The sequence below is a fragment of the Ceratosolen solmsi genome, unplaced genomic scaffold (assembly GCF_000503995.2).
Source record: "Ceratosolen solmsi marchali unplaced genomic scaffold, CerSol_1.0 scaffold29, whole genome shotgun sequence".
NCBI lineage: Eukaryota > Metazoa > Arthropoda > Insecta > Hymenoptera > Agaonidae > Ceratosolen > Ceratosolen solmsi.
Genome location: NW_011948417.1, coordinates 4,043,612 through 4,111,023, shown reverse-complemented (window position 1 = coordinate 4,111,023; position 67,412 = coordinate 4,043,612). Strand labels below are relative to the sequence as shown.

The window sequence follows — 67,412 nt, the reverse complement described above, 5'->3', positions numbered from 1 at the left end:
GTAAATTCTTTAATTGAATACTATATTATTAACTCATTACTGTTGACTATCTAAAACTGTCTAAAAACAAATACCTATTTAATTTTTTTTTTTATTATTATTTTTTATTAATTAAACAATAAAATTTAACTATCTCAAAAAGATCGAAAGTAAAGACATTATAAAAAAAAAAACAAAAAAAAAATAAAAGATGAAAGAAATATATGTTTATTAATAATATTCACTATTATAACCATACTATTAATCAATATTATAACAAAATACACATACTGATGTTGAATGTTGAATGTTGAATCTAATTAATGATAAATACGCAATTATAGATGCTAATAAATTCTTACAAACTGCAATTTCTTAAATAAATCCTGTAAATAATAACTAAAAATAGAACAATATTTATAAATGGATGTCACATTTATATATATATATATATATATATATATATATATTTTTTTTTTTTTTTTATTATTAAACCGCATTAAAAAAATTAATACTTAGAATCACAATTTTTCTTTGTATCGGCATAATTCATATGCATTTTTGTATCATTACATAATAAGATAGAAAATAAAGATCCAACTTAAAACAAAATACACGTAAAAATAAACTAGTTAAAAAAGTATAAGTTTAAAATAAATAACTTAAATTTTATTATTGTCGCTAACCTTTATAGTCACAAATACATAATCTAAATTTAACGCTAAATATGATTAAAAATCGTTATATTTCTTTATTAAATTATTGAAATATAATGGTCGAATGCCAATCTACTACATAAAGAAATTTGTTTATTTATGTAAAAATATGTACATCATGAATATAATAAGATAATTTAATTACATTTTAATATTTCTATTTATCATCGTTAAAGAATTTTTATTGTAATAATAATTATTATAATTACAGTCTTACTTGTTAAAAGAAAAATCTATATTATTCATCGTTACGTAATATGTACATAACACATAACACATAACATAAGTCACAATGTTATATTTTATTACGCTTAAGAAAAGGAAAAAAAATTTATATAATTCTCATTTTTTCGCTTAATACATCAATCTGTCGTTAATACACTAATTCTTTTTAAGTAGTCCCAAATATAAAGGACCTTTTTAAATTTTTAAATAAAAAATGAACGAGTTAGTTTTATTATTATTTATATAATTATATTTAATGGAATATATATAATATATACTTTAGATTATAATAAATTTTAACTTCTGCATCATACAGTGTTATGCCTTCAAGGAAATTTCACATTGAAATGAACTATTCACCTTGATTTAATATTTTGAGATTATTTATTTCTTTAAATAAGAATTTAAAATTAAGAGAAACAAATTACTAAAGTAGCTGCTTTGCGTAATCATGATTAATAAAATGTATATATATGTATATATATATATATATATATATATATATATGTATAACTATATGTTCACAGTTACATATAATATTATACGCATTCATATTATGGATGGAAAAATTAATTTTGTAAGATACCGTAATTTATGCATTAATTATGTAGAGTATATAAATAATACAACTCAATTTTTGAAAGAAAAAGAAAATGCATAAATCAAACGAATATATCAAACGAATGTTACGAAAAAGTATTGAATTTTGGGGAAAAGTGTAGAAGAAAATGTACTTGGGAATGCAATTTCTCGAAATAAACATACTAATCGTTTTATGCCTTTCTTGATTAGAATTATTCAAGTATCACTGTATTACACCTACACTCACACTATATTTCATCATAACAATTGATATATTAGAAGACATATAATATTAATTATATTACAGTTTTAAAACCTATAAATAAAATTTTAGAATTAAATATACTTTTAACAATGTGTTTTTAATTTCTATCCTTTATACGAGTTACCAGGATGTTATTAAAAGAAAAGAATCTTACTAAGAAGAAGAATAAAAAACATAAGAAATATTTTTTTCCTCTTACTATTCATACGGAATACCTATAATTTATACTTTGAAACTACTTATTAGTCCAACGACTTGTCCTTTTTATAATACAGTAGGTCAAATTAGTACAGGTAAAGTATGATATATAGCTTTAATGAAATAATTGAAATACATATTTAAATTTCGTAAAAGAAGATAATAGTATCAAGTTTGCTTTATAATCTAATTTTTTAATTCGAATAAAATTTCATGCTTAATATTTGAAGATCAAGAAGAGTAATAATATGTAATGGTAAAAGCTTATTTTGTAGAGACGATATTAGCTTCATTGGTGTATTGGTTTAGGTCGTATGAATCATTATTTGATATAATTACAGGAAAATAATAATAGTCGGGAAGATAAAAATAAAATAATTATTTTTCTACTTTATTTTTCTACTATGGTTTAACTCTTGAAAACTTAAAATAACATTTTCTTAAGAAATTTGTTGTTTTGAAGAAGCTGTATTTTTTTATTATATTCAATATTAAATTTCGATCTCGGATAAAAAAATTCATCTATAACAATAAATGATGTAAATACTTAAAAATATAAATAAAAACTACTATTAAGACAGATAAAAAAAAAATGTAAAAAATTGCAATATATAATTCGCATTTAGTTTATTTAATCAGATAAAACATTTAATGTTAATGAAAATTCGAAGCATATTTCGGCATTTTTTATTTAGTTATTATATAATTTATTTATTCCAATACCACTATAAAATACTATCCAATAAATATTATTATTGTAAATTTTTAAAAATTCATGATTGCAATACCTTATTCTTATAGTAAAAAATAAATATTTACTTTAAGCCGTTATTCGATAGAAAAATAGATATTTTATATTAAAATAACTGACAATAAAACATTTGTCCTAGCCTTGATTAAAAATTACTTTATAGAATGAATGAATAGAAATTCTTAAATCAAACAATAAAATCAATACAATTGATAGGTATTTTTTTTTTTTATCAAAATCTCGACAATGAATTGAACGGATATACTGAAGGTTAATTATAGTAAGATATCAGTAGAAGTACATAATAACAATCTGTTTCTTTATTTATATAAAATTTATATTACAATTTCCACTTCGTTAATTAAATAAGAAATTAATTTAATTGCAATATATGTTCTTTACATTTTCACATCTATATTTATACATTTTACAATTTAATATTCCAGAATTTTTTAATAAATCTTGCTCTATGGAGAATTTAAAAGTAATCATGGTAGCTTTCGTTGATTAGTCGACGTCACTTTCATTTATTCACCGACTACTCATGTCTGTGCTTAATCTAATAAACACGATTACAATAGGTAAATAACAAGCAAGATATATATAATAAAAAAATTAACATAAAAAAATCTGTATTAATCAACATTTGTGTGTGTGTGTGCGCGCGCGCGTGTGTGTACAAAAAATATAATCTATTTAACAACTTCTATAGAAACATTACTATTAAGCATTAAATTTGCATTGATAAATAAGAAAATGTTTATAAAGGACTTTTGAACAGTGCTTATTAGATTATTGGATTATTAGTTTATTATTAGAGTTTCATTTGAAAGTAAAGTACATTGATTGATTTTTAAATGAAAATGTGTCAGGAAGAGGAAGGTATTATTTCCGTCTTGCCAACACCTCATGCGCATTAAGCACTGCCGCTTTTTATTCAGAAACTAATATGGTATCAAACAGTTATTTTTATATTAATATTTAAATACTATTATTTCAAATAACGGTTTGCTAATATCTTAGAAAAAAATTAATTATTATAACAAAGTGATCATTGTCAATTTCAATATATTCGTATTAATTAAGTCATTCGTCGTAAATATATTATAAACCATAGTGGGAACGAAAGATAGAAAAGTAACTGTAAAAAAAAAAAAAAAAAAAAAAAGTTTTAATTCACTGATCTGTAACAATTTAATATAAGTATTGTTATATGCACATATATATTTATCATATATATTAAGCATTATTTTATAAAAAACTATCATTAAAAACGATTATTTTAATTCTTAAAATGTTGTTACGCAATTTATTTTTATGGCGTGTATATACACGTGTATATGCATAGGGGCACAAAACGGTGTATTAAAATAATCAATAGAAATATAAAAACCTTGCATATTTATACAAACTAGTAGTTAACTTTTAAATATCGATCAACGATTACGTTATAATGCTAAATAAATATGTAGTTATTTACTTAATGTTTGTCACATTTCCATGTATATATAATGAATTCTATTAATGTATATTTATACGATGCAACTAGTAAATTTTATAAAGTCAAGAAATGTTTGTACTACAAATTGAATTTGTTCAATTAGGTTGATTGATTATTAGTATTGATATATTAGTTTCTTATACACAATCAATGATATATTTATTACATATTACAAAATTTCATTTGTTATAATTTATATTTACCTAAATAAATCATATAAATTATATTTATGAAATAATGTCCGAAACTATGATTTACCTTATTTCTTAAAAATTCAATTTACGTTAAAATAACGTAAGAATATACAGATATTAAAAATAAGTTAAACAATTATAGAAAGACTGAATCGCAAAAAATTTTGTTAGAAATAAGTCTTACTCATTTATCGATTTAGATGATTTGTAACAAATATAATTAAATAGAATTTACGGTAACATTTTTTAATTAAAATTATTTCTCGTACAATAAGAAACAGAATATAGAACTTGGAATATTAATAAATCGTATTATTATAAACTATAAAACAATATACAGTTACTTATAAATGTACAATTTGATTTTATAAATTTATCACATAATACACTTTAAATCATATTGAGTATTTATATTGAATATTAAAGTTGAATACTTATAATTCGATTACGGCTAGCTATTATAAATAATATAATTTTATAAAAATGATGATTAAACAATCTATTAAATTATACATTCGGTAAAAAAAAAAAGAAGAAAAAAAAGCATAATATCTCATTTAATAAAGTAAAACCATTTATAGATTTAAAAATTGTATAAATTAACAAGAATATCAGGCATCATCAATTTAGTTATATAAATTTTGAGAAAATACCATTTTACCGTAACTAATGAAAATAGACCGAAAATAAAATAATAATATCTCACGGCATTGCTACTTCAACTAATACGACTTTAACATTACCTATGATCTACTGTCAATAAATGTCAGGTTAAAAAGCCAAGATTAAAATACCTTGAATATCCATCATAGCAAATTTTTATTTGCTACAATTCCTTGCAATACAAACTCATGCTCCAATGGAAGTTAAACGGCGTTTATAATCTGCCATGACGCGACAAACCGTTTACTTTACTTCCACATTCCGGCATTACGACATCCTTCCTTTATTATCGACAAGGGCAATATCATCTGCAATTTCAACGAATTTCAATGCGAATCAGGGAAATAGCACTCGTTAAATCTATGTATACTTCCTTGTTTCAATATCCTTCGAAATTTCGAAGAAAAAACAAATATATATATATATATAATTATGCCTGAAAATTTCATTTTTCATTTTTAATAAGAAAAGCAATGTTAAGTATTATTTTATTTCTCAGCTGATAAAGCTGAACTTAAAGCAATCGTGTAAAATTGGCTCAACTCATATGCTAATGTATCATAATAATGAAAAATTCAAAGTAAAAATAAATGATATATTGTTACAATCTAGCATTTACTTATAAATTTTCAACGATAAACAAATTATATTTATAAATATATCACATATTTCTTATTAAATTTCACTAATGGCAAGAAATGTATTTTTCCAGCTGTAAAAACTATATTTACTTAATAATTAATTAATTTCATTAACTTATAAAACCTAATAAATGCTTATATAATCTATAAATTTTAATACCTTATAATTTTTTTGATAATTTGTCAAGATTTCAACTTACGACATATTGACATTTAATATAATATTTTATACCAATATATTTTATTTCTTTGATATTCCTGAAAAAAATATAAAATATTGTATATTATATGTTATATATACCAAATGGAAATCTTTATAAAAATTTTGAATTTTTATTCATGGAATACAGTATTTAATCATAAATAATGTGTACTTTTTAATAATTTAAAAATAAAACAGAATAAAACTATTTAAGTACATATTTATTTACTTATTTCATATTAAATTATAATATTTAAAAAATTACAAAATATTATAAATATAATAAAAATAATACAATATAATATATAATCCATTAGTTTGGAAAATTGTAAATGTCTGTTAAACGAAAATATTTTACAATACATAGCAATGTTTATATTTCTTATTAAAGTACATTTTACAAAGAATATTATAATTCACAGAATTTGTATGTACATTTAAAAATCATAATATCTGAAAAGTCCGAAAAATTTATATATTTAAAATTTCTAATTTACTTAAATATACAAAATACGTTTATATCAACAAAACTAAAAAAAACCATGAAAATATGAAAGTGATAATATTTTCATAAATTTTTCAACATTAATATTTTCAATAAAATATTGTCAATAAATTGAGTGACTATTTAATCTTATGTAATATAATATAATAACAAAAATATTTATCGTAAATTTTTACATTTTACTTATTTAATTCTTAAATAAAATTACGAACTACGCATTAAGAAAAAAATGGTAAATTATTTTTTATATTATAATTATAATTTTTAAATTTAATTAGCATTCTTGTTGTTTTTATATATTAAAATTTTATTTCCTAATATAAATAAAATAATAACGAAAGTCTTATATAAATTAATTTTCTTAGGTATATTTAACTATATTCTATAATATGTTCTATTTTATACTATTTATATTCTATTATACTATTACATACTAATTGTACCATTACAACACATACATTATAACGCTTTCTTTTTTTAATAATAGATAATATTTGTATTTTTTATTAATTTTCAAAAGAATACTAATATTTCATTGTTTTCTTTAGTATGGCTAAATATCATGATAATTGACTTTTTAATTTATTTATCTAGACGTGACCTACTAAAAAAAAATATGATTAAACTACAAATATTTTAATTTATAACAATATAATCAATGCTAATAGAATATCACTTCGATATTAATCAGATTCTGAATATATTTAATGCAATATTTAGATTTGCATATATTAAGCGATTTTCACTAATCACGAAAATTAGTAATAGAAGGACCTTCTACTTTGATATGTAAAATGATATGAAAAACCGTAAGTGTCGCTCAACGTTTGTAAAGGATATCATCTCTATAAGGAACTATTGCCGTAGGGCGCCCTTTCCATATTAATCAATAACATTCTTTAATGAAAGCATAAATATAATTTCAATTTAAATATGTTTTATCATATTCCGATAGTCAATTGTTTCAATCTATGTTGTAATCAATTACTATTTTGCGGTTTAATAAAAATGTATATTTTAAAAAATTTTGCTTACTTTACACTCTAAACAACATTAAATTCGTTCAAAATTATTATTGCTCCTAACTTTCTTACTGAACAATAACTTATAAATTTTATAACGAATTATTAAATAAATACAAAAAATTTCGATAAATACATGTTTATAATTTTATGCTAATGAATTTGTTAACACCAATGCCAATAATGATTCGTTCGCACTGCTCAAATGTATAAACTATAATAAAAGTAAGCAAAATATTATTTATTAATAATAACAAACTGTAGATAAAATAAATCTTTATATTCAAAATTTAATAATAGTTTTCAAATTCATTATTACGAAATTAGCTAGTCAGACTGTATTAAGATTTTCTATTGCAGGATTTCCAAAATTTCTTTACATTTGAACAAGAATATTAAAAAAAAAAAAAAAAGAAAAAAAAATGTAATCCTATTTAAATTGATGTTAAAAAATATTGCTAAATTTATCAGATATTTTGAAAAACTTTTGAACTTTTTTCCTATTGAAATTTTAAAAAATTTCTTTTTTATTTATATACACATATGTATGTTATGCACTTATGTACTTATACTTGTTTAAAGATAGTAATAAATAGATTTTACGCTCTCATATGCAATAGTTACATATATTTAATAAATTTGAATCAATCTCTGTGAATTAATATTATGTAGACAATCTAAAATACTTATTTTTAAATATTTAATACGTACTTGTACTTTTACAAGCAAAAGTTATCTTTAATAGTTTCTGAAACTTTTAGCTTTACTATCCAGTTTCAATACAACGTCGAAAATATTATGTGGCACACGTAGGGAAAAAAATTTAAAAAAAAAAAAAAAAGGATAACTGTACAAATATGAAAAATGAAATTAAGATTGGAGTTAAACAATAACGTTACATACATTACAATGTATTACATATATTAGAATTTTCATTTACTTAAGATATAATCATCGTGTAAAAGCCTTTGGAAATATATATCTCCAATAGATTAACAACGTCTTCCAAAAGCCAATATATTATATCTTCATCATGGTAAAATATATTCCTTTTATTTATTCTGCTTAACCGTGTTATTTAATAGTGACTTATTGTACAAATATTTGGATAAAGTAACAAATTTAGAACCATACATAAGCTTATAATTAAGTGTATAACCTTGCAAATGTTATGACCATTTATGAAGTATATAGGATAGTAATGTTAAATGATAATTTTATTCGATAAAAGCATCATTATCAAGAATGATAAGAATGATTGTGTGATCCCCCATTCAGAGCACAAAATGTATTATTACTTTTAATAGAAATCGAACTTATTCATAACTTATGAAATCATCTAAAAACACGGAATGGTGTGACGTAATTGTAGGGGCAGAAGTGAAGATACTTGAATCTCCTTGTAATTAAATAATTAAATACATTCATGCAACATCCATCCCTTTGTAAAGTTGCATCTTATGCATAAGTATGCCGAAGTGAGAGAATGACGATCAAAATAATTGTGAATTTTAGAACACTCGCTCGACCTTCCGTCTTAGCGCCGAGGTTAGACTGATCCATTTTCGTCTGGGCCGAGGCTTTACAACTCATAGAATTTTCAAAGATGCACGCAATTTTCTAATATAGTCAAACAGGCGGCCGAGAGTATCGATTTTCCTTCCCAGCGCTACAATCCCTTTCATTATCTACGAGAAGTTCATCGAAAGCTATGCAACTTAATAATACTAAAAACTACTTGGTGATCCGGTTAAAATTATACTTGGTAAATGCACAAGCTACGCACAAGCGCTGCTAATTAGCCGTAATTGCACAAATTACCAGCTCGTGCGCGAGCTAGCGACATGTACCAAAATAATAATTAATAATCGTAAAATTACAGCCAAACACCCGGTGTTTTAAGCCAAATTAACTAAAAACAATATTGGAATGCGATCATTGGATAAAATAGACTGGTTAAAAATAAAATTATAATATTAAACTTTGAATTATTTGGTATTTAAATTATAAAAGTATTTTGAAAAACAATGCAAGACAAGTAATAATCGTAAATGTTTTTTATAGCCATACAACAAATTCTAATTTCGTTTATTCTTAAGAACATTGATTTTATACATAAGAATATAATTTGCAAGATATAATAATAATGTATTTCAGAAAATTATATTTGTTATTTATAATAAGTAACATATTTTTAATAATATTGATATCAAATTTTCACCGCTCCTCCCCCCATCGCCACCGCTACCTTTAAAATAACATTATTTTATTGTTTTAGTTAAGAACTTCATATCTCGATTATTTACCGCTTAATCTATTAAATGAAGTAATTGTAATTTAGTTATAATACGAAAGAAAAAGAAAAAGATTTTAATTAATAGCCAATGAAAGTATTTTATTTGACTATACGTACAAATATTATACCAATATTTACACTGGAATATTAATATTTAAAAATGAGAACATGTACAACACATCGTGTGCGTTACAGTAAGGATAATACCTTTACGGCAAATACAAATTAACATTTACAAGTAGTTTGCTACAATGATTTCTTATTCGTTAATTAATTAAGTCGTGATTTAGCTCTTTATAATACATATGTTTCAATTAATGATTTTATCAGAATTTTTAATAAATTAATAAAATCATAAATGTTTTACGATTTTAATCGGTTTTCATAAGAAAGAGTAACGTGTTTAATAAATAGAATAGTAATCATTGCATTATGACGTTAAAAGGCCATATTTCGATATATTATTATTTAATTTTCTTCGATGACATTCTTATAAGCAACTCGATATTAATAAAAGTAGGCGCTTGATCGTTCGAATTTTAAGTCGAAGAAAAAATAAATGTATTCAGCTTCAATTATGAGCAGTTTTATTTAATGTGTGTGTGTGTGTGTGTGTGTGTGTGTGTGTGTGTGTGTGTGTGTGTACATTCGATTCATTTAACCTTCTTCGTATATAATGACTGGAATTCTGGAATATAGCATGTGCAAAAATTTATTATTCATTAAATCAATATAGTATAAACGATTTTAGGATTTACCTAGACATGATAATGTCGATAATGAGAAAGGTATTTTTATACAGTAAGATTAAAGAAAATAAATCATATAAATTATATGGCTGCGACATAAAGCAAATGCTACAACAAATTAAAATTTGTAAATATGATCGAAGCGATTTGATCTACGTGCCTCTCATGCCCCGTTTTAAGATCAAATAGCAAATTTGCTTGTAAATTTCAATATTTCTTTTTAAAGTTTATAAAGCAAAACTTTAAATTTGTAAACATAACTCTCATCGTAACTCTCATATACGTTATTCGCCAATAAAAAAATCACTTTGTAATTATTAAAAACTTGTTTTATTGCTTTGCAATTAAAATTTTTATACTTAACTCGTTAATACAGCATTTGCATTGAATTCGATCAAATTATTATATTTATCATGTTCTTTAGTTTTGTTTTGATAACATTTTTCTAAACTTTTATGAATTTCTTATGCAATAGTATAGTGAAATAATGCGAATTTATCGTTAATGATTGGAAATTACTATTTCAATTATTCAATGATAAATATTCAAGTAATTATATAATTATATAAATTTTGTTATTTCCAATATTAAATTAACTGAGATGGAAGTATAAATAAATATAAATAAATAGCCAATATCGCATAACATTTTGTATGTTTATATATTTATGGATGAAAAATACATGACTAATGAAATTTAAAAAGAAAAAAAAAAAAAAAAAAGTTAAAGTTAAGATTAAGTAAAAGTTAAGATTTGCCAGAATAGTATACACAATTGATACTGAAATATTAATTATTTCTTAACTTAATTAATTTATATAAATGTAGGCAAATTATTTAATTAAATATTTTTTTTAATTTTTATAATATATCAAATTCACGACTCTCGATCATTATTATAATTCGTTAGGTTTACATTGCTTGATAAAAAAATATATAAAATTGATTATTTTAATAATAAAAGTACTTGTGCATAGATAGATATACGGTGCGTTTCCAATGACGAGGAAAAGGTATAATAATATCGATTGAATACTATTTAGCATAGTAAGCTCGCCACCATATAAATGATCAAATTATAAAGAAGACACGCACGTAGATACTAATACTCATGTATTCGCACGAGTGCAATTTATTTAGCTGAAATTGAAAAAGGTTGCGTGCACTATATCCCTCTTTCATACCACCGCTTATCTGATTTGTTACAAAAAGAAAAAAAGAGTGAAGGAAATCAAATAAATAAATCAAATAAAAAAATATTGTATTGCGTGGTATTGCGTGGTATTGCGCAATAACTACAATTAAGAACATTCTAATGATGAGAATCGCAAGCACTCGAGCGATGATAGGGCATTAAGGTAGAAATTCATGAAAAATCATCATTGGCTCGGCGATGTTGATATTAGCTTGGCATGTTAGCCGTACGCGAGTCAACGAAATGAAATGATATCAATGAAAATAAATCCAAAGAGACATTCATACTAACCGATTATCAGACAGACGCTCGCGCAGTTGTATCGCGGACTGACGTCCATGCGCATTCTTACGGAAATAAAAAGCCTTAAAAAGAAAAGATCGGGAACTAGCGTGTAGAGTCATCGGCAACGTAGCCACGACGGACTGTCTCATCAGGATAGGAAAAAAAGAGGCCTTCGATGAATGCTCGACACATACCTGTCCAGGGCTAACCTTGGGCTAACGCGCGCACGATCGTTTTTTCCAGGTCGTGGGCGGCGCCGTGGGTCACATGAGTTTTCACGCAGGCGCGTCTATGCTTTGGACTCGCACGCCGAAGCGACGATCTTTATCGACGCTGGATTTACTCGCTCGGCCTCTATCAGCGAGAGACGAGGAAACGCGAGGAGAGTGGATGCGAACCGATGTAAAAGTGTGTGTGTGAGAGAGAGAGAGAGAGAGAGAGAGAGACGGATCTTGATTACGCGCACTTTCACGCACGCACTTTAAATTACCGCGATACACGTGAATTTTCTAGGCACGTTGTATTATATTCGCAAAACTTTTCTCAATGACCGTTATTACAGCCGTCGCGAATTTTATGACTTCTTCAAGTACATTCCTCAATAATATTAAATTTTATGCATTTCATTTTACAATGCGGTTGCACAATATTGAGGCGAATGATGCACTCGGCGTCCAAGTATTTCAAATTCTATTTCCACTGATGTAAATACCACGAATGCCCGATGACGGTGCGGAAACAATTATCGACATTCGCATAGCACATTGGGATTTCAAAAGAACTTTATTTTACATTAATACTTAAATATAATCATTATGGATGTGAAAAATTTAAGTGGCTAAAGTGTCGATATAGTGGATTTTATATACAATAAAGGTTAATATGCCTGTAACGGCTATTTACTATCATTTATCTACTTGGCTGCTTCAAAATCATTATTTCATCAACGTAAAACCAATGCGACACTGTTTACTAGTTTCTATCCGTCCATAATACTTCGCTGGCCTTTAATTGAAGAAATTTGAAAGCTCGCCGACATTCATGCCGAATGAGAATACATACAAGAACTACTTTTTTTTCTAATAAATAAAATGATTTTTCAAATCACCACGATCGAGCAGATTAAACGTGCACTTACTCATGTTCAATTTAAGAAATTAAATAACCAAAATTAAAAATAATATAACTAAATATAAATCGTATTTTCTAAGAAATATTCTAATTCCAATATTTCGAAATTTTTGAATTTTCAAAATTATACATTTGTAATAATAATTAATGGATTATTAGAAAGTTAAAATTAATATTGTAACATTGAATGCAGTGCCATTATTTATCCATAGTTAAATATTATTCAAATACTCTCGAATAATAATAAGCAGCTCAGACAAAATTTAACATTCTGCAATTTATTGACTACATTACAACAAACTTTTTTCTTTTTTTCTTTTTTTTTCTAATATATGAAAACTATCGGCATATCTACTTTCAATATTTAACGTCAACTAATTTAAATATTAAAATAACATAATTTACCATAGATAAAGTAGTAATTTTTAATGCATATTTAATACATATTTAATAATCTTTACAATAATATATGCTTTCGTAGTGATTGCGTTTGCTAATTACAAATCGCACAAAAAATATCTTAACAATGGTAAAAAGATAAAAAAAAAAAAGAAAAAAAAAGTATCTGATTTTCCTAATTCTTATTTAATGTTACAAATACACCATTTTAATAGTGATAATTAAATTATTATTATTATTGTTGTTGTTGATGTTGTTGTTGTTGTTGTTGTTGTTATTGTTATTATTATTATGTAAAGAATGAAAATTTTTGAACTTTAAATGTAATTTAATATAGATTTTTCATGATATTTTGAAGATACGTGTTTTTGTACAACGTACTGCCACAATAGTTTTAAGCTATTTAGTAGGGAAAAATTGTCATTAATGTAATTGTATAATTATTATAAGTAAATATAAAAGTGATAGTATTAAAAATAGTTAATATTTGATTTTGATCGAATATTTATGTATATAATTTATGATGACTAATGTTAAGAGTAATAGCGAAGAGAACAGTTGAATAGGTTGAAATTTATTATCGAGTAAAGAATATCGAATTGTAAGTAAGAAATTGTAATCTGTATCCGTATGCTTTAGCTTTAGGAATCGAGAAAAATAGAATGCTTGTCCGAGTGGAAAAGAAAAATGGAGATGATTAATGATTTTATGATTGAAATGTTTTGCATTTGAATTCTGAATTATGTAAATTCAACAGCGTAAATGCAGAGTCTGAGCTTTATTGTTACAGAAGGAGATCTATGAAATGTAACGATCGTCGTTCTTCCCAAAAGTTGTTGGTTTTTAAAATTTTGGTATTTAAAATCAATTAAATACAATAATTAGACGATGGATAAACTTCTGTACAAGGATCAAAAGAATGATTGTAAAAAAACTTAATAACTTAATGAAATAAAAAACAATATAACATTAAAGTTCAGCTTTTTGAAATTTCGATAAAGATATTATCTCTAATTATTTCGAATTAATTAAATTAATTTTGTACCGGCAGGATGTGAGCATCTATGGTTACATAAGATTAGGAGAGGAGGGGGGGGGGGGGGGGGGGGGGGGGGGGGGAGGGTTGGTTTAAGCAGGAGGAGAAAAAGTTCGTTTAAGGATATAAAGCAGAAGATGTAAATTCAAATTCAAAGGCGAGATGAGCGGCCGACGTCGCGCGCAAACACGTCGCCGGTCTGGGAATCCCCCCACGGCAACATCGCCCATCAACAGCGGCACCGCGGCTCATGATAACGATCGAATCGAGCCGTGCGCGAGCCAACGACGGCGCAAACGTGCTACTCCATCGCCACCGCTAACTCTACCTCTACCACTACAGCGCCTCTACAGCTACGACCACTACTACTAAGTCACCACCACTACCAATGCCACCTTAGCCGACAGCGTCGGCAAAGGCGCAACCGAACGCAACGCCGCCGCGGCGTCTCCTACGAAATCGACGTTTCTTCCTCCGCAACGGAGTTGGCTTTTCTCGAGCGAGCTCCCGCCAGTTGATACGTTTCCCCTCTGTCGCGCGGACTTGCTTCTCTCTCTCGTTTTCTCGGCCCCGTGTATTCCCGCCAGACACTATCTCCCTCAAGATGGTGATATATGTCGCAACATCGGTAAGTAGTAGTCGGCCCAAGTCGAACGGAGAGCTCGACCAAGCCCATCATCATTAAGTCCACTCTGTTTACGCTCAATGGTCGGACGATGGTCGGACGATGGTCGGACGTTGGTCGTACGTTGGTCGGACGATGGTCGGGTCGAGTAATCCAAGTGTGAACGCCGATCTCAAATAGCTTCTTGTTATCGAGGAGGAAAGATTGCGAGATTGGATACGCGGCCGTATAAGGCTCATCACCGAGAGCTCGACGTTGCGTGTCGTCGACGAGGAGGCGCGCCAGGAATCCACACCCCCTCCTCGCTAGCCTTGTGTCCGTAGCCGTCAATGAATAAGGGCAAAATTAAGCAGATAGGCGCCTATCGCCACTATTAATCCCTAGGCGAACGTGCATGTGTGCGTAAGCGCGCGCGTGCGCGGGATAATGTGACGGGAAATTGGGCTGGCTAGCGTGCACAGCAAGCCATGATATTTGTGTTGCTTCGAGTTTAATCACGAATAAAATGGAGCGGTCGTGGCCCCGGTTGTCCCATCAGCAATATTAGCAGTGGTGTACTTTTATTTTGGCTCTAACGCCTTTCTGTCGCCATATTTTTACGGTTAATTTGTATCGGCCGAGGAGAGCCGACAGGTCGTCGTTGTCGTCGATGCCACGGTCGCTATCGCTATCGCTATCCCCATCGCTATCCCTATCGCTATCCCTATTGCTATTGTTATCGTCATCGCCATCGCCACCGCCACCGCCACCGCCACCGCCACCGCCCTCGCCACCGCCCTCGCCACCGCCCTCGCCCTCGCCGCCGCCCTCGCCACCACCGTCTTACCTTTATATGCCACCTTTACTCAACGTAGTCGAGAACGTACGTCGGTAATTGCAGGGATTTTCCAACTCTATCGCTCGACGTTTCTCTAATTTCCATATTATAACGAAAGTCTGTGTGTATGTCATCATCGTTGATTGCGCGTCGAGATCGTACGGCCGTTCGACTGATTTTCGACTCTTGTTAACACGTGCTGTGACGTAAGTTTTTACGAAACAAATTTATGAAATAGCGTTGGGTGAGCTTGTGCGATTAAAATTAGTAATGTTAAATGTGCAAAATTATTATCGTTTCACGTTGACTTGAGTGTGCGTGTAACGTACATAAGTATAAACTTCCATCGTGGATAGAGGAAAATGAGTAAAATGGGTTCGCTATTATATTGACTTTGTATGATCTTTCATACATATTGGCGATTGTAATAATAAACTTCTGCAAACGTAATATAATATAATGAATTAATATAATATATTGAATCACAAATAATTTGTCGCAACACCGTGACAGAAAAGAAACTCGCATGCTCACGTATCGTCCAATCTTTGTCCAAAATACTTTACTTAATTCTCGGTAAAAAGCATTTTATTCCGCGAAATAGTCATTTGAATTCGAAATAATAAATTTATGTACGATTGAAGCGATTGTCTTTAAAAAAAAAAAATTTTATACAATTTTTCATGATTGTGTCAACATTATTAAAAAAAGCAAACAAACAAACTAACTAACTCTAACAACCCCAATAAAAGCTCAAAACTTTATGTTTTTCATGTCCCTCAATGTATATGAAAATTTTATATTCTATTATCGAATAATGCTTATTGTAAATTGATGGGCTGTCACAAGTAATCGAAATGTATTTCATTTTAATAGATATATCCATTAAGCATAAATCTTATTAAAACAAGTTACACGCTTATTTAATTTTAATAATATTGCAATTACAATAATCAATATGTAATAAGACAAAGTTGAATACACAAATACTGCCATTAATAATTACTTTCGTTTGCTTAATTCTTTATATATTTATATCCGGCTTATTGGCGCAGAATTTCATAATTGGTAAATTCTATTTAAATGAAAATTTCATTTTGATTAAAAATACTGCATCCAAATATCAATTTCCGAGCGCTTCTCCTAAATGCCAATGTATTTAAAATCAAAAAGTCAGAGCATAAAATAAATTTAATAATGCGTGGTACGAATGTGAAAATAAATTAGTCGTAAGTTTCAACAAGTAATTGTTTAATAACTAATTTTATATTTACATTATTACAGGCTGACCTGAAAGCCAGGCTGAATGATTCGCAGTATAAAATTGTTGTTGTTGACTTTTTTGCAACATGGTGTGCACCGTGTAGAATGATAGCACCGCAGTTTGAAACCCTTGCCGAGGTATGCTCATATTTCTTATACTACTAGTAGTTAATAAAAAAAGATTTCGCATAAAAAAAATTGGATAAAATTGGTCGGATGCTAGACCACTCGTAATAAGCGAGATGAATTGAATTATGGTTTTGTGAATTTCACAATTAGATGCGATTATTAAAAAATTATTGATATCTGCAAGTTTTCAATTTGATGTAGATTCGATGCGAACGTAGAGAGATCTAGATTAGTGAATTTCATTTTATCATAACATCATGTTTATTTAATGAATTCTATTATGCAAATGTTATTAATTTATATAAATCCCATTGTTTTCCAATTTTGGATATCAATTTAATAATCAATATTATCATTCATTTTCTTAGCTAAACCCAGAAATTTTATTTCTGAAATTTGACATTGACAATGCAGATGTCGGCGATGACTACGATGTTTCTAGTTTACCAACATTTATAATCTTTCAGAATGGTGAAATTGTAAGTATTTGCGTTACCTTGACTAAGAAATAATAATGTATTTATGATATTTAATAAATTATTTCAAGATAAAAAGAGCATATTTTTGCATATCTAATATAATATAATTTCTAATAATTTCTTTAAATGATTTTATTGAATTTTCTTTTTAATATCTAAGAATATCTACGTGTATAGAAGACCATATAAAATTGATAACTAATCTGATAGTATCATTTTTCATCTTAATTTAAGTAACAAAATACGAAATCTTGACTAATAGAGTTGTTATGTATACTTTTTATATAAGTTATTATGTATTAATTTACCAACAAATTATTAATGTCTAATTTTTTGGGGCATACAATGAAATTATTTTATATAGTAAAAATTTATAATTATCTGTGATAATTTTGTGTTTGAAATGATCATGATCAAACGTTTAAATAATAAATCAATCTATTAAAAAGAAAAAAACAATTTCATTAATTTCACACTTATTTTATCAACATAAGCATATTTTATGAATTATTCTAAATTTTTCATTAATTTTCTGTTTTAGGTGGACAGGTTTTCTGGAGCTAACATTAAAAAAGTTGAAGAAATGGTAGAAAAAATTAAATTATCAGCTAAGGCAAATGTAAATTAATTATCAACAAGTTCTGCATATATTTTTGTTCAATTTGTTATTCACTTTTTTAAATATGACGTACTTGTGTTAGTGACCGTTGCAACTGACAGTTAACACTATATATCATGTAAAATTCTTTGACCTACCAGTGTTAATCCTGATGAATTCTAAATAGTATATTGTTTTATTTTCTATAGAAAAAAATAAAATTTACTCTTCAGTATACAGTATCAAATGTATATATACATATATATATATATATATATATATATATACACACACACCTTTATTTTAACATTCATCCCAAATTCACTTATAAAGCGAATTTTAAAATATTCAAGTACACACACGCGCATACAAATAAATGTACATTATTAACTTGTAATGGATACCCTCATTAGGAATTTGATTGATCTATTTGTTGTTGAATGTCTACCAATAACGAAAACGAGCCGGTACCAGATTTACAAGGTTGACCCACCATCAGACGGCTAGAGGGTGAAGATAAATTATCACGTTTACCTAAAAATAAATTAAATATTTATTTGTTTTTAATCAAAATTCACGCGTAGCCGAGTGTAATTATTGTAAGAACTCTAAACCTTGAAGGGTGGCATTCTTTAAAAAATTAAGAGAGCTTTCGAAGCTCATTTGTTGAAGTGGCGAAGTTGAATCTTCCATGCCCTTACGGCTAAGAGGTTGGAAAGTGCCTTCGAACGTCATGTAATCCGCTATCAACGACAAATGTCTTGTATCTATAACAATTCCATACATTTTAAATACATCTTTAATTTCTTTAATGACAACTTTGTATGCCGCCTCGATGCCGTAAGTCTGAGATACGGCATAAATATCATTGGTATACAATCTACACAAATCTAAAATTTTATCGTATTTGAACATCTCCTGTGAACATGAAACATAAATCAATTTTAAATATCCATAATAAATTATCGTTTGGTTCTTCGCCACATGCAAATAATAACCTTACCACAATATTGATGCCGTCTGTCTTTAATATTTGTTCTCCATTTTGATTTTCGATTATAAATGCTCTCTTTATGCAGGGTGTTTCCCAGAAAACCAATTTGTTCGCAACATTACGAAGTATCATTGGCATATCAAACTTGGACATTTGAATGGGTAACTGAAACATTATAACCAGAGGATTTCATTAAAAGACGTTAAGCCAATCGATAGCATTGTATGATAAAAATACATTTTATCAAATTAATGAGAATTTGTCTATTTGTATTTTTATGTTATATCATTATAAATCATAAGTTTCTCTGCTTTAAATAAAAGTGACCAATTATTTCATAAGAATGCCTTTATTCAATCCTAGTGAGCGACAAGGACTAAGCGTAATAATATACGTTACGTACGACAAAAACTTTAAATAACTAATGAAAAAGATCGTAATCTTGCAGCAAGCTTGACTAGCTCGTGAAAACGGTAATTATTGAATTTACGCAAACGCGTTAATTATGAATTACTCTCTTATCGTCGTCTCATCTCCAATTGTCCCATGAAAACTGCTATTAACTATTTACAATTGACTTCTAACGAGTACATTGCGTTTAGCATTAGTTTTTTAATTAAGCAATCGCTTATCATTGCCCTGATACAACAGTATCAGAACACAAAAGTAATGGAATTTTCAAAACATTACTTACTTCAAATGTAAATTCGCACCATTGGCTGTCCTTCGTGTCATAATCGTAATTGGTGCAGTGCAGGTAAGTCTCGATAACGCGTTTTTTCCTCTGCTCATATTTCATATCCTCCGTCTTTTGCCAATCCATTGCAACGTCGTTGTCTTCGTCTTCGTCCTCATTGAACTTAGTCGGCTCAGCTGGATTATCGTCGGGCGCGTCCTCTAACTCTTCATCGCTCTCCTCCGGATCCTCGTATTCCCGATTCTCTTTGTGACGCGCGACCGACCTCGACACGGTCGCATCCGCATCTTCGGCGAGCTCCTCCTCGTCCGACGACTCGTGCATCTCTCCAAGGTCGAATCTCTTTCCTAAATTAGGATTGTTCTCGGACACCATCTCCTCCTCGTCCAATTTCAAATCGTCATTCTTCGTTTGCTTCTTATCCTCCTGGAAAAATACATTGGCGCCCGTCTTCTTTAAGACTCGCTTTATTTGTTTGAACATTTCTTTAAAGAACATCGTCTCCGTCTTGGCGATCGCGTCGTGCTGTTGGATGTAGAACTCATTTTTGTAGCATTTGTAGGGCAGGTAATCGATGTGAATCACGTACTCGATCACGTATTGATCACGCTGGACGAGCCTCTTACGGATCTCGATGTGCTCGAGGATGTTGGCGGCATAACATTTGGTCAGCTTAAGTCGTACCTTCGTCGACTGTACTTCCAAATTGACTATATCCTTCTTGAACGGAATCTCCATACTCGGCGTTTTGATGTTTTTCGAGGCCATCATCAAGATCTCGCGTAGCCGTGGTATACCGAGAGTCATGTTCATCTCACCACGTCCCGCGAAGTGGAAGGTATTGAGGGTCATCTGGGTCGAGGGCTCGCCGATCGACTGCGCGGCTAATCCAACCAACAATAATGGCACATTTATTTCAATACTTTATTGGCGGATACGCGAATGAGATTTGCTAATTTTACTAAAAGCGCGAGCAATTTGATTTGAAATTAATTAATATCCTCAACGTACAATGCATTATCGTCTCTTTAACTATCGGACAAATGTCTAATAATAAACCGAGTCGATGATAGGTCGAAGCAAATCTCAAACGTGAATCAAGTTCAATGATTACAATTACCCAATAGACCGACTGGTTCGCCGGGCGAACAAAAGGTATTCATGACTTTTGCGCATAAGACATCCTTTAGCTCATCCTTTTTCAATTTTGCCGTAAAAGAGGTGGCTTTGCTCACGTATTTCTCCAACATTTGCTCAAGTCTTTCCGACAATATACCAAAGGTCGTGTCCTGCCTGTACTTGGCGATCAGTGGCTCCGGACACTTCACGCACTGTCTCCTATAAGAGTTCTTTGTTTCTTCGTCCGCGCGTATCCACTTTTTCATGAGGGAGATCGCGGCTTTGCTCCTCCCGCATTGGAAATCAATGATCTTGTTCTTGCTGCTGTTGGGATTCCTATTATCGACGGAGAACTTGGAAAATTCGCTGAGCCGCCGCTTAACGAGTAGGTCACCGCCATTCCTCTTCGTCCACTTACGGATTTTCTTTGCGTGCTTGGCGATCGTCTGGGTCTCGGCGGACATTTTCAGACGTCTCATCAGATCCTCGTCCGCGACGGCATTCTTATTCTCGATTAAGAATCGAAATTGTTCTTCGTTCAAAAAACGCGACTTGGGAATATCCAAACCGTCCTCACCATAAGAAAACTGAATGAGACAACCATCCGAGTCCCTTACCGTCGCGTCGTAATTAACCATCAATCCCTCCATGTGTTTTATCAGGCATCTACGGACAAACGATGCTCAAATGAATATTTTGGTTGTTTGGTAATCGAATGAAATTTTCAACAACACGTTGTTGTATGTCCTATATAATTGTCAATATACAAAACTACTCGTTCAAATTACACGTCCGCCTAATTGTTGAAGTAACGGATTAAAAATCTGAAATTATTCTACCCACTCAATTTATACACACATAAATATGTGCTCGCATTCTTATTAAAATAATCCCATTTATTTTAATAGTGCCATGTTTACTTATACTTATATAAGTATAAAAAATATATAAATATTTTCTTATGCCGGTGTAGTTTCATCTATATTAAAATATTATTAATCTTATTAAATATTAATTATCATTGGCAATTAATCCTTAATCTTTATTAGTATTATTTTAATAGTTTTTTTTTTTTTTTTTTTTATATTTAATAGTAAATTAAAAATAGTAAATAATAAATTTAATAGTAAATTATTAGAATAAATACTTATAGTGAAGTGTATTGCAAACATTCAAAATAACAAATGCTCGCACGATTTTTTTATTATTACAATCGATCGGTCATATTAGATAAAAGTAGAGAGAGAGAGAGAGAGAGAGAGAGAGAGAGAGAGAGAGAGACTGGAATACAATAATATTGACATATCCATCTACCTCTGAAGATATCCAGATCTACTTGTTTTTACAGCTGTATCGATAAGACCTTCGCGCCCAGCCATACAATGAAAGAAGAATTCTTGAGGTTGAAGACCCGTCATAAATCGGTTATCAATGAAACCACCCGCCCTTGGCATTGGATCATACGGCGGAAAACTCGGAAGACTTTTGCCACTGATCATAAGAGGCGGTCGCTTTCCTTCCAATTCAATTTGGCCTAGCAAACACGATATTTGCATGGTGTTGACAGTGGAGCCTTTGGCTCCTGATTGAACCATAAGCTGAAGATTATTATTAGGGAAGGTCTTTATGAGATTGTCAGGCAAGCATAATTTATTGATTTTATTCGTGTATAAATCTAAAGCGGCCTTATAACTTTTGTCGACTTGAGCCCGGAATTTCGAATTGCAACGATATGCTTCTTCCATCTTTGCCGTTACCACCTCCATTGGCGTATTATCCGGAACTTCCAGAATTGATCTGAAATAAAAAATTATCGGCAAGTTGATATAATAATAAAATATTTAAATATTTAACTCTTTGGCTATTGAAAAGTGATATATATATATTGTTTTTGTTTTGTTTTTCTTTGTACGGTATTCTAATAAGACATAAAATATAATCTAAAATTACATTTGAAAATTCTGCAGATGTTGTTGCTGTAAATAAAAATTTAATCAATTACAAATATAACGAAAAGCTAGATGACGGTTATGTCAATTTCTACAATAGTATGAATTCTTACAATAATATAAGTCACCTGAAATAATATAAAATCTTAAACTTAATTATAATAATCTTAAAATGACTATTGAAATTCGCTTCTACAATTGGCCGATTATGGATTAATTATACTTTGCTTTTGATATTATGATGTGTAATTTGTGTGATAATGACACGATCACTGTGCTTATAAGAAAATATTAACTCTCACCTATGAATATTTTCTCCGATCTGCCGGCATTCATTAATAATTACAGCACGTTTAAGATCGGCTTTTGGTTTAACTAAAATATCTTCGATGCCCAAAGTGAATCCAATAGTTTGCAAGTACGCTTGAAATACTTTTCCAAAAGCACTTAACATTTTACTCGATGTTGTTCCACCGTACAACTCGAATACACAGTGGATAAGACCGAACGGAGTGGCACCGTAATGCTTCTTATCAAGTACTCCACAAAGCAATTCCCCATTGCGAATAATAATCTCAGCTTCAGACATATCGTTAGGATTCGTAAATGGCGTACCACATTTCCAGGGTCTTGATTTTTTCGCTCGCCATTCATTCGCTCCTATTTTAGCGGTTCCGGTAAGATTGATCAATGATTTTTTTGGTGGAATTATGTTTATAATAATGGTAGAGATAACTTGTTTCCCGGACCACATAGGCGTAGGCTTTATGATAGCTGGGGCGAGCAATATTAAATTACCCTGTATCATTGAAAGGGCCGAAAATACGAGTTGCATATAATCTTCTTTGTTGAAAAATGTGCTACGAAGTGTTAATTTTACACCACCTATCATGTGATCCTGAATTAAACCACTTAATGGCGTTCCATCTTTAGGTACTAAATACTGATGCGTGACATTGGCAATGTAGTAACCTTCGGAGCGAGCCAATTCATTTTGAGGAAAATGCGCGTTCATCTCATCACCGTCAAAATCAGCATTATATGCTTTACAATTAGCGTAATGAAGGCGCAGCGTCTTTTCTCCTTTAAGTATTCGAGCTTTATGTGCCATAATACTGGGCTTGTGAAGAGTTGGTTGACGATTTAGTAACAACATATCACCATTTTGAAGATGTCTATGAACTATTTTAATACCATGGAAAAATTTATTTGCCTTTTCAGTCATTGTAAGAAGTCGCTTGGCAATAGCTTCCCTAAGTACATAATTATCGGGACTTAAACGCTTAATTAATCCATCTTCGCCTTCGATCATCACAGCTCCAGGATGTACATTTGGTCCGTTTAAAATTAACTGCCTTATCTCGGTAACGTTCCAGGGTGTAACTGGTACAGGATATGTAAGTTTAGTAGCAAAGAGCTCTGGAATACCAATTTCATCTATGTTTAAATATGGATCCGGTGTTATGACCGATCTGGCAGCATAATTTACTCTTTTGCCCATCATGTGCATACGTATCACACCTTCTTTCTTTTCGATAATCTGTCGTAATCCTTGACAAATAGTAGAATCTGTTGTCTTATTCATATCGCGATCGATCAAATGGTCCACATTTCCTTGTAAGTCTTGCCATGCATTGTGCAGTTTTTCGACAGCAGAATTACCTCTTATACTGTTAAATACAAGCTTTCCTGCGTCAGGGAGTTGATTCGTGTCACCATCTTGAATAGCTTGAATAACATTTCGTAGAGTGAGACAATTGATGATAATTGATTTATAAACTTGACTTTGAGGATGTTCCACGATCTGTTCGTTCAACATATTTACCGGTCTAACTATTGGAGGCACAACAGGAATAACTTCGAAAAAAAATATATCCGTAGGATTTTCTATTAATAAATTGTTCAAACACGAAACCAATACTTTTAACGTTTCTTTTTCATTCTGCCATAACTTTCTTAAAAATTCTTTCGATTGATCTGGCATTATAATAATTGTTTCTAATTTATGTACAACCCGATGTGAACTATCTTCTTCGTTTGATGGCACTCTCGTGGTCATTAATTTATTTTTTAAACTAATAATTTTTGGTATTACTTTTTGACAATTGATACACACTTTTCTACCATTATATTGTTTTAAAAAATGATCTATACAGCTATGCCACTGCACGTTAGCATTCTTTGTATCAAAAAATAATTCATTTGAAGACTTATTTATTCTATATCTTTCTTTATTATAAATATTTTCCATGTAATTTTCAATAATATTGTGAAAATATGAAACATCTTCAGTTTCTGCATTATTCATATCTGATAAAGCTAATGTAACTTCTTGATCTAATCCTTCGATTGAAGTAAATAAACCATCGTGTATAAGTCTTAATTTAGCTGCTAGTAATAACTTGGCACATGGAGGAATTTGTAATGTGAAACAACTTAAACACGATAACTTTAATAAAGTTCGTAATGCTTTATAAAATAATGGATTTACAACAGGCATTGGTAATTCTATATGTCCAAAATGTCCAGGACATTTAGAAACATTACCACCGCATGTTCTACATGGGTCTAAAAAATCAAATGTTGGACCTAAAATATTTGAAATAAAAAAAAATTATATATGTATGTAATTATATATATATATATATATATATATATATATATATATTAATAATAAAATAAGTATTTCTATTTTTTGAAAATTTAATTAAAAAAATTACCTAAACAAGGATCATACAATCCTCCGATTAAAGGATGTCCAATTACATTAAAGGAATCAGGAGTTGTTATTTTTTTTACGCTTAAATTTTTAATATCATCTGCGGTAAAAACTGAGAAAGTTAGATTTTTTGGATCCAGATGCTTGGCTGTTATTCTCATCCCTGTTTGATATCTAATCATGTTTCCTTCTTGAATTTTCAAAAGCTACAAAATAATTAACCAACCTAGAAAATTAAATATATTAATAATTGTTATTATTATAGATTGTTAATAGCTTATGCTTCGATGTAATTTTAATTGGCAATTGTATTATATTAAATTTCTATAGTGTAAACATACATATATGCATATGATCAATAGACGAATATACTTAAATCACTAATTTATAAAGATACTAATTATAAATAGTATTTATTAATATTATTTTATTTTCAAATTTATTAGCTTACTGAACTTAAGTATTTACTGTGTAATTTTAGTCATTATTACTTCATAATATATAAATTATATAAAGTATAAAGTAAAGAATTATAAATCTATATTATGTAAAGTACGATAATATTCATATTATTTACTTATATTCCATAAAATAATAATTGAAAATATTAATTTATGAACACTCGACTCATCATCCATCCTTTACTATTTGCTTAAAGTAATTAAAATAATAGCTTTCTTTAAATATATAAATTTATATTACTAACCTCATAAATAAATATAACAATAATTCGTTTAAAATAATTAAGGATAATTATTTTTAAGTAACCATAAGATATATTCAGTTCATATAATATATTTAAGTAATCTTAAACACGTTCATTATTGCTTCTTCAATCTAATATTGATTCATTTGTAACACACGAGGTTACAGACGATAATGGGAGCACGTGTCTATAACATATGTATACCAAAATATTTTCAACGTTAATTAATAATCGTTCGACAAACTTATCGAATAAAATAAAAGATATATTTATATTCATCGTATTAAAATGACAAATTATTTTTAACTTAATTATTATCATCCCAATAGAATAGAAATATATACGTTAAGTTACTACACATAAAGAATGACTATTTTAATGTAAATATATATTATTTACGAAGATGTTTAGATAATTTCATTTACTACAATATTAATAATTTAAAATTTAATTACATTTATAAAGCAATATTTTACATTTGTTATGAAGAATAAATTATAAACCGTCGAATGAATATTTCCACTAAGAAAATGTATATATGCATGTGTGGACAAATTAAAAGTAAAATTTTGACACAAGTAAGGATTATGAGTAAAACAATAATAAGAATTTTTTTTAAATTTATTTATGCACATTTTATATTAAAAATTTCGTGCTAAAATACCATCCTTCTTTGCAAGGCGAACAATACAGTCATCGGATTCCCCCTATAAGAAAAATGAAAATATTAATAAAATTATAGCATTTCCATTATAAAAGAGATTGTAAGTAAAGTGGATTTAGAATATAGGTTCACATTAATTGAGCATACATTTATAAATATGAAAAAAACCAGTTTTGATATTTACCGATGATTTTTATTAAATTCATTAAATCTCATTTACTATAACTTCAATTTTAAGTATTCTATATGTAAATATTAATAAATAAATTATTGATATTCATTTAACAGATGGTATAAGCAAATAGTTACCTATAGACTTTTATAAAATAACTTTTTTTTTATAACAATTTGAATTTACCATTCGACGGATTGCTCCGCATATTGCATACATTGTATACGTGTCCAACATTCTTCCTGTTGTTGGATCAACATCAGCCAAGGTTATTTGAATAGAGGCATGATCCTTAGCATGAATAATTCGGTTGCTTGCAGAACTACAAAAACATGATTAACTTTTACAAATAAATTTTAATTAAATTTTAAGTAATTGTAAAAACAACTGAATTAAATAATGCACATAACCCACAGTATCATTTATTAAAGAAATAAAATCAAATAAAATAAACATAAGCATTACTATAGATAATTACAATTGTTTATGATTTGATTTTAATGATGAATTACAATTAACGATAAAGAAAGCACGTGTTACCATTTTCTGGGACAATATAAATCAACGAATTCTCCAGCGTCATTCTCCATTTTCAATATCTAAAACCTAAAATCTAAAATTGATATTCAATTATCAATACCGCAATTGGGTAATAAATTATTTTATAATATATAATTTTTAGGAAATTAATTGTATAAATCTTACTCAACTGATACTGTTATCAACACGACTGGAATTAAAAGAAAATTTAAAACCTCTTCCCTCGTTAGGTTTTAAAGACCATTAAGTAACAAATACCAAGTTGATCAACTACATTCGTGAATTGAGTTGGAACCTTAAAGTTGAATCACGCGAGCATCGCAATTGCGATCATAACAATTTTTCGTAAATAATAAGTAAATTAAAAAAATTTTTCATTAAAAATAATATTGAATTTTTCAATTAAAAATTGAAGCTATATGTGTAGCTATTCAAATATTTTGTTATTAACAAGTTGTAAAAAAAATTTCACTCAGTGATATAACTATTTTCAAACATTCAAAGGTGAAACTTGCTACAAAAATTATTTAAGTCGTCTTTTCGCTATTGTTTCGTAAAAATTATAAAAAGTCAATATGGCTTCTAGACAGTTATTTAGCAAATTTTTTAGACAAATAAATTTATCTAAATGTAATTCATCACAATTGTCAGAATGCGTACGAGGTAAATAAAATATATAAATTACATAATTATTTTTATTGTTGAATTGTTGAAAGCAATTGAAAGTAATTGTTATTTTTATCATCTTTGATCAGATTAATTCTTAAATGTTCTTAATAAGTTTTTATATTTTGTGGTGTACTTGTTAATTATTGTAAAATGTTTCTCTTCTAGAATAAGAACTGTATTTCTTATACTAAATTGATATTTAATACTGTGATTATGATTATATAATAAATTCTTTTACTAGTTTCATAAAAAAAAATAAATAAATCATAATACATAAAAGCACAATATAACAAGATGCTGCTGTTTTTTAGCTAATAAATAATTTTGTAAATCAACTTAAAAATAATGTTCGTAATTTTTAAAAGAATTTTAATAATTGAGTGAAAATGTAAATATCAATTTTTATGAAGAAAATGAAAATAAAGTATTTTATCAAAGCTTTTCAATATACAGATATATTTCATAAAATATTAATAAAAATGTAGAATATTAATAGTCTACGCATTAAATGCATTTTCACATATATTTCACAATATTGTAATAATTTATTAGATGGTTATGAGCAATCGCTTTTGTAGGTATTAATATTGTTAAGTTATTATATAATTGTGTTCGATGATTTTTTCGAAAGCTCAAAACAACAATTATTACTGATTATACTTGAAATTTTATTTATGATTTGATTTTGTTTTTATTTTTATTTATGATTAAGTACAAAGTATAGGTTACATAAAATTTTTACTATTTAATCAGCAAACTTTTTAAAAATAATATTTTAACAATATTATCCATAAATTGTTATCAATTTCTTTAATTGTAATAAATATAATAAATATAATTGATTATAATACATTTATAATTAATTTTATAGATTTTTGGAAATACGGTTAAAAGAAAAATTTTTTAATCGAACAAATGTGTTGTTTAATTAAAACAATGTTCTTATTCAATATATAATAATTCTTCATTTCCTTTTATTTTAAATAAGCATTTAAAACAAAATTTTTATGTTATTTTATTAACATAAAGGAAAAGGTTTACTAATTTACTCATTGTCAATAGAATAATTAAACTAATTTGATTAATATATTTAAATTTAAGATAATATAAATAAAAATGCAATTTTTAAATTCCCGAACGTATATATTTTACAAATATGAAATAATATTAATGAAAGAAAAATGTCATTTGAATTTTTCTATAATGGAAAGTCTGTCATAACGAATTAATATTTTCAGATGCAGATTCCAAAAAAATATCATTAACAACTAAAGTTCTATTATCGTTGATATTCTTTGATGGGATTTATCTTGCAATGGTTGGTCTAGATAAGCATCCTCGTCCAGAATTTCGCCCATATGAACATTTAAGACGTATCAGATACGTAAGATTTCAATTTTATGAAAATTATTTAAGTTTCTTTTAAATTATTCTCATTGCATAATTACATCATATTTTAGCCATTTCCGTGGGGTGATGGTGAGCGTAGTCTTTTCTTTAACCCACACACAAATGCTTTACCTTCAGGATACATAACTGACGAGGAATGAAGTTCAGAATAAATTTGAAAATAGTATCACTATTACAATGTAAAGTACCTTATTAAATAGTTAAAAAATAAAATTATTTTATTTGAGAAAGTGTACGATTAAATAGATCGAACACAGCTAATATTATTTCATAGAAGCAATGTAGTTTAATGCTAATGCCGAATAAAATAATAACACTAATAACATTGTAATTTAATTGTACTGTAATAATTATAATTTTAAAGATGTTTTTAAATAAAGCTTATTATACTTGACTATATATTATTAAATAAATCAGCGATTGAATACCGTAACCATAATGTAATTGCTCATTTATGACACAAAGACTTTATAATAACGCTTAAGCTATAGTAAATATAAAAGCAAATATATACATAGATTTATATTAATTAACGTTTTATTTAAATAAGATTTAAATTTTTTTACATATTTTATAATGTTTTTCTTTCCAGTGGTTTTGTTGACAATCACGTGAACAATATGTAGCGATTTTACAGTTGGAACATACTATTTGACTGAGTTTTCTACATTTTAAGCATAAATGATTAATATTGTACTCTTTTTCTCCTGGAAATGTTTCATTAATGGCTTCGTTTTTGCTTTTCTTATTTGAAGTATTTGCTGCATCATTTGATAACGATGATATGGGATTTGAGCTTATTAAGAAATTATTAGATTTATCTTGATGTCCTTCGATCATCTTATTTGATATTGACGATACTTGTGTTTTATTCTTTAGAGATGAATTCTGTAAACTGAAATATTTCAATAACAATTACATGTATTATATGCAACAGTTAATATCATGCGATTATTAAATATATATTACTGTAATAGCTAATTTAATTGTGAAATATGGAAGATTATTTAAATAAATGTTTCAAAGAAAAAAAAAAAAAAAAAAAAATTCTTAAATAACAAATAATTCACTTAAAACTTAAAATTATTTTAGAGATGATAGTATCGTTACAATTTAAAATTAGTTCACAATAAAATTAAAACTTATTGAAATAAGCTTACTTTTTATTTAATATTGATAAGAACAGTTGAATTAATTAAAATATAAGTTTTCTCTTTTATAACGTTATTATACACAACAAAATTTATAATCAATATATTTCATACCTATTAATTATTTCGATTGAATTATTGGTAATATTTTGTTGTAAAGGTATTATCAACGAAGAATCAATTTCGTCGATTTTTTGATAATCGTCACGGAGATTGTGATCACCTGCTGGTACTTGTAATTGAAGGGCATGTATTTGGCTTATTTTACGATAAATTTTTGTTTGTGTTATAAATTCTCTTTTTTGATGATCGGTCATTGTATTAATGGTATTTGGTTGATATTTATTGTTCATTTCTTCGAGTTCCAAAAGTAAGGGTTGCCTTCTGTCACTATATCCACAATTAATTCCTTTTTGCTTGAAATAATAATAAAGCTTTAGGATGCTATTTAATGTTGACAAAAGTTGATTCGATGGTTTTGGATTGATCGAATTAACTATAGCTTGTATTACTTTATGATAATTTACTTTTGTCGTAAGATTAGTTAAGGAGAAAACACATTGTATTATTGTTATAATTATTAATTGAAATTTCCATGTATTTTCTGTTAATGTATTAAAATTTAATAGTGCATTTATATATTGCTTGCGCTTATGCAATACTATTTTATCTAATGCCTTCAATTCGTAGACAAGCTTATTTAATAACATTTTTTTATATTCGATTATTTTTTTATTAATACTATCGGAAGATTCTTGCATATTTACAATATAAGGTATCAATATTGCCAATGTTTGAAGTGGTGGCAAGTCAAGAGTAAAAACAGTATCTTGTGCATAAAAATTAGAATATATTGAAGAAGCTAATACAACTTTACGATTATTTCCATTCATATTAGCGGACGGATGTACTGGAGTCGTCGATTGTGAATTGTTATTGAATAGAGTGCAATTGTTTTGTGAAAGATTTTCAAGTGCCTGAGACATACCGGGCTTCGATGCTGAATACGAACAACCAGGAAGAGCATTATATACTACTTGTTGATAAGATAATTGCATATTAGAATTCGAATTGTTTTTTGTAACAGGCGCTGAACTAGACGACAGGTTGTTAAATTTTGAATTTTGAAGAGTCGGCTGTTCTATATTGCAACAAATTGTTTGTAGTTGAGAATAATGTGGCATTGGGCTAATATTATTGATTAAATTTGCTAAAGCTTTGAACTTATCACTAGAATTTGTTGTGGATAAATTGTTCTCGTCTACATCAGCAATCATTTCTGGAAGAAATGGAGTATTTGATGAAGCTGCATCAGATAATAATAATATCGGCGGTGGAATACGTTTATCTGTTGAATTTTTATTTTTTAAAGTCACTTTTTTTGGACCTGATAATTTTTCTGGCTTTTCTAATAATTCGTTTATATCGCGTAATTTAAAGGTTTTTTCTGGCGAATTAAAATTCGATGAATTAGTCATACTAGTATCCCTTATTACATCTATTTCATCTACTAAATTTATATTTATATTTTTTAGTAAATCGTAATCATTCTCTGATTGTTCTTGAGCACTTGGTATTGATACCTCAAATATAATTGGACACGATATATTGTCTATTGGTTGGGTATTTTTAATTACAGAAACTTGATTTTCCAATTCTTTTATAGAACTGTCTTTGCTTGGAATACAATTCTCAATTTCCGAATTTTCATTGCTATCTGAATTTAAAGATTTATTTGACGTAGCTTGTAAATTAGTATTTGGATATATCACTGAAACTTTAGCATTTAATGGATTGGTTGCTGTGGCTTCTTTAAATACATTTTCTTTTGGTGTATCCCCTAGAATATTGGTACTGTTAGAGATATTATTTAAATTGCTAGTGAAGTTATTCGAACATTTTACTATTGTTTTATTATTCAATGAATCCTCGTTGTATACTTTATACTTGTTCTTTCCATTCGATTGACTATGAATTGTAAATTGAGAATTGGAACTTTTACTAGAAGATGACTTACTAGTTGAAGGTTTGTTACAATTTTTTAATGTTGATAAATTCGTTTGTGAATCATTTTTCATATTTTTATTTGAAGTCAACCGAGAAGGCATATCGAATGGAGAAATTATCGTAGTTTGATTTTTGCAAGATTCGCTTGATGATGACACCAGTTCATTTACCAGCAATATTGAATTATCTTCGACAGTTTGCGTTAAAATATGTCTCTTATCATATTGTTCGCATAATGATAAAATCATGTCCTCTATTTGGACACCTTCTGATTTTTCTTTTTCTAATTGTTTCGTTTGCAATTGCTGAACAGGGTTTCCCACTTGTTGCTCGTTACTTAAGAATTTCTTCTCCTTTTCAATCAAAGCAACATTTGTCAAGTTATTCATTTGTTTATCATGTAAATCACTAGAAATGTTATGCGTCATTTTTTTATGTTGAACTTTGTTAATTTCATTTTTAGAATTAAAATTGGAATTAATATGTTCCATAACAGTGACAATGTCATCGATATCATCAGAAATATATAAATTAAGACCAGAGATATCAATGTTAGTAATATCATCTATTTTCGTTCTATTATTCACTACTTTTGTTATACATTCATTATAGAAATTAGGTAATTTTTTTAAGCAATGAGTACTACTTGAATTGAATGTTTCTTGTAAATTTTTAGCTTTAATCATCATCTGTTTTGGGAGCATTAGTTTCGACTGTCATTTTATTTATTAAGTTAACATTATCGTCTCTGCTTTCCATATTTATGGAATATTCAATACTTTCTTGGTCATTTATTTCTACATCACAATCTGAATCCACATCATACTCGTTGTCAGAATCTGAATTCTGTTTAATTTTTTTAATCGATGTAGCAAAATCAAAATCCCCTCCTTCTAAATGTTCATCTAATCCTGTACTATCTGGAAGAACTTGATCTCTATTTAATGGAGAATCTACAATATCAATTATACACATTTCTTGGCTATCTGGAGAATTTGTATTACTACGATCTTGATTCTTTTCCATTCCTATTGTTTCAATATCAATAACAGAAGTATTATTCTCCATTTCGTGTACATCAATTTTTTTTAAATTAATTGTCATGTTCTTATTTTCCAAAGAATTTATGTTACATTTTAATTTGTTTTCAGTTTCACCTGTAATTTTATTAACTCCATTCGACTCCTTACCCATGTTCAATTTCAAGTTTATACTAGATCTATCGTTATCATGCAATTCTTTATCAGTATTATTTGATCTAACTTGTTTCATATATTCCTTTAGTAATGTAACTTTGATATGATTATTATCTGTTTCTGTCATGACTTCTTCTCTTCTATTTACTTCGACATTAATTGTTGAATTATTTATAATATTTTCTTTAGATTTTTTAAATTCCGTATCATTTATATTTTTACCTAATTTTTGAAATTGTAATATTAACTGATTTTCTTCAGGAGCTACATTCAATTGATCATCCTTTAATAATTTTAATTCAAGATTTGCTGTAACAATTTTTTTCTCTAATGATATTTCTGTTGAGCTACTTTCATTCGTTGTTTCTGAAATCGTTTTTATTTGTAATATATCAGATGTTATACGCTGACAATTCTTATTTATGATATATTCTTGGCCTTCTACTGAATTAACCTCTTCATCAATTGTATTATCCAATTTATTAGAAATTTGACAAAGAGATTTATCTCTTTTTTTCACACCCTTTTCAATATTACAATTATGATCAACTTGAATATTATAATTAAATTCTGTTGATTTATCTGCTATAATTTTAGGGACTACTACATCTGAGCCTGTTTCTGAATTACGATCTGAAAAATCTTCAGTCATTGAGTCCATATATTTTCTTCCAGATGCTAGATAATTATCTTGACTAAGGTCTAAAAATTCATTCTGATTGGAAGCAAACAAAGAAGCTGATACAATTTTTTTCAATGGCGAAGATAGACTTAAAGTAATATTTGCATGAACATTTTGGTCTACACTAATATTTTTATTATTATCATTATTATTTAAGAAATTATATGGATTTAAAATACATGGATCCATCTTTGGTAAGAGTTTCTTTGAATAATCATTGGACAATTTACTTTGTAATAGGGACTCTTTTACGTGTAAATTATTTTCTAAAGATGATTTAACGAGATCTATGCAATTATTTATATTGTTTTTTTGCATATCAATAGTAGAGTAGTCTGAAAATTTACGGCGTTTACACAAACTATCGCAGTCACTGTCCATATTTATGACATCTCTTAAACTTGAACTCCTTTTTTTCACAAAATTTCTCAAGTATGGAGATAAACAATTGTTAAAATTATTAATGTTTCTTACAATAGACCTATTTTCAAAGTTATATCTTTCTAATTCAGGCACTTCTTCACTGACAATTTCGGTAGGCAAAACACACATATTTTGTAAGGGGGTAATTTCATTTTCTTCAATTACATTTGAACATTCATTTCTTCGTACATTGCCTATATTTTTGTCTGTCCCTGCAATTGTTTTTATATTTTCTAAATTGATCCAATTTTTCTGATTTGACTTATCTCTTATTAATGTTAGTTTTATTGATAAAATGCTTTTGGAATCTTTTTTATTTGTTGATAAATCACTTGACTTAGATCGAAATCTTTTTGCACACTTATATGGCTGAGGAGTAGTAGCTTCTGATAAGGAATTACGTTTCTTAATTTTTTGATTGTTAAAAATATTATTACTAAGTTCGTTATGATTACTATTTGATATTGTAGAACATAAGAGGTTTTGTTTAATACTTGGAATTTCTTCTGTACTATCGGGTGCAACTAAATCTAACTGTAAGTTCTGTATCGTACTTTTAGCTGCATTTTCTATCACAGGTTTAGATAAAAAATTGTTGAATACAATTGCACTTTCTATATTATAGGGTTCATTTAAAGGGTATTCCTCGTGTAGAGTTATTCTTTCATCATCGTTACTATTGGAATGCGAAGATTTTGTACTAAGTATTTGATCAAAATCACAGCCTTCTGCTTCTGTTCCATTTTCAATAACATGATTTTCCTTTTCATATCTCGGATTGTATCTAGATAAAATAAAAAGAAAATACTTATTAATGTTTTAATTACTGTAGCGAATACATAAATATATTATTTACTAAATGAGGGCTTAATTGACAATTTGGGATTTTCTACAATATTGATAATTTATTTTTCATACAAATTTGAATAAAATTGTTATTTAATCAAAATTTTATTAATAGAAAAAAATAATTTAATATGACTAAATTATTAAGACTGTAAGAAAAATACGTTTATATCTATAATCTTATCTATAATGTATTTGTAGAAGTTTGAAATTACCTTTCATAAACTTGACAAAATACAATTAATACAAGAGAAAATTGTATATAAAATTCTTTCATTTCATCGTGGCCTATATCATAGCTATTGTACATATAGATTATATTGGCTATTATTAAAACAATAATTAATATTAAATTGACAATAATGGTAAAAACTTTTGATAGATTAATATCTTGTTGCTTATTGCGCAATATTTTTCATATTATATAAAAACTAACAATTATATGAAATATAATTTTTTGCTAGTTAAACTAATTGATTACGAAATCTTGAAAACAACATTAGTTATAATAACTATGATCACAAATGAAATAAAGAAGAAAAAATTAATTGATAAAAAAAAAAAAAAAAAACGATGAAATAATGTATTTATTTATTAAAAATTTTTATATATTTTTTATAATTAAAATTTATTATAAAAAATACGAAATTAAGGATGTAGAAAAATTTTCAATAATATCGTGCCAATTATTAATTACTAATTACTACATTTGCAATATGTAATTTTAAATTAATGTAAAACAATTAATAAGCTCATGGGCAATATAAAACTTTCTTAATAAATACCGATATTTTTGAAAATAGAAAAATCTTTTTAACATTTAAAATTATGATTTAATTAAATTTTTATCGATACATGTTCTTTGTTCTTCTTTTTATCAATCATTTCACGTCCTTAATAGTTCAATTCCCTCTTATGTAAATAAAATGTTTATTGAACCAAGTCAAACCTCATGGACAAACCATTTAATTGAAGTTAAGTAGTTATTAGCAATGACGAATTACTCTAAATGACATCCATTATACCGAATGCATTTGAAACGGCGAGTACATATTATTCATTAGTTCATGCCCTCTTGTTCTTACTCTTATTGTTATACTATAGGCATTGGCAGCATTACTAGTTTTAATATTATTCATTATTGAAGCTTTTAAATTAAATTCTAAATTTGGTGCATTCGACAATAATAGAAACGACAAGTTTAACGATGATGCAATCGTTACCTTAGATGCAATGTTGATTAAAGTCGAGAAAATGAACACACGACCGTTCTCTTAATTTGCTAGGGATCGGGGAGGAGTTGAAAAAATAGATATATATATATATATATATATATAAAGGAAAGAAAAGAGAAGAAAAGAAAAGAAAAGAAAAAATCAAAACTCAGGTTATAATAGTACCTCTGCGATAATAATGCATCGTTCCTGAGGATGCGACAATCGACTTGGAATAATTGCCAAATGGGCAACTTTTGATAATTGTTAAAGAAGTAGTTCATGCACGACCACGTAATATTCGTGCACTTAATGTGCTGCATCAAAAGCCAAAATGTGTGATAATCGTCGTCGCGAGTGCCGATACTCGCTGACGTTTCCCTCTCCCGACATTTAATAATTCGACGATTTTTCGATAGCTTCCGTTGCCACTTAATCTCGATCGCCGCGCGACTCTTTCTAGGACGTTCCCATATTTGTTTCCTCCTCCTCTCGATTGTCCTCCGACCCTTTTTATCGTCGTCAGGCCTTCGAACTGCGTCATCGTCGGCTACGAGACGAGCCACCGGAAGCGGCAATCCCGCCAACTGGCCATGCGCGTCGTCGTCATTACTCATTCCCGTGAAGTTCGTCTCCTCCGTCACTGCGGCGCGGACAATCAAAATATCGGGACTGTCCTTGGGCTTCGCGGCTGTAGGACGAGGTTGCGGTGTTAACCGATCAAAGTTGATTTCCACGTTGTCCATGATGTCGAGTACCAAATGCGGTTGTCGTCGATCGCATCTCGCGTGATTCAATGAAATCATTGGAAAAGGATTGTGGTCGTCGTCGTCGTCGTCGTCGTCGTCGTCGTCGTCGTCGTCGTCGTCGTCGTCGTCGTCGTCGTCGTCGTCGTCGTCGTCGTCGTCGTCGTCGTCGTCGTCGTCGTCGTCGTCGTCGTCGTCGTCGTCGTCGTCGTCGTCGTCGTCGTCGTCGTCGTCGTCGTCGTCGTCGTCGTCGTCGTCGTCGTCGTCGTCGTCGTCGTCGTCGTCGTCGTCGTCGTCGTCGTCGTCGTCGTCGTCGTCGTCGTCGTCGTCGTCGTCGTCGTCGTCGTCGTCGTCGTCGTCGTCGTCGTCGTCGTCGTCGTCGTCGTCGTCGTCGTCGTCGTCGTCGTCGTCGTCGTCGTCGTCGTCGTCGTCGTCGTCGTCGTCGTCGTCGTCGTCGTCGTCGTCGTCGTCGTCGTCGTCGTCGTCGTCGTCGTCGTCGTCGTCGTCGTCGTCGTCGTCGTCGTCGTCGTCGTCGTCGTCGTCGTCGTCGTCGTCGTCGTCGTCGTCGTCGTCGTCGTCGTCGTCGTCGTCGTCGTCGTCGTCGTCGTCGTCGTCGTCGTCGTCGTCGTCGTCGTCGTCGTCTTCTTCGTCGTCGTCTTCGTCGTCGTCATCGTCGTCCTCATTTACATCGTCATCATCGCCTTTGTTATCTTCGTCGTTCTCGTCTGCGTCTACATCGACTTTATTATCGTCCTGTTCGTCGTTATTCTGTTTATTGTCATCCTCTGTGTCGTTGTTGTCGTCTTGTTGGTCGAGTATCGTAATCTCGCTCAAGTATCTCGAGTTCATCATTGGTTGTGCAGGCACTTCCGCGTGGCTAATCCTTTCCTCCTTTTCGTCGATCGCCGTGTCAGCGCTATCGGTAAGGTCGACAGGACGATAGCCGAGGAGCGCGCCTTCGCTGAAGCCGGCCGCTTCATTATCGTCCTTGCGGCGCTCGCTCGTGCACTCGACGTAGGGACGACTGCCTCTGATGCAGCGGTTGTCGTCGACCGCGGCGAAACCCTTGAACGACTCGTTACGAGTGGCCCGGGCGACGTTGCGCTCGTGAGGCCAAAGCTCGACGGAGAAGCGCTTGAGTCGCGGCCACTCGCTCGCGTCGATTACGAGCACGGGATGGGTTCCATCGTCGTCTTGGGACGCCGCGGTCTCGTTGTCCTCGTAGAGATCCGTGGCCGGGTGGCCATAGCGCTTTAGGGCGCGAGCGCGTCGAGGATCACGGGCACTAGGGAGATTTACGGGCCGGTTATTGAGACAGAGCGAAAAGGTCAGGGATCGCGGTGGCCGGCTATAATCTACGTAGGCCGAGGGTAGCTTGTGAAGCGGACGTTTCGCGAGCTCGCGTTCGAGCGCCAGCGAGTGCCGGAGAGCGGAATCGCGGCGCGGATCCCACGGGTGGGGACGCTCGCGCAACAGCCTCGGGAGGAACTCGTGCCGCGTGATCTCGAGGGGCTCGAGTCTGTATCCGTGGTCGTTAAGGGGCCGCTCAGGATACGCGAGGTCGCTCATGACCGCGAATTTGACGTGCCCGAGGTCGTCATAGAGGAGAAGCGGCGGTCCGAGGCTCGCTTATTTACGATTGACCAAGAGTCGTCGTCGGTGCGACGTTACGTCTTCCCGTTGCCGCTATTGAAGCTAATAACGACGACGACGACGACGACGACGACGACGACGACGACGACGACGACGACGACGACGACGACGACGACGACGATTACAATGATGTAAAACTAACTATACGCGTGGGACCCAAGAGTCCTGGGAGGCCGAGAGGCCCCTTTATACTGCCCGGAGCTTTGATCGCGCGCAACGTGCATCCGCTATCTGCTCTTTGCTCTCTGTTCCGCGCCTCTGGCTTTAGTTCTTCGCCCCTTCTGCTACGAATCCTCCCTCTCCCTCGCACCGTCCCTCCCCCGCTCTTTCGCTCTCTCTCTCTCTCTCTCTCTCTCTCTCTCGCTCGTTCGCCCACTCGCTCCTATGCACGCACACTCGCTCTCCCGCGGCCCCTCTTGCCGCCAACCCCTGACGCAGAGTCGAAGAAGCTCTTCCCTCGCACACTCGACGATACTTGTTGCGGAGCAGCTGCTCAACAGCCGCCAGCGCTTTCTCCTTGTTTCGCCGACGGCGCATAAACAAAGAGGGGAGGAAAAGCCCCGTGAGGGGAAGCGAAGGGGAGGCAGAACGATAGGGAAGTCCAGCGGCTTGCGTATTCGAGGAACGTTCAAGGAAGACGAGAGACGAGAGGATGTTCGATGGCAAGATTAGATAAGCAAGTTCGATGTCGAGTGCTTCTCTCAAAGGGTTACAAATAAAATACGATACTGTAATTTTATCATATTTTATTATTCGTTTGAGAATAAGCTTGAGAGTAAATGGTCGTTGCGTGACGATTGATGATGACGATGATGACGCCAAGGATGACGAATGACGAATGACGAATGACGAATGACGAATGACGATGACGACGACGACGACGACGACGACGACGACGACGACGACGACGACGACGACGACGACGACGACGACGACGACGACGACGACGACGACGACGACGACGACGACGACGACGACGACGACGACGACGACGACGACGACGACGACGACGACGACGACGACGACGACGACGACGACGACGACGACGACGACGACGACGACGACGACGACGACGACGACGACGACGACGACGACGACGACGACGACGACGACGACGACGACGACGACGACGACGACGACGACGACGACGACGACGACGACGACGACGACGACGACGACGACGACGACGACGACGACGACGACGACGACGACGACGACGACGACGACGACGACGACGACGACGACGACGACGACGACGACGACGACGACGACGACGACGACGACGACGACGACGACGACGACGACGACGACGACGACGACGACGACGACGACGACGACGACGACGACGACGACGACGACGACGACGACGACGACGACGACGACGACGACGACGACGACGACGACGACGACGACGACGACGACGACGACGACGACGACGACGACGATACTCGCGCTTATTCCGTTTTTGAACCGAACGTTTCGATGACACTGTGTTGCATTTTTATTGAAATCTTTCGATACCGTTGGCGCGTTTTTTTCGACCAAATACGATCAACGATAAATGTGAAGGATGCCAATAGGCTCGTGTATGTATGTACCGATTAGCGTGTATGTTAACAGCATAATCGAGCGTGTGTTGTTTGTTAATGCTAGTGAATCGGTTATTCGCAGAGTATGCAAGAGATATCTGCGGTTAACGACGTATATTTGGTAAAATTACATTGAATTTGATTGAAGTGAATTTCGATTGTATTTTGTAACGAATGTAAAGAAAACTTTTTTTTACATTATTTTACTATTTTTATCAGGTTGCTTTGTCGTATTAAAAGACTTTCGAGGTTTTGCGCTCTCTTTAGTAAATTTAAATTTATTCAAATTAAGATTATGTACAATAATTTTTTTATTTTTCTGACAACTTCGTTATAGGCTTAAATGCCTGATTTTAAACATTTTAACTTCATTACAGACGCAAGGATTTAATTTCTCTAAAAAAATTCGTCGTCCTTATTTTTATCAACGGTATATTCGTAATAATAAATTCGCTGTATTAGACAGCAATTAAAAACAAACGATAATTATTATATTGGAAGATGCTGATATAATGTATCCCCGATGAAAATCAAAAGAAGCTTTCATTCAAAGATAAATATGGGCGGTTGCGATAAAAAATGAGAGTTACCGTTAATATTAGCTTTTCGTGTAATATGTAATTGTTATGAAACACGAACTTGCTACAATGAATAAGCAATAAATTCAAAAAGCAAAACGAAATTGAATTTTCCTAATGTACTTGATTAAAGGAATTGATTGAAGAAAAAAAAACGAAAAACAAAAAAAAAACAAAAGGCTTTCAGATAACATAACACTCGAGTGTCACTTGAAAATTGTTTAATGAAAATTGAAAAATTTAGGGCTACGTGCGAAATACGATATTATTGTTTGTTTTTAATCAATTCGACTGAGACGCGTATGTGATGTTTGAGGGAACCTTTTTCACACACACAGACGCGCGCGCCATACAGAATCGGGCACACTAGCGCGCACAAAAAATACGATTCATTATCAGATTAGAAATATATAGCACAGTGCCTAACATTATGTGTACTCCTTGTGCCTCAAACGTCATTACTTACCAATTTAAATTGTTACTTCTCATTTAGGTGTAAATAATGCATGTGTATTATGACTGTATTTTATATTTAGAGCAAAACAAAACTAAACAAAAACAAACAAAAACAAAAAAAAAAAAACAAAAAGAGAAAAAAAAAGCTATTCCATCTATGTTTACTGGTATTATTATGAAAAAATAAATATCAGAGAGAAGGGAACGTGGTGTAACATGAAATGAATGTCGACTACTTTATAAGTTTTTGTTTTAATTATTAAAGAGAAAAGAAAAATTTGAAACAAATGAATCGTAAGAATAATTAATTAATAGTGCATGAATGATTGTACGCAGATTTGAGTATGCGCAATACTTTAAGGAAAATGATATAACTATAAATTTGTATTGTTCTATAATTTTACTAAAACGCACTTTCCTCCCTATTACTTACTTAATATTATTTATAAAATTTGATTTGACACGTCGACACACGGCCATTACTAACTAATACAGAAAATAACGATTGACTAAATGTAACTGCTTAAAGCCTTTGTAATTGCATAGTTAGTTATGTTGCCATTGGCATGACGTTAATCTCAAATTATACGCATTCTTGTCTGCCAGGCTACAACATTTCACAACGAATGCAAATCTCCGAAAGACAATTAATTATTTAATTCTTGTAAAAAATACATCAACTTTTTTTAGCTCGCGCTTGTACGAAGCGCTAAAGACATAACGGCACTGCCATACATCACATATCTATGCATTAATTCGCATCACTTGCTTTCAATTCACAACGAGATACAATAAGAATACTCTAGCCTGTCAGAAACCATCAGGAATCCTGAGAAAGAAATTTGCAATAATTTATCGTTGATAAGCCGAATGACAAAGGTCATAATCTTTTGTGTTTACATGTGGACGAAAATCTGGGAAAATCGGCAACAACAATGATTTAGAAAACAAACGATTTTCAGAATGCTCACTATTCACTATAAATTAAATCACGCACGTTTCCTAGTGACAGGCGAAGACAACTGGTTGATAATGCGTAAAATCTCATAACTTCGTAATAATTCAATGTCGCATTCACAGTGATCGGGTGCAAAGCAGTTTATCATCGCCAGCAAATCATACACTCGGCTGCGATTTTCTATTTTAATTTAATTCAAATATACATGCTTTAAAGGTATTAATTAACTAAATAGAACAAATAGAAAGAATAAACGTAAGTGATAAGCTACGCAATGAAATTTAATTTTTAGTCTTATATAGTCTATTTTATTTATTTATTTATTTATTTGTTTTTATTTTTAACAATGTGTATGTAACGAAAAATTATACGACTATGGTTGAAGAATTTGCTCTTTTAAAAGGCCTTGAATTCCATTTGCTTTCTATCGTTCTTCATCATTTTACTCTTTATCATCCAATTGCTTAACGTTCCTACAATTCTATAAATTTTGGTGAGTCACTAAGTCACACTTTATTAATAAAGTTCTTAAAACTAAAGAGACTATTTTATAAAAAGTATTATATATAATACATTAAATTAACCGTTCTCAATTGTTAGAAAATTTAGTTCATACTTATACTATATATAATGAAGTCCAACTATCGTTTTCAAATTTATCGCAACCTATTTACACGTTAAATTAATATTTTGAAATTTTAATTAATAAAATATTACATGATTTTCTCATTTTCAACTGACTTGTCCAAATTTCTTTTACATATTGTTCTATATTTCACATAAATGTGTTTGTTTCTTCATGAACATTGTTATTCATATGTAATTCATAATCGAGAAAACAAATAATTTAATAATTACTGTATTTGTAAGAGAAATTTATCGATTTTTAATGTAAATTTTAAATTAATCTACGTACTAAATGTATAAAACTCCAATTATTTTAATAAACAAAAGGGGAAAGATTTTTTTTTTATTATAAATAATTAATACTTGTATTTAAACAATATCATAGTTCTATATAATAGACATAAAACTTAATATTTTTCGTAAATCATTTGAATCATTTGATTTTAACTTATTTATTATTACGAGATTTTTCTTTGCATTGTAAAATTATTTTTCTTTTTGCAATTTTTTCTTACGATCAATTTTGTAAGTTTTTATTTGAATTTAAGTTATTGTAAGAGAAAAATTTCAAAAATTCCATGCGTAAAAATTAAAACTCAATATTAATAGAAAATAAAGGAAATGTAAAGAGATTTCATTTTCATTTAACTATAAAATAAATAATTTTTACCTATATTAGGGAAAAATATGCCATTAATTATTGTAATAAATTATTTAATTACATTTTGATTTGATTTAAGTTTTTAGATTTTATACCTTATTTTATACATACATAATATTTATATACAAAATCTTCTGAGTTTATACAAAAATAATATATATTTATAATAAATTTTATTTTTATGAGCATCACGCATTTCGAATAAAAAAAAATAATAGAAATATTGCATTGGAATACGAACGCACGAATTTACGCTTGAACACAGAATCAATGAAAATACAATAGAAAATAAAAACAAATTCAAGTAAGAAAGTTATTTAAAAAAAAAAAAGAAAAAAAGAAAGAAATCTTCGAATTATGCGTTCATACATATGTAATTATGTAATTAAATATACTCATTTAATACGAATATTAGTATTTATTCGCCTTCATACATATATAAACTATTTCCAACACATAATACTTAGGAAATATTATAAAATGTAACAACAATATTTTATTAAAAAATAGACACGTGCGCGAACAATGTCAAATAATAGCTTAAATACTAACGATTACGTAATTTAAACTGAAATTGATTATTAACCAATCACTAAAATTATTTATATGCTTTACTAATTAATTAAATATTTAATAAATACTATTTATTAATTGAAAAAATTATCACAAAATATAGGATTCATATAAGAGTGTGGGTCACGCTATTGTAATTTTTTCGAGCCCCTGCTAAGTTCAGATTGGATAAAAATAATGAACCATATTACATTTGATAGATTATGACAAATTGGTAATTAATTAGTTGCTTTTTTTTATAATTCCATAATATCTTTTGTGAAAGATAAACTTAATTTATCCTACATTTAGTACACACAGACACACAGACACACACGCGCGCGCACACACACACACACACATATATATATATATAAGTGTGTGTGTGTGTGTGTGTGTGTGTGTGTGTGTGTGTGTATGTACTGGACATATAACAAGACCTACAATATTTTATAACTTTCATGCTTATTTTCAGACGAGTTGGGCGTTTGTTATCAAGACTTACATGTTAAAGTACGAGGATAAATTTTGCTTTTGTTTGCTGCAAAAATTATCTATATGCATTATTCTTTTTTTCTGTATGTTTAAAATGCGTTATTACGGAAATGTCAACTAAAGGTGCAGACGAAGATAAGCAAATGAAAGCATCGCCTACATAATTTAAAATTTAACACATTATAATCACCCATCTCACTCTTTATGAATATCTGAATATTTCGAGAGTTAGCGACTGTAAAAGGGGACAAGAGAGTGAGAGAGAGAGAGAGAGAGAGAGAGAGAGAGAGAAAGAGAAATTTCAGAAAGTTATAATTTTTACTGAAGCTAAATGAAAATGAGTGCAACACGTAGAAGGATGAAGCTTTCTAAATTTTCAAAAGTATTTTATCTGAGATTTTAAAAGTACAATAAAATATTATTATTTTTTTAATTGTAATGATATTGTGAAATAATAATAATTAACATTTTAAGTATTTCATATTTTAATAGATAAATTCATCATAAAGTTACAAATCACTGAGTCTATAGTTTTTATTAAAAGTACCAATTCTAAAAGTATTTTTAATTTACATAAATTTTTACTATTTTCATTCAAAGTACTTTAAATTTTTAAAACGTTCGTGTTTTATCCACGTAATTAATGTATTATAAATAGCGTCAATGTGAGAACGTGTAACGTCGTCAACTTATTCAAAATTTTTTGAACAGAGTAACAAGAAAAAAAAATACATAAAATAAAAAGACAGTAGTAATTATTACAGTAAAGCATTATATCCTAAATTAATCCGTCCCTTTATGTTTTCTAAGAATATCAAATAAGCCTTAGAACCACATAAAAATAATCTCAAACTTATTTCTACTCTTATTAACATTATACTAATCTCACCCAAGTGCTTGTGCATGCTTAAACATATATTCGCTATTAAATATTGTACGTAGAAAGTTATATATACATATATATATATATATATATATATATATATATATATGTTTATATATGAATGTCCGTGCGCGTCCATGTGTATGTTTGCTAAACGAAGTAAAAAGTTTCCAGAAGTCATCACTATATGGCATCAGTAACAATGCATCCATCAGCCGAGTTCATCCAACCGGCGATCATAGTAGGCTAGAACGAGGTGAAAAGCACCTAAAGAAAAGAAGGATGAACAATCGTTTGGGAAGGTCTCTGTCCAGTATTGTTTAACATAATATTCGTGGACTACCAAGAGAAAGGAAGCACAGTCAAAAGATAGTCTTATATTGCACCATTGAACCATTCGAGATTAAAGAATAAATATTAGTCGAATGATTTGCAATATAAATGACTGCATCATCTTCATATTTTCAAAAAATTTGATTCCTATCTGTTATTAATTTTTTTTCTTAACTTGAGATAGTTTTCAGGAATATTATATATGTAATATAAGATACGGCATAATGTGAGTCAAATTTTTGAAGAAATGTTTATGAAATCCTATATTTAGTACAAAGGTATCATTGTGTATAAAAGTTTAAGCTATTTACTTTCATTTCAATGCTGAAAAAATGTTATAGTACCCTTGATCTTTCGAACAAACGGCCATTATTATTTGCACTCCTTGTCTAACAATGCCTTAGATTATGAAAGATCGTATCGTTACATAATCACAAAGGTATGTTTTGTTTCTTTTAATTCATAATGTTAATTTAACCGTTTTTTTTTTTTTCGTTTTTATTTACATTCATTTTAATTTTTAAATTTATTGCTCTATTGTCATTACGGTCTAGATATTTCATAATTAGTGATTAAAACATTACTATTGAATTTTACACAAACTTTTTTTTATTAATATTGCTATTCTTTTTTTAATTTAATAAATAAAATTATTTTTGTATATTTTACAACTTTCTATCTTATTAATGTTTTTAGTATTATTAATTTACCTAATTAAGTTTTCAATGTGGAATAATTATTTTTAACAGTAGTTAATTTAATTGCAGTTAATAATTATGTAGGCTTTAAAAATAGTTTTTAATAAAATTTAAATAAGCTCTTTTTATTTTTTTTTTATGTAAAAATCAAATAACAATAAAAATTATGCATTTTTATATTCATGTTTATATATAATTATGTTTATAAATTAGAAAAAAGAATTAATATCTCATATTATCTTGTAGATATAAAGGTAAAATATCTTTTATTATTTTACTAAATAATAAAATTGTTCATCATTTCTTTGAATAAACATGCTCGTCATATTTTTTCTAACAAACAGTTGTGACTTCTAATTTCAGTTTCCTGTTTCAGTTTTCTTTAAAGTATATTTCATTTGTCAAATCGGCAAAAAATAGCGCTACTGTCCATTGTATACTGAAGTTTTTTTTTTTTTTTTTTTTTTAACGAAACTCTCCAATAATTATTTATTAATAGAAACATTCAATTAAAAAATAATTAAAGCAAATATATTTACAATTTAGAATCATGACTTATTAATTCATTTAATAATTTAAATTGATTTTTTTATATTATTATGCTGATTTGATAATAAATGAAATAATAAATTATCTTAAAATAAAAAAATGCTTGTAAGAGTGATAAAATTATGGTAGAATTTTAATAATAATAAATATTCTTTACAATTGCAAAATTTCAAAATATTTATCAAATATTGAATTTTATAAATGTATGTTAATGTTTGTCTTAAAAACTAAATGTACGTATTAAGTGTCTAGAAACTATTGATGATTATGTCGAGTATTGAATTAACTGAAATTTCAAAAATTTTATACAACTAGCAGATGTTTCCATTTTTTGATACAAACAGTAATTTTTCACTACAAAGATTCTTCATCTTTCAGCTAAAATACTTAATTTAGATAGTTAGTATAAATGAAGTATTTACTAAAATCTATATTTGATTTAATAACAAAATGTTTTTGTATTTAAATTTTCAATCTTTTCATCTAGAAATTAAGTTATCCATATTTTACAATTGGTACAATATAAATTATTTATAAAAACGAAAAGGTAATTTAAATTAGGCAGATACAATATAATTTATTTAGTAAATTAAAAATATTTTTGCTTTACTAATTCAAAAAAGATTTGTACAATATATTTTTTGCTAGCTAACGAGTAATTAGTTCTACTGGATCGTAAAAACCGACCGGCAGACAGTTTTTTTTTAGATTTATTGCATTTATAAAGAGTAGTGTGTAAAAAAGTGAGAGATTCATTGCATAAGTGAATTAATAAGAACATATAACAGTAATAAAAGAAATGCCAGGATTGTAATTTTAGAACTCTTTCACCATACATATCACACAATCATCTTCTGTACTTTCTATATTTTTTGTATCTATTTTAAGATCTACTAAGAAAAGGCAAGAAGTTTAATTAATTAATGCCTTAATCAATAATTCTTTTTGTCTGTGAAACAAACATACAACACTTGTTACCCATGTCATAAATATTTTAACCGTCTATTGTATAATACAAATTTATTATGATATACGTGTGTGTGTGTGTGTGTGTGTGCGCGCGTGCGCGCGCCTCTGTACGTGTGTGATTTTCTTTATGTAGCGACAAATATATCAGAAATTTATAAAAAAAAAAAAACTATTTAAGAGATCTAACTTACGTTTGTGTCTTCGCAATTACGATTTGTGGTCTTGTCATTATCTGGATAATTCCTTTTCTTACATTCTCCTTACCAAGTCCAATATTTCTTAAATATTTTTTAATCTGTAACATAATTAGTATATTTCATTATCTCAATAATTTAAACCTTTATTTCTTAAATGAAATGACAATTAAACGTAAATTTTCCCAAATATCTGGGCGGATTTTTTTTTTTTTGCTTTTGACTTGCACAAAACGTGATGATATAAATTTAAACTAATTGAAATATTAAAATATTATTATTAAAATTTAAAAAAGAAATTAAAATAAATATTATTTTGAATTAGAGATTTAACTGACAATAAAACGCAAGTGTAGGAAGCAAATTTGCACAAAAATATTAACACCCGTGTAAGATAATTACATATTGATTAAATGGTATTTCTAGAATTTACAGCTTAAGAAAATTTGCCCAAAATTATTCAATTATCGAAGATTTTATTCAATTTCCGTGTTCACATTATACGCTTCTACACTATTATATATTGCTATTAATTATTAAAAAAATTTAAATATCTATTTATGTAATATTTATTTGCAAAACTGGAATTAGTAACAAGATGTCAGCTCTGAGTTTCATAAGGAAACAATCTACTTTCTCACGCTAATAAAATGTCTATTTTCTGAGAAGCAAAAACTTCTCCCCTTATTTTTCGAGAAGGGGCAATTGCTCCCTTCATCTTTCCGAGAAGAAATGGTGTTTCCCAGGGGGGGCCGGGGGGGGGGGGGTGCGCGCTTTTATTAATCTTTTTATATTATCAAATCCTTATGCATAAATGCTTAGATATGAAGTCTTTAAAAGCAGTTGGATAACGTTTGGCAGTAACATTTTTTTACGAACTTTTTAGATCGTTGGATTTATGACATTTTAAAGTTCTGTTGAAGCATATTGAATTGATAACAATCTATGAAGTTGCATTGTTATTAAAAAATTGTATAATCATATTATTGTTTCCTTTTAAAATAATGCACATTCAAAGTATATTTTATAATGTTTATAAATTGTCTTTTTTTAAAAAAAATATTCTCATCCGTAATCATATAGTCATATGATTTATACTGAATATTGTCGTTAAAAAGGTTTACACATTTCCTAATGGTTAATATTTCATTTTATTTAAATCCTTTAATAATTTGTATTTATTACAATTTAAAGAAAAAAGACATTTTGTTACGGAAGTAAAATTTTTCATACGGAAAGTTAATTGTAATAACATAATATGGTTTTGAAAGACAAAAAAATAAAAACATAATGTGAAGTAACGAAATACACATAATATAAAAGAATTTTGATTTATTCAGAATATTCTCTAATTTTCTTGAATCAGACTCATAAAGCTTCACACGGCAACAATAAATAACATTAGTTACCGCACGCGATTTTCTCATTAAATCTATTTTTGTTACCTTCATAAATGATCAGCACGAATCAAGTATTTAAACCCTAGCAAGGCTAAGTGTAAAAAAGAAACTAATAAAAACAATCAAATAGTCACTATTTCAATGACATTATTGCGTTCAGCATGGTGGTGAAATATTCTACTTTAAACTTATAACGTGTAAATCACTTCCTGTATAATCAACTAAAACGTGTAAATCACTTCCTGTATAATCAACTAAATGTATATGTATATGTGTATATATATATATATATATATATATATATATATATATTTAAAAGATCTTTTGTTCGCAAACTTTGTTCAGTACTTTCTTAATAAGTTTTTTTTTTTTTAATAATGATTAGTGCTTTACTCGATAGGCAACAAAACTAATGAATTTCGATTTGATTAATTAATGATTAATCGACAGGTTATGTCAACTTTTATTAATTGAAAATCTACTTGTAGTAACTTTTGTAATGACGACTGCGTATTTTAGTTTTCACTACATAGGTTCAATTCTTTCATAAGCAATTATAGTTAAATACACAATATGAATACATAATGCTGCAAAAATGTTATCTTTCTTTTTTTTATTGTTTAATCTTCATAATTCTTGAATTTTTAGCATGATATCGTTCGTGTGAGCATCCGCAAGAACGAATATATAAAAAAAGTACATACACTCGCATAAATATACTTTTTAAATTATTATGATTTAATCCGCAAATTACAGCTGAAAAACTAACGTTGCATGTCATATCATTCCAATCATCAAAGTATTAATTTAATATAGACAGTCTATTGATATAATGCATATATGTTTAGTCTTAGATTACATTTTGGCTGTTATTGATGTTACTTAATATTTTCACAATAAAAAATAAAGGTAAAAAATACAAATATGTAAAATGTTGATCTGATTGGACTAGGTTTTATTCCTTCGCTTTCAAACTAAAGCTACACACCATAATTCTATTTTTTATTTTAACAATACGTATTTCACCATATTATTATGAGCTGATTTTTCCATAAATATTTAATCCATTGTAATGCTGGCAAGACTAAGAATTTTAGTAGCCAACAACTTTGTTATAGCTGACGACCAGACTTACACATATTCGCACGCTTTCTCTCTGCCATTCTCGCTCTCTCTTTCTCGATTTTATATTATTGGGTATATAAAGTAACCCCAGAAAGGTACAATATAATAATAAACATTTAATCCAATCATAAAATAATAAAGATTATGTGTAATAATCCTGGAGCATCCGCCACTTAACACGTAAACCTACTATAAAACCAATATGTTGAAGAAAAGAATACCTGTCAAGATCTCTCCTTATGGTTATCACAATTGTTCGAAAGGATTTGAAATTGAGTAAAATAAATATTCGCATATGGGCCACAATGATGCAGGTAGAAATTTTACTTAAATCTTTATAGCAAGCTACTTCTACATAAAGGACCCATGCTATGAGCATATGTATGTAATACTCAATACCCAACAACATTTTATTTTTAAAAACAGCTTTTAAAATAAATTTTTAACGACATGTAGAATTTTGTGTCACTTACATTAATTGTACAAGTGAAAATTATTTGATGGAAAATTTAATTAAGTTAATTTGCAATCCTACATCAAATGTTGAAAGTTTACATGGAGTTGTTAGAAAGCGATAATATTTACAATAATTTAAAGATATTTTTCGATATATTTATTATTCCCTTAAATAACAAGGAATTTATTATGTTTACGATAAAGAGTTTTGTTTTGTTGTTCGTTGAATTTTTGTTTAGGCTTCATTTCATTAAACATCAAGCTCAATGTATATCAACGAAAGATATTAATTGATTAATAAAATATTATATTACGATGCTCTCTTAAAACAACTCCACTATTCCTAGAAAAAAAAAAACTCCACTATTCCTGTAAAAAAAAAATTGAAAGATAAATCGTTCTTATGCCATTAATAAATAATTATAATTAATTCATATAATTTCGACAAAGTTAATAAAAATAATGTAAATTTTATCGAAATATATAATAAAATTTATAATTATGCGTTATCATTAATATTTGTAATGTTAGTAATGAAATTTATATACGAGTGAATTGTACTCTATAACGTACAATTCTACGAATAATATGTAATGTTTAATTACACATTTTTCAAAAATTCAAAAAGCCTAATGAAAAATAAGTAATTAACAAGTCTTACGTTACATCGATTGATACGTACTTTTAAAATAAAATTAAATAACTTTGTTATTTAACAAATAATTGATAAGCAGGAAATTTTCAACGCTTTTACATTTTTTGTTATACTTTTCAACAATAAAACGAGGTATTTTGGAATTTTTCTTTCATTATAATTCAAAATTAATTTTCAGTTTTTAATCCTGAATATGATGTCGATACAAGTTTTAATGAAAATTTGTTAAAATACATTTCATGTATTTTATTAAAAAATTTATGAATGCAATTCGATAAAAACATCGCTACCGTAATCTTAAATTCAATTATATAATTAATTTTTATTCTGTATATGTAAAATACAAAGTCTGAGTAAAATCAAATCATGAGTCTTCGTTCATAATGTTTGGTTGATAAGTGGACTGCTTAAATGTTATTTAGTGATTTAAGTATTAAAAGCCTTTAAATAAGCAGATAAAACATTTTCATTTTCATTCTCTTATTAAGGGCGATACTCTTTTTCCTTACAAATCACTCAAAAATCATCAAAAATATATCCCAGAATTACAAATAAAATTATTATCCTTATCGCGTATCACTGAATACATCACGGAATATATATGGCTGAGATATATATATATATATATATATATATAATATATATATATATGAAATCTGAAATGCTAGAGTAAAATAATGTTGATTTCGATTCGTAAACTAGAAAATTTTTAATACATTTTGATGATATTTCACATACGATTAAAAATTTAAATTACAAAATAAAAAGCAGCTATCCTAACTCTACGAGGTATAATAAATATTTAAGGAAATCTTAATTGAAAAATGTATTTTGATCTTCGATCAACGGTTGGAGAATAAACGTTTATAAATAATAATGGGCATCATCATTATTATTATATGAAATCATCGTAATGATAATGATGGTTTGATGGTTCGTCGAGGAGATGAGGCTGCTTATATGTGAAAAAGCCACAACCTCGATGAAATTCGTGTACTTGGCTGAAATCGTTCGATCATCTTATAATGAAAGTAATAGTAACAGGGCATCGACCAGAGTGTTCGATAAAATCCCCTAAAGAATAGCCATTGTTACAAATACGTCACAATTCTATACAGACATTGTTTATTGCGATAACATTATTTGTTCATGTGTTGATAAATGAATAGGAGCGGGGGAGCAAAGAAGAGCCGAGACTTGGCTGCGCTGTCCGCTATATCGTTTTAGCAACGGGGAAGAAGCTAAGAAAATGTAACAAGGATGGCGATTAGTGGTAAACGGACACCTTTTTAAGCACAAGCTTTCTTCGGACGGGTCCGATGCTCTTGAGCAGTTGCTTCACCTCCTCGTTGTCGAAATTCCTCACAATATTGGCGGTGTCGAGTTGCCTGTAGTCGCACATGGCGCCAGGGCGCGCGCACGCTAAGCTCGATCGATCGGCAGTGGATCCTTCCGCTTGGACGGTCGGATGTCGAATCACGGGATTATCGGGACCCGAACCGAGTCAATACCATCCAACACTGACAGTCGGCACTGAGAACTGACTCCTCGCTCCAGTGCTGCTGCTGCTGCACGGGATCGCCGCAGTCGCAGTTGCCGCCGCCGCTGCCGCCGTTACCGCCGCTGTCGCCGTCGCCGCCGTCGCCGCCGCCACCGCCACCGTCACCGTCACCGTCACCATCACTACCACTACCGCTACCGCTACCACTACAACTACAACAACCACTATCTCTACCACTACCACTACAACCGCCGCTACCACTATTACGACTCTACCGCCGCTACTACCACCGACACTACCACCGCCGCTACCACCACCGCTATCACCGCCGCTACCACCGACACCAACACCAACACCAACACCGCCACCATTACCGCTGCTGCCGCTGCCGTTGGAAACATGAGATAGGGGAGCCGAAAGAGCGCCGCTGGACGTTTGCAATTGGTGCCCCGCTCCCCGCCCGGGACGCCGATGCCGCAGCACGACCGCGACGGTCGCTCGGAGTCTAGGACGAAGCGCGGGATACCGCTCGACAGTTCGCATGTCGAGTTCGAAGTTCTCTGGATGCGGGTTTACTCGCGTTCATGAGACACGTCGTACCCGTTCCTATTATTTATCCTCTCTTTTTCAATTTTATTCCACGATAATTGGATGCGCGAGAGCCGCTTCACGCTACACATCTCTCCTTCGCTGCTAATTTTTCATAATTATCAGAGGGTCGGACATTCCACTCGCTAGATCCTATGCCGCTTGCAACACTCGCACACATCTGCCGTTCCTTTATTAATCATACGAACTCACGCTTTCGCGCAACGCTTGTAACATTTATACGCTTAAGCAAGGCAAATTCACGATTGAGATGCGCTAGACTACAAATAGTAGAGTGCACTATCTAATGAAATGAAATATTTATATGCTACGGTTACACAAGTGTATAACCGGTTATACATCGTTTCAAAAACCTTTCCAAACCTCCTCACTCGGCGTTCGGCCGCCTTATACAGTCTCCCTCTCGAGCGCGCGCGCGCGCGCGCGCACACACAGCCTGCACGTTAGTTTGCACTATTTTCTACAAATGAAGCACATTTTCTGGACGTATCTAAAAATTTATAGCCGAATACTTGGTATTCGATCTCTTTCAAAATTATCTTCTCTCCGATCTTATCCATCCAATTACACGCATTATCTACCTATAAATGATTTCTTTCGTTCGCGCAAGTTATTTATCCACCCCGTTTCAAGCTTCGAAATTTAACAAGTAATACCAAGTAATTTCAAACGATGTAGTTTCATTTTTTGTATACAATTCGAATAATATTATTGTGCTTTGAATGGGATATTATAGTTCATAATTTGTTATTTAAGATAGCTTGGATATATCTAAAAGAGGTCGTTCCTTGTTTTAACTATAAAAATTAATATCATTCTTCATTGTTATGAACTAGCCAAACTTTTAATATAATAAAATTTAATAAGTTTAATAAAAACAATTCATATTCAAATGCGCGTAAATCTTATAAAGTTGCTCGTTTGAGCGTGTGGCTGCGCGCATTGGGTGCGTACGTAAATAAACATTAACAATTTTGACATAACAACTAATTCCATAAAATTCTTTATATTTATAATATGAAAAATACTATGATACAAGTTTAAAAAATGTAAGGACACTCGTGTACAATACGTGCACATATATTATCATTTATAAAGAAGTTATATATAAATATAACTTATAGTAAAATTTTTATATTTATAAATTTTATTAAGTTAAATTAAAAATAGCAATTAAAATAAATTAAACGATTTCGATTAGAGAGCTGTTACATTAATGTATTATTAAATCGATGCACTTATCTATGTAAATTAAAAGAACCCTTATGATGAAATAGTATTAAGAATATCGAACGCACACCGAGATAACGTAAGAATGATACAAGCGAAGTCTGGCATTGATATAAGCAAAAGTTAATTTAACCAAACTTTTTTTTACATGAGAAAAATTCTCATGTATTAAACTCAATTTAATTCTTATGATATTCCTTTCAAATCTATGTATAATAGATTTTTAAAATAAAATACATGTATTCAATAAGTAATTGCATTATCTATATATTATTACAGGTATCTAGAATATATATATATATATATATATATATATATATATATATACACACGCGCGCGCAAACGTGCACATGTGAATATTAATTAGCAATTCTATTATATATGCAAAATGACGTAAGCTTTACACATACACTATGATAAAAAGCCGTGATTCATATCAACAAAAAATAGGCAAACATTTTCAATATATGGGGAGTCATAGTGTATTTTAAGACAAGTCAGAATCTAATACTACTACTACTACTACTCACTATTTGTATATTTTAAGAATTTCGTATTTCTATGTAAAATAAAGTAAAATTAAGGTTTATTTCAAGTCGTAAACTTTTTGCTGATTTCTATTTTATTTAAGATTTACTTTTTCTTTCATATGAAACTGGTTAATCTTTTAGCTATTTATATTTATATTTGAGGATGATTGTAGTTCATCAAAATATTGCTTATTTGGCATTGCATTCAAATAGAATTAGTTTAAAGCAAAGAAAAACTAGAATAATAACTTTATTATTATGATATAATGTGAACAAATTAATTAGACATTTTTAAATTGAATATAGTGTTATTATAGTGCTAATTATAGTGTTTAATATTTAAAATTAAAATATTTTTCAAAAAAGAATTAATGTAAAATGAAAGTATTATTTTAGATTGTAGATTATTATTCAAAATTTTCTATTTTGAATTTTCTAATTAATCGTTCACATTACATATACAGTTACCGCAATTATTCATCCCTACAATTTACTCGCACAGACATTTTTGAAAAGTGCATATAATGAATTTTTACTCTTCATTTTCAATAAATAACAAACATTAATTCTAAATATACGGTTATACATAAATAAATAATAATAATAATAATTAAAAAAAAAAATATATATATATATATATATATATATATATTGATTATTATCCAATAATGCAATATAAAATGTCTAAATTAATATATATGTTTAAATGATTTTTATTTCCTAGTATTTTATTATGATTATTATTTCTTTCATCCACGGACATGTTTTATCTACTTAAATAGTTTCTCGTAATTCCTAACACTTTTAAAACAAAAATTTCTTAGCCCTTAATCTTATATTATTCAAATTTTGTATCCTTAATTTTAAATGTCAATTCATCGACGGATTTACACACACGAGTAAAGGATTCGCAATTACTTGAAGATATCTTAAAGTCTTGATGTCTTAAAAATGAATATCATCTATTAAATAAATATTTCTATTTAAGTTTTACATTTACTGCGCTATCATTAATAAATTTTCTTTTGACAAAAGATAAGTAAGTCCACATTATTACTTAGTTTAACGATACGTGACTGTATAATTCAGTTTATAGTAATGTCTTAGCTGAACAACATCATTAACTTTTTCACCACGACTTTAAATAATGCCCAAAAATAAGTATGTATTTATGTAAATAATAAAAATAATATTTATTACAAAACTAAATTAGTATAGAAAGGAATTTGCTTATTGCATTTCCTGTCAGATACATTTTAATGGCAGACCTAAAGTAAAATGTGTAATGCGTTGAATAGCTAAATCTATATTAACCGGCGAAACCAGACAGTACAACGATTGCAAATATGATAATGTAGCATCCGGTTACTAAAAAGATGGTCAATTGCGAATATGGTAAGATAGTATCCACATTCCCTCAGACGGTTAAAGTGGGGTGCGAACGAGTTCCCAGGGTCTGGATAGTTGTAAACCGGACCCCTGGACAGTGTAGCCTTTAATATGATTTTAAACTTAGATTTAACTACCGTAATAAAAAGTGATAACTTTATCTTTATTATAAAATGTAACATTCAAAATAACTATTAATTTCTAATTAGCCATTCGCGGATTGCGTCGCAAGATCACATCACTTAAAATCATTTTTTAATTTATACGCAATATAATTAGTTATGGGGCGTTGTCGCCAATCACTTTGCATTCACATTCTCTCTCTTTCTCTTCTTCTTCTTCTACTTCTTCTTCTTCTTCATCCTCTTCTTCATCTTCTTCATCATCATCTTCTTCTTCTTCTTCTTCTTCTTCTTCTTCTTCTTCTTCTTCTTCTTCTTCTTCTTCTTCTTCTTCTTCTTCTTCTTCTTCTTCTTCTTCTTCTTCTTCTTCTTCTTCTTCTTTTAGATCTTCGTCTCACTTTCTCATTCTTTACAGCCTAGAAACAAATTTAGTCCACTGATTTATAATATTATTATTTTAAAATTTATTATGTATTTGAGTAGCGACGTACTTTACTCTACGGTTCGGTAGTATTTAACCAATTTGTTAAATAACTAAAATAATTCATCGACCAGTGTTCTTATTCCACAAATCGTAACATCCTTCATATGATTTTTATGATGAAAAAAATAAAAATAAATAAATTAAGTCATATTTTCATGAATATTGTAATGAAATGTATAATAATTTTAATAACTCACAGTGGCTCTTAAGTATGAGAAATAATAAATAAAATGAGGACAAAATTACAAATTATGAAATCATTTCAAATTTCCGAACGATTTGGCGCATAAAATGTCTTACTCAACCTGATTAATACTGTAAAAAAATATTGTACAGAATATTAGAAAATATAAACACTAGAAGAAGATTACACGGTACGATTAATGTTGCAATAAAAATTAGCAGTAAATAACTTATTTATGAAGTTATGATTCCATAAGAGTATCTTACATTAATTATGTGAATATATTTTAGTAGATAAATTTTTATATTATTATTTTTAAATTACCTTATAAATCAAAGATTAAATTTTAATTATATAGGATTTTTGAGCCCTTATAATTTATTTTCATTCAACTACATTAAAAGGTAATTATTTGAATATACGAAACATATAACTAGTATATTATATCACAAAGAATACGTATTTGCATGAATTTTAATAATACACGTATAAATTATATTAGTATAAATTATAAAATATTTAAAAAATTCTATATCCATTAAAATAAATATATTATCAGTAATCAGTGATACATCTGATAAATGTGATTTAAACATTATAAATACAATTCTAATTTTAATTTAAAATTAGGATTATAATATGAGATATTACTTGGAATAAGGTATTTAGAATTTTTTAAGTTCAAAAGTTTCTTATTCGCTAAAACTAATAACCTGCAATCATTTATTTAATAATATTTATATCGTAATATTATAATTAAAACATTTTTTCAATCACAATTTCAATATATATTTATAATTATGTATGTATAACCAACATTACTTGAATTCATCTTATTCAAAATTATTTCTATTATTTTCCAAATCTATTCACATAAAATTATTTAGATTTACCGATAATTTAATAAATACTTATAGTTTTTGAGTTAATTAACATTTTGCCTATTATATGCTTCGGATACTCTAATGAAAATATTATTATGTTTGATTTAGTAATGGTCGACTAGACGAAAACTATATATATACATATATATATAGTCATTTGTAGGATTAAATCTCAGTTTAAACTTGACTTATCAGAATTATTATTTTATTCATCATATTAGTTTAATATACGCATTGAATAAAATCATTGAATTTTTTTTTAATTTTTCCGAATGCTCAATAAATTATTATAATCGGTAGTAGCTATTTATACAAAAAGTTTTAAAAACAAAGAAAAAAAAAACTTCCTTATATATATATCTTGATAAAATAAAATCTTGAATTTTTTCTAAATAAGCTAAAGAGCAAATTAGTGCTCTCGAAGGATTGTGTTAATTGCATGCAATAATGCGATTTATATTCATCGGTATCTTTCTTTTATTGCATGCTCACTCGGTTTTAGAGATGACACGTTGCGGCATATGCACGCCACAGGATAATTCGCCCTTCCAACGCAGAAAATATCCGTAAGATTACTTCTATATGTTTTAAGACAGCAGTTTCATCTAGACTGAACGATGACGTATTGAGAAATTGCCAAGATGCTTAATAATTATTGTTAATATTATGAATAATTTATATTATAGAGTAAACGTACTATTAAAATGAAATGAGTGTTTATATATATATATATATATATATATATATTTATTTTTTTATATTTAAGATTTATAATTAGATAAATAAAAAATAGGCAATATACTTTTAGTATGCAATTTAAATATATCTGATTATTTCCCTCAAGATTTTATCTAATCATAAATTTTCCTTACATTACAAATGAAATAAAAAATAAGAATGAACATAAATAAATAAAAATATATATAAATTCCTTTATTTACTTATATTTATGTCAAATGCCTATTTTCAAAGCATTTGCAATTTAAAAAAGAATCGCACATGGTTGTTGCAGATTAGTCATACACTAATGAAGTATAAAATATCGCTAATGTACAATATTTTATGGCAAATTATTTGTTATAAAATCTTGTTAAAGTAATATTTGTTAAATAATTGGTTAAATACAATTATTTCTATGTTCGCATCTTTAATAGTCTTGACCAAAAATTTATTGATATCAATAATACTTTTTATACAATAACATAAAACCAGTTATATAATCATTATATTTATCTCATTTTTTATAATTACATAGAAAATATTTCATGTTATTTTGAGCAAAGTTCTAAGCAAAAGACCTATTCAGTGAAAAATAAATTCAGTTATATTTGAAATACAAATTATAATAAAAAAGCAAAACTACCTGAATACAGAATACCTAACATCAAATAATAATATATCTATATATTAACTTTTAAATATGTCTTGTCATTTATTATTATTTGATTCTTCTTGATAATTATTATAAGTTTTGTACTGGCTTCTACGAAATGCCTTAAAATTGTAAATAAAAGTTGCGAGCATATTACGGTAATCATAAGATATCTGTCAAATGTATAAACGAAAAATATTTAAAGCTTGGTGGTCCTTAGTTACGCAAAGAATTTTTGTCATTTTATATACAAGAATCTTTGGATGGTCGAAATGTACTGTCTCTCTCTATCTATCTCTCTTATTAAAAAAAAAAAAAAAAAAAAAAAAAAAAAAAAAACAATTTCTAAGAAAAGTTTAAGATTTAGATAAATACATATTGCAGGAGACTAAGAGTATTTTGTTCTCGGTATTTTATTACCTAACGTAGACCTTTTTTGTAGGGCGGTGATCTACGAGTTTCCTTCGTTATATTAGCAAGGGTCGTAGCGACTGCGAAAATATTAGTATTTTTCGTTCAAACTTTGAGTTGAACGTCTCTTTGTGATCCTATCCTACCTTTCTCCCTCGCCCAAAATCACTCTCTCTCTCTCTCTCTCTCTCTCTCTCTCTCTCTCGAATGAATTTAATAACTTTTATTACAACAAATAGATAGATTTTTAAGATAAATTATTTTATTTTAATTTTTATTAATTTTATTATATTTTTTGTTCTATAGTAAAAACATTTATTTATATATTCATACATTGATATATTCATGCACTAGTAATTATAGAGAATTCAATGAGTAATTTTTCAATTTTATCCACCATAATAAATCTTAGTTAAAATTAAAATATAAAATATTATTAACATATGTGAAACAATACTTAATTTATATATCAAAACAAAAATATTATATAATAGCCTCTTAGTAATACTATTTTATTTCAATTTTAAATTATTATTCAAAGTTCCTTTGGAGTTTAATAAATTATTTAACTCGTTGACAATATCGTAAGACAACTTATAATTGTTAAAATGGTAATGTGTTAGTTGTTTTGCTTTCAATGAGATAGTTTATTACTTTAAAGTGTATGAAGTAGATCCTCGTTATAATGGATATGTGAACACATAAAATGTTTGCACAGTACTGGCAGTAAAAGATTTTTCGAACTCTCTTTTAAAAACTTATTATCCGCCTGTATAAATAGAAATGTACCGAGATAAGATATAACAATTTTATTTTAGTATTACATTTCATAAATATTCACGTACATATAAATAGATAAAAATATATTAAATATCCGTCATAGAAAATATATCGAGATAAAATACGTAATACATGAGCCAAGATTTGAACGGATATATTAAAAGATCGGCATCCTATAAGTAGATAAAATAGATAAAAAAATAGATTAAAATCATAATCGAAGAAAATGTATATCAAATATAATATTAATTACAAATATGTTTGTTAATTTTTTCTTCTTTTTTTTTTTTTTTATTTGAATATGGAAACAATAATTTTTTAAATGTATATTTCGCAAAAGATTTAATGAGATATCAAAATTAGAAATAGTTTCGGTCGTAGTATGCATTAAAATAATATTCAATGACGTTTGATGCGTACGATAATTTAGAGATATTTTAAAAACTTCAAAATAATAATTCTTTCCTCATTTATGTTAAGCTTAATCTTTATCCCATTTAGTTTTTACAAAAAAAAAAAAAAAAATAAATAAAATGTATTATTATGTTGAACGTATTGTGTAAAATATCATTAAAATAACATTGATAGTATCCTATTTTAATATATTATTAAATTTTCATATTATCGTTAAAGAAGCTATTCATAGGCTATGGATCTGCAATTGATTGAAAATTCAATTATATGCTTCCTTTAATTGTATTTAATTATCGATTTCATTTGAAAATGAATGGATTTTCATTTAAAATCATTATAGTTAATAAATCATTATTAACTACACGCACTAATAGATTTAAAAAAATATGTTAATTGAATTTTAATATTATTCGAATTTAATTTATTAGGATGACATTATTTTTATTATATTATTATAGCATAATATTATATTATAAATTTTATTTTATTATATTATTATATTATTTTATTTTACTTTATTATATTAATTTATTTTATTATATTATTATAGAATAATATTATATTATAAATATATCATTATATTTAATATATTATAGCAATGGCGAAATTAATCGTTAAGCTGATGTTTATCGTAATTGCAAACTGATAGTTTTTATAAAACTTAAAATAGCGCTCCCCAAAAGAATGTTAAAGAATAGTGGGTCAGATTAAAGGTTAAACATGGAAGAACAATGTAACCTTTGGTTTCAGATATCCATTAAAGTCCTGTTATTCTTACGGGGAAGGGCAGAAGTTTGAATTTCTTATGCGTAGGCGAGGAAAGGTGTTCTGTAGGTACAATACACGGCCATCGTGCAGCGAAGAGATTTTACAAAATTGTTAATTATTGTTTATGCTTACGCTAATGATTAATAACTTAACTACGATATTATTTACCGTGAAAATTTTCAACGATTATATTAAAATAATATTGTATCCATTGTACGTAAATAATGTCAACAATATGTGGCATATTCATTTTACTTCTCATCGGAAATATTCCTTTTGCGGTTGTATTAATGTATTTAAATTAATAAAAAAAATTTATTACAATATATAAATTGTAATTGTGTCATAAGTTATCGATTTGATTAATTAATATTTGCCTGCTTAAAAGAATTTTAACGTCCAAATAAACCAAATTATCAATATATCAATTAATTAAAAGTGTAGAGATAACTGAATACGAATTTCAAGCAATAATATTATAATACGTACAGAATTTAATTATGGAATACATATTGAATGTACTTGTTTGTATTTCTATCTATTTTTCTATCGATTTTTAATTGAAGCCGTTATTACTCTAAATTACTATAAAACAAAAGTTTTTATTTCAATAATAATAGTTCGAATTATTATACGAAAGCTGAAAATTTCCGAGTACAGCTCCATTACTATATGGAGTTCTTTCCATATACAAATATAATCCCAATATATATATATATATATATATATATATCTATACCCACACACACACGCGCGCGCCCGTGTTTTTAAATAAAAATATGTAGACTATTATAATAACATAATAAGTTATTTAATAAGTATTTTTATGCATTGATACATTCCAATAAATTCTATCTAACCCTCGGCAACAAACTAAGCTTTTGTTTTTCACATGTATTCAATTTAATTTATCTTAATATCTGAAGAGTACCGTTGTACTTAAAATACTCCGCATTCATTTACTCTATCTGATCGCACAGTTTGCCATAGCGGTATTCCTGTTCCTTCTCCTCTTGAATTAAATAATGATTATTATATGAATGCATTGTTTTAGAAAAGTTGATTATACTTATTATATATATATATATATATATATATATGTGTGTGTGTGTGTGTGTGTGTGTGTGTGTGTGTGTGTGTGACGAATGAAATTAATTTAATTAAAATAAAGAGCGTGATATAATGGAGTGGCTTTAAATCGTTTTACTATCCATGTTAAATATACTTTTGTGTATAATGGATCAAACTTATTTAGTTGTACACTATCATATTAATATCTGTAATGATAATACAACGTGCATTTTATATGTTTCTACGTACTTTCATTAGGTTTAAATATTTTATGAAATCATACTTATTATCGGAAGAAAATTTATATCTAAACATAGGTTTCTCGAAGCTAGTTTTTTTTATGACAATGTGGTTTGCGTCAAACCAATACATCATTGTTTCATGCAGATAAAATTGGATAACGCACAGTTCAAGCAACGAGTGTGTTTGTTTATATTAGTTAGTAGAATATTTTCTTCCTCTTTTATCCATTTTAGTAAGTACAACAAAGAAAAGGAAATTTTGTGTTAAATTATTCTTTTCCATTTAAAATGGAACTTAATTTCATAAGAAAAATTTTCACAAACGTTTCATGCATTCAAACTCGATTATAATTATAATTATATTTTATACTATAATGCAACCATTATTTTACTATAATTAATCATTTATAAATTCACATTGACCAATATATAATTAAGAAGCGAAGTAAATCTGTTGAAGTACATTAAAATAAACATATATGCATAGTCCAGTTAAGTTTATATGATAAGTAAAACTCTTGTTGTTTCTGTATGAAATCTATCAAGAATTCTTATTGTTAGGATGTAGTTGTCAATTTTAGAGTCACGCTACACATATGCGATAATTGAATTTTGAAAATGTCCTTGTTTAAATACTCACCTCTTTAACATTTATTATTTTATTGTATTGCCGATGACAAACTTACTAGAGTCTTATTCTTTCAAAACTGCTTCGACACCGCCAGAATAGCATTATGCAATAATTGTTGCATTTAATTTTTTTTTTGTTTTTGTTTTTTTTTTTTTTTAATAAATTAATTTTATGCAGCTTCTTTTTTAAACATTTATCTTTTTTAGACAAGGTTAAGCTATAGTATTATTGAAATACCAATGCCATGACTCGTATTTTACATTATTAAAATTATTTAAATTTTTAAAACCATCCAATTTTCAATTTATATGTAAATAATATGAAAATTTTTTCATTAAAATCACGATCGAATTTACATTAAATTACGATTATTTTCGACTGTGTTTATCCTTAAAATTAAAAACCAAATAATGTTTTGTTTTACAATTAGCCACACTCCTTGACCGTAAATAAAAAATTATACCACGAATGTAATATAACGAATAATTTGGCAATCTTTTTTCACTATTCATTTGTTATAATATCTGAAAGCTAATGTTTCTCAAGCCACGTTATAGAAATAGAAATATGTGGAAGTCCAACGACATTGAATGTTAATTAAGATGGAGTCAACGAAGGATTAAGATCGGTTGGATAAGGTTTAGTAAAATAGCTATTTTTGTTTAATATTACAATATATTTTAATTGTGATGTTTGTATTGTCAATGTTAACGTGAAACAATTATATCAAAATTGTTATTTAGTAATAAATAATCGTGATTGATAAATGAATATGTTTGCCATTAAATTAATTTGGTGTATAAAATATGTTAATAATAGTTAATTTAATCGTTGTATTATCAAATTATATTTATAGAGACAATGATTAACAAGGAACAATTAATTACTTTCGAATTAGAAGATTTGTATGCAAGAAACTTGGACTTTCACTGTAAAACAAAAATGTAACCACCTCGATATTTAATATTTTTTTGCTTCTATATTATACTATTTATTCATATTATTTAATCCTGGAATTTATTAATATAGCTGAATCGATTTAAAGAATCATTATATAGTGATATTGATAATGTATTTTTTGGTTTAACGATGAGAAAAGCCTAGTATTGGTTTGAATAAAAGGAATATTTATTTATTAAGATGTTAACAAGCAAAAAAAAAAAAAAAAAATTGTAAAAGTATTGTATCAATAAATAAATGTTATCTTATCAGTTAAAAAATTGTTTTTATAAATATAAAACTATATTATCAAACATATCATAACAAATATTATCAAATTATTATTTTTATAATATCTGTATTACAGTATCAATATTACAGTATTTAATAACATTTGAAGAATACTTTTATAATAAAATTATTTATAAGTATTTTTGCTGTTGGGAATCATAATTTATGTATTTAAAAAATACGTAATTTCAAGTGAAAAGCTTGGATAATCATCTTTCTCAATATACTCGAATAGAAACCTTTATTAATATATTCTATTAATACATAAAAAGGAGTAAAAACAACTTTCTACATAATTTTCGAATTTCCAAGTATCCTTCTTCATTATGTAAATGTTTGATACATGAAGTTAACAGTGTCTGGTGAATTTTATTTGGTCG

At 29.0% G+C, this 67,412-nt stretch overlaps 5 protein-coding genes and 1 long non-coding RNA gene across 6 annotated transcripts; 2 read left to right on the top strand and 4 right to left on the bottom strand.

Annotated features, from left to right (window-relative positions):
• Positions 1-14,997: 14,997 nt before the first annotated feature.
• Positions 14,998-17,419, top strand: LOC105359681 (thioredoxin-2-like). The gene is made up of 2 exons (XM_011496327.1): positions 14,998-15,162; positions 17,261-17,419. Exons 1-2 carry the CDS (start codon positions 15,139-15,141, stop codon positions 17,402-17,404), a joined length of 168 nt encoding a protein of 55 aa, XP_011494629.1. The 5' UTR covers positions 14,998-15,138; the 3' UTR covers positions 17,405-17,419.
• Positions 17,420-17,716: 297 nt separating this feature from the next.
• Positions 17,717-18,696, top strand: LOC105359680 (uncharacterized). The gene is made up of 2 exons (XR_912776.1): positions 17,717-17,847; positions 18,389-18,696. It is a non-coding gene; the product is annotated as an uncharacterized LOC105359680 (long non-coding RNA).
• A 153-nt stretch (positions 18,697-18,849) lies between these two features.
• On the bottom strand, positions 18,850-26,405 carry RpI1 (RNA polymerase I subunit RpI1). Its single transcript, XM_011496326.1, has 9 exons — positions 26,375-26,405; positions 25,925-26,149; positions 23,507-25,793; positions 22,570-23,052; positions 21,257-21,921; positions 20,134-21,020; positions 19,449-19,604; positions 19,060-19,363; positions 18,850-18,979 (listed from the first exon to the last, which is right to left on the bottom strand). The coding sequence occupies exons 2-9, from the start codon at positions 26,103-26,105 to the stop codon at positions 18,855-18,857; spliced, it is 5,088 nt and encodes a 1,695-aa protein (XP_011494628.1). The 5' UTR covers positions 26,106-26,149; positions 26,375-26,405; the 3' UTR covers positions 18,850-18,854.
• An 827-nt stretch (positions 26,406-27,232) lies between these two features.
• Positions 27,233-28,086, bottom strand: RpS21 (ribosomal protein S21). The gene is made up of 3 exons (XM_011496325.1): positions 28,006-28,086; positions 27,652-27,787; positions 27,233-27,336 (listed from the first exon to the last, which is right to left on the bottom strand). Exons 1-3 carry the CDS (start codon positions 28,053-28,055, stop codon positions 27,271-27,273), a joined length of 252 nt encoding a protein of 83 aa, XP_011494627.1. The 5' UTR covers positions 28,056-28,086; the 3' UTR covers positions 27,233-27,270.
• Positions 28,087-30,624: 2,538 nt separating this feature from the next.
• LOC105359986 (probable serine/threonine-protein kinase nek3) lies at positions 30,625-33,670 on the bottom strand. The gene is made up of 2 exons (XM_011496756.1): positions 31,350-33,670; positions 30,625-30,979 (listed from the first exon to the last, which is right to left on the bottom strand). Exons 1-2 carry the CDS (start codon positions 33,668-33,670, stop codon positions 30,637-30,639), a joined length of 2,664 nt encoding a protein of 887 aa, XP_011495058.1. The 3' UTR covers positions 30,625-30,636.
• Positions 33,671-33,920: 250 nt separating this feature from the next.
• On the bottom strand, positions 33,921-54,768 carry LOC105359985 (probable serine/threonine-protein kinase clkA). The gene is made up of 4 exons (XM_011496755.1): positions 54,466-54,768; positions 49,542-49,645; positions 35,069-36,327; positions 33,921-34,585 (listed from the first exon to the last, which is right to left on the bottom strand). Exons 1-4 carry the CDS (start codon positions 54,580-54,582, stop codon positions 33,921-33,923), a joined length of 2,145 nt encoding a protein of 714 aa, XP_011495057.1. The 5' UTR covers positions 54,583-54,768.
• Positions 54,769-67,412: the final 12,644 nt, after the last annotated feature.

Coding starts and splice junctions, on each gene's coding strand:
- LOC105359681 (XM_011496327.1), top strand. CDS start 15,139: ATGGTGATATATGTCGCAACATCG. Junction 15,163..17,260: donor TGATATATGTCGCAACATCG/GTAAGTAGTAGT, acceptor ACATTATTACAG/GCTGACCTGAAAGCCAGGCT.
- RpI1 (XM_011496326.1), bottom strand. CDS start 26,105: ATGATTAGATATCAAACAGGGATGAGAATAACAGCCAAGCATCTGGAT. Junction 25,794..25,924: donor ATTGTATGATCCTTGTTTAG/GTAATTTTTTTA, acceptor CAAATATTTTAG/GTCCAACATTTGATTTTTTA. Junction 19,605..20,133: donor GGTGCGAATTTACATTTGAA/GTAAGTAATGTT, acceptor ATAATGTTTCAG/TTACCCATTCAAATGTCCAA.
- RpS21 (XM_011496325.1), bottom strand. CDS start 28,055: ATGGAGAATGACGCTGGAGAATTCGTTGATTTATATTGTCCCAGAAAA. Junction 27,788..28,005: donor TTATATTGTCCCAGAAAATG/GTAACACGTGCT, acceptor ATGTTTTTGTAG/TTCTGCAAGCAACCGAATTA. Junction 27,337..27,651: donor GCGGAGCAATCCGTCGAATG/GTAAATTCAAAT, acceptor TTTTTCTTATAG/GGGGAATCCGATGACTGTAT.
- LOC105359986 (XM_011496756.1), bottom strand. CDS start 33,670: ATGACGCATAACATTTCTAGTGATTTACATGATAAACAAATGAATAAC. Junction 30,980..31,349: donor TCAATCGAAATAATTAATAG/GTATGAAATATA, acceptor GAAATATTTCAG/TTTACAGAATTCATCTCTAA.
- LOC105359985 (XM_011496755.1), bottom strand. CDS start 54,582: ATGTGCGACTACAGGCAACTCGACACCGCCAATATTGTGAGGAATTTC. Junction 49,646..54,465: donor GAAAGCTTGTGCTTAAAAAG/GTGTCCGTTTAC, acceptor ATTATGTTACAG/ATTAAAAAATATTTAAGAAA. Junction 36,328..49,541: donor GTAATTGCGAAGACACAAAC/GTAAGTTAGATC, acceptor TATTTTATCTAG/ATACAATCCGAGATATGAAA.